This window comes from Peromyscus leucopus, chromosome 22 (assembly GCF_004664715.2).
Source record: "Peromyscus leucopus breed LL Stock chromosome 22, UCI_PerLeu_2.1, whole genome shotgun sequence".
In the NCBI taxonomy this organism is placed as follows: domain Eukaryota; kingdom Metazoa; phylum Chordata; class Mammalia; order Rodentia; family Cricetidae; genus Peromyscus; species Peromyscus leucopus.
The window spans coordinates 5,600,467-5,669,416 of record NC_051081.1 but is presented as its reverse complement, the minus strand read 5'-3'; the positions used below and the strand labels follow the sequence as shown (position 1 = coordinate 5,669,416).

The window sequence follows — 68,950 nt, the reverse complement described above, 5'->3', positions numbered from 1 at the left end:
AGTAAAACATTTTTTCCGTCCAGCTGTGGATTCCATGGATAGTTGTAATACTCAACTTTCTGATGTCTGCTTAAAAACCCCACCTTACCCCCTTCCACACACCATGTTGTCTTGTCTCTAAGGCTGCCTTCCTTCTGCTAGCAATAAGAATAAATTCATTTAGTCTAAATTGGAATAGAGTCTAAGTCTTTGGCCTTTCCCTCAGGATTGGAACACTAAGCCATTCTATGATCAAAACCAAAAGAAATCAGGGTCTCCAAAGTAGAGGTGCCCAGGGTGAGGACCTGGTTTAGGAAGTTAAAGATAGAAGACTGGAACTAGTAGGTCTCGTATAAGCTGTTGGTTTATGCTTGACAGGACACAATGCAGCAACATGGTCATGTGAGAATTTCAGAGCTTGCGAGAACACTCCAAGAAAACCAGACAAAAATATTGTGACCTCAGTTTCTTGGAAACACAGAATTGTTTGTGGAATTTTTTTTTTTGCTTCTCCAAGGTATGGAAAAACATGCTTCTGCTACATATTGCTTGTCCTAGTGATTGTATACTGCTTGAACTCAGGAGAATTTACTCATGTGACTTTTCTTATACCTCAGAGTAAATTGTCTGTTGAGGTGAATAAATTTGGCTATTGCATGTGACTTTAGTCTGCCTCAATTCTGGCTCCATTGTCCCAGGTACCATTTACACTACAGATGTGATATGGATCCACATTGGACCAGGCCTCTAGGCCCTCCCTTGTAGATTCTAGGGAAAGGCTCCCATCTGACAATGACCCCCACCCTCAAAGGGGATTCTAGGCATAGGCTCCACCCCTAACGAATGCCTCCAGCCATTTAGTGGGGTGTCATAGGCAGGGTTTCTACCCCTTAGCCACAATTTCATACCTAGGTTTCTATACATATTGCACTGAACTTGTGTTTATTACTATAACTGTGTTTTGGGTCCAGAAGATCAGACTTTCTTCTGGACCCCACTGTCCTCACCTGACACTGGTTATTTCTCCCTTTTGCAGTAGGCTTATATTCCTAGGTAGACAGTTCTGATGTAGGTGGCATATGAGGAGTCATATCAGATAAGGAATGATGGGAATCTGATGGCCTGAGGAAAGGGAGCTGATAGTGGAGGGTGATGGGGTCAGCTGGGCATCATTGATAAAGCACCAGGCTTGCCTTCTGATGTCTTATGAGTCCCGTTCATCACCCTGTGGCCTAGAGAAGGTTGTCCCTGAGGCTTCAGCTTGCAGAAGTAAAGAATGTACATTGATTACCTGAGCTGTGTCCTCATTAACTGCTGCATCTACAGGATCTGCCTGAGAATGAACTGCATGCCCTCATCCATTTGTCCCTGTAGTGAGATGGTAAGGCAGAAAGGCAGATGTACAGCCTGGTGCACGTGTTGGGTACTCCACTGACCCCTGCATTTCCCCCAACTCAAATCAAAGTTTGTTAATACTCCATGAGCTTGGTCTGTGGACAGGGATGTTCCCTGAAGTCACAAGCCTGTCCTAGAACAGAAGGGGAAACCGAGGCCCAGGGAATGACAGAGGAATGCTGAAGGAGAGTGTGGACTCCTAGATGGAGTCAGGAGTCAGGGAACTCACCCAAATGACATACAGGAGATGACTGCTGCATAAAGCCACCATAGCACTGTGCTCCAGGGCTCCATCTGTAGGGTAAGGGGAGGGGGAGGCAGAGGGATCACAGTTTCAAGGTCATTCCTGGCTACACAGTGAATTTGAGGTCAGTCAGTGTCACATAAGACCCTGTCTCAAAACAAAAGGAAGCAGGGTGGAAGGAAGGAGAGGAGGTGCTGAGGAAGGGGAGTTCCATCCATAGTCAGACACACTCCACATTCCTCTGTACCTGAAGCAAAAACCTCATGTTCAGTGGCCACTGATTACTGACTCAGGAACGTGACCCTAAGGTATATTGCCCAGTCTGGATCCTGCCAGCCATCCCTGTCTTCATCCTGACTGCTCTGCCTGTGGCTTCCATCACCTGATCCCATGATCCATAGAGCCAGTACCTCAGTCACCTGATGCAATGCTGTCACCTGGCCACACAGAGCTTCCTCCTCCTTAAAGCTTTCTTGGAAGGCCTGCTGCAACTTATTGCCCCCCTCAGGATGAAGATACCTTTGGACACTTCTGTGATATCGTGTGGGAAAGGCCCCTGCGTATGGTCACAGTTATCCAGGCAGCAGCCTCTGAACCTCTTCTGTGCAGCTTGGTCATTAATTCGGGCCAGTTCCCAAGCTTACTGGGAACTTTATTGTTATAGCCCAGGGGTTAAAAGCATTCCTGATATGTTTGGGGGGAAAATCCAAGGAAATACCTTTATTTGTAACCCCGAGTTTGATTCCATGGTTGAAAGAGAAAAATCATTCAGGCAAGTTGCACTCCTTCCTCCATATATGCCTGTCCTGTCCCCCACATTATTAAATACATGTAATTTAAAGAACATCAAAAAGGTAGATGGTCATGGGTTCAAATCCTGACAAATGATCGGTTTTGTGACTGTGTGACCTTGTTTGAGTGGCTTCAGCACTCTGTGCCTGTTATTTCAAATAGGGATAGTTAGAGAGAGCAGTAAGGTCTAAACTCTGTTACCATGGTTACAATTACCAGTTGGACCATCCACGTGCAGAATGGCTGTATCCATGGATCACTTTGTTCTCTATGCCCCAGATTACCCTAGTAGAGTTAGTCTGATTTTGTAAGACCTTTCCAGCTTTGAGGATCTGTTCTGTGTAACCTCAGCTTCATGGGCCATGATAGTGAACAAGGAGGGTACTTATATTATTGTCCTTATCTTTGGCCTTTGCAGGAATTCTTGTGCATGGTTTCAGGCTGGGATGCCCTTTTGAACTCTGTAAAAAGCCCACAATGCTGCTCCTGGGCTGTGGCCACCTGGACCTGGGCCACATGCCTATGACTCTTCTTAGGCTCCTGTTAAACAATGCCTCATGCTGCACTGTGGCCCTAGACCATCCATGATTCTCTGAACATCTGAAATAAAAGAGGCTTGGATCCTGGTGCTCTTCCTACCCTTCTATGCAGAGCAGTTGGCTTTCTACTTCAAGGATGGTTCTGGATTCCCACTTGACCCAAGGAATATTCTAGTCCTGCTATGCACCTCTGGCTACTGGCTGTGTATCCTGTGACAGGTAGTTAAGATCCTCTGTGCCCTACCTTCCTCACTTGATGGTGAAGGCTTGTTATCCAGAAACTTAGAAGCTGATGCAGGAGGCTTAGGAGTCCAAGGGCTCCAGTGTGAGTTCAAATGCAACACAGGCAACTGAGAGAGACCTTGTATCAACACAACACACACACACACACACACACACACACAGACACACACACACACACACACACACACGGAGAGAGACAGGCTCAATTGTAGTGAATTTTTTGGTTTGTTTGCATTTTGTTTTGTTTTGTTTTTGAGAGGTTCAATGTGCAGCTATTCATCAGCAAGTCTGCTATATCAATGTTTTCAAGCTCAGATGAATCTCAACGCATAGGAAGATGTCCTAGCATGCACCAGGCCTCTGTGTAAAGAAAGATTGTTCATAGAACTTGTCATCCCAGGAATTTGTAGGTGGAGGCAGGTGGGTGATGAGTTCAAGTTCACCTGTATATGTAAGAGTACATATGTAGAGGCAAGAGCAGAGTGTTCAGGAGTTGATACCCTTTTACAAGCACCCAGAATTCTCCTTACATGACTGCAGTCCTTGTCCATGTTCTACTATTCATCCCCCTTTTAAAATTTTTTTTAAAATGCAGGATTTCCTGAGAGGTTTAGATTTCAGATGTAGATAAAATTTATTGACATTTAATGTATGAGTATATTATAAGCAAGCAAATTAGAAACATTTCCTGCAACCAAAAATAAGAATAAAATTATGAACAGTGTTATTGGTTGCATTATCATGATGGTCACAAAAATCTAGGGAATAGATTGAAAAGAGACCTATATGACAATTAGTTCTGGTATCTCTTGGAACTTATTCTACTTTGACCTTATAATTTGACCTGATAATAGAAATATAAATGTTATGATGTTATGAAATATAAATGCAATGTGAAGTGATTCAAATCCCGGGGATAATTGTTGTTTTAATGTTTTATGTGCACATTCATCTGTGCCCCAGAGGTGAAGACTATATAGAATGCCTATTATATGAATAACAGTCCACTCTTTACAGGGAGGTTAGAGTGTGGACAAGTCAAGTATGAGTAATAAACAAAGGATAGTTGTGGTTTTCTACCAGACATTGTAGTTCCTGTAGTATTGGGAGAATAACAGGATATGAATATAATTAGAGCAGTTTCTATGGCTGAAAAATATTCCTATGGTACGAGCAGAATCTGAAGCAATATTTAAAGGTTGACAAATTAACTGTAATATATGAATCAAAACAGCCAATTTCACCTGTTGAGCCCAGAAAAAAAAAAACAAGTAATAAGAGATGTATGAATATCTGGACCATGAATCCTCCTAATCCATTAGAAGAGCTACCAATAAGATAAGTATCAGTCTGTGGAATAGGAGAAGGTTGCACAATTTTTGTAAATATTAAATTCAGTTTGCATAAGAAACTCCCATAGTTTGCCAGCTGGATAATTATTTCCTATCAATCCATTGTAATTTGTAATTTATTTGAAAGTCCATAGAGTTCTTTAATGTGCTTAAGCACAGTTAGTTAAGGGTAATGTAATACAGCAACAATTGAATCCATGCAATTGCTAATATAGGGTCCTGTCCTGATTTACTAATTAAACAAGAAGAGTAAGGAAAGCAGTTCGTATTTTCTGACCATTATGGTGTAAACAAATCCATCCCAAAGGTTTATCCTCTTGTGCTATAATAAATGTAGGGGACATGTTAGTTAAGGGAAATAAGTAAAGGCAGGATTAACATGCTACAGAAGTGACTCTTTTAGTCTGGATTAAAATAGTTGTGGTTGTTACTTTGTCTCTCCAGGCACCATTGAGGATGATCCAATGTTGACTCTCTACACTTTGAAATAAAATGGTTAGTGTAAAAGTAGGTATTCCTAAAGTATGATGCAGCCAATTAATATGCCCTAAGAATTTCTGAATGTCATTATGTGATTTTAATAGTCTTATTTATTGGACATTTTTCGTTTGTGATTTATCAGTTATCCTAACAACTAACTATCCCAAATATTGTACAGTGTCTAATCTTTGTAACTTTTCAGTGCTATAATTATCCCATTTTATGTAGCATATCCTGAGTCATTTCATACATGGATTGTAGCTCTTTGGAAGTGGCTAACAGGATATCATCTATATAAAAAATAATATAACCCTGAGGGAAGGACTGCCTCACAGGCTCTAAAATCGGTGTGACTGGGCTGGCCTAAATCTAATCTACCTGCCTCGGTCTCCCAAGTGCTGGGATTACAAGCATGCCCCACTACACCCAGCTGAGATGTTTTTAAAATGACCTATCTTTGAATCAGAGATGAAAGGATATTGTAAGATTCATGGCAGAACCATCATTGGTTGGATGAACCGTGATACTTCTTGTATCCTATGGTATATTAATTTCATCTGGTAAAACATGTCCTATGTTCTAAATACTTTGGATAATTTCTGTGGTTTATTAATTTCAACTCTATAAAAAAATTTAACTGTGTGTACACACCTGTAACATGGTGTGCATGTGCCAGTCAAAAAACAACTTACAATTGTCTATTCTCTACTTCCTCCATTTTAGTACCAGAGATCAAACTGAGGCAGACAAGTGCCTTAATCTGGTAAGAGAACTCATTGACAATTATTTCAGTTTCAAAAGTATTCACATATGTGCAGGTGTGTGGGTATACCTATGCATCAGCCTAAGTGTAATAATCAAGAAAAAATTTGTATGATTAGCATGGATTTCATTTCTAGGACATCCAAAGGTACATATGAGATCCTGTCTGATACAAACCAATGAGAAAAGATAGAAAGCACTCTGACTCAATCAAAATTACTCCAAAATGTTAAACTTCCACTCCAGGTTTGTAATAGTCTATCAGAAAACTGTAGTGACCATGTTTAAAGTGTAAAGCAGATATGATATTCCTAAGAAGGAGTGCATTTTTAATAAGTTACAGATTGACAGATCAAACAGTTCTCAAATCTTCAATAAATTAAATGGTGATCCTAAGAAAATGAAACAAAAACAGCAACAACCAAAAAGATAACGTATATAAAGCTGGTGCTACTAGGAAGATCACTTGTCACATCTCTGGAGGACCTGGATCAATAAAAGCCTTTAATCCCAGCACTTGATAGGCTAAGGGAGGTTGATCTCTATAGTTCAACACCAGCCTGGTCCACAGAGCAAGTTCAATGGTCAAGGCTACAGAGAGAGAAGAGAATCTGTTTCTAAAATAAAAACTTTAAATGCATTAATGTTTATTTTTAATTAAAGTTTGATTCAAGTCTCCTCATGTAACTACCTGATATAGATGCACTCTTGTGCAACTTGAGTTCCCTGTAACAGCAATTTGTGTTCCTATCAGCTGAGCCTTATCTCCAGCTAAATATATAAGTATTAAATCTCATCAATTTAATTCTAAATCAAAAGGTTTAATTTTTCAGACATTTAAAAGTTGATTCTTTTATCAACATAAAATAATTAAAATAATTATTAGGATCATTTGCATGAGAAAAATAGCTTCACATGATACACTAGTGATGCTCAGGAATTAAATTCAAGAGAGTAGTCTTCCCAGAACAAAAATTTTCTATTTGGCACCTCTGTTTCTTTCATACTTATTTTTATTTTTTGAAACCAGCTTGCACTGTGTGGTTCTGCCTGGCCTTGAAGTCACAGATCCATCTGCCTCTGCCACACAAAGGTTAGTATTAAGGCACAAGTCATCATACTGGACCACATGTATAATCTTGATGCAAAATATTACAAGCTGAGAGGTAAATAAGGGGAAAATGCCTCTAGATCTCAAGTAAATATACTGTGTACACAGCATAGTTCTTTTTTAACATTGTCTGGACCTTCCCTCATAGGTTTTGTTTCACTTTCTTATTGAGGTTTATTTGTTTACTTTATGTGTGTTTTGTGCATGCCTGAATGTATGTACTTGCATGCCTAGTTCTCTCAGAAGACAGAAGAGTGGTCAGATCTCTTGACATTTTGGTTATAGGCATGTAAGTCAACCAACCTGGTGTTGAGAACAAAGCTCAGGTCCTTGGCACCAGCATCACACAGTGTTGACAGCTGAGCCTTCTCTGCAGGCACCGTGGGTTTCTGAACCTGGTGAGCCTGTATTCTTGGAAGATGGTTTTACTTAACTTTTCTTTTCTAACAATAAAGAGCCAAAGCATACCTACTCAATGCACCCTCAAAAAGATCAAGTGTCAGTGTAAAATTCTTGGTCATGGTCATCATGGCTGTCTTCATGTTCACAAGTAAAATGTTGTAAATAAACATAAGCTTTATGCTTTGAAATTTCCAGATGTTTGGTGTGCTGGAATTTGAAGATATTTGACCTCAGTAGTGTTATCAGCCTCCCATCACCTCTTTGCTAGTCTTTGTAGCAATTGTTTATAAATTGTGACAATAGTACCACATGCACCTCGGGCCTATTCAGAAGCTATCAATGATTGTCCAACTCTTTGGTAATCACCATTAGTATGGGACTCCACCTGCTTGTTTCCAAGTTCAGGTACAAATGAATAGCCCTGGGAAAGTAGATTACCTGAGCCAGACATGATAATAGTATGCCAGACTGAACATTCTAGTCAAGTGTTAGTGTGGCTTTAAAGAATCCTTACCTGAAGGCCTGAAGGCAGGACACAGGATAAAATTCCTCCACAGAGCAGTGGAGCACAGCAGTAAAGCAGCTGGACAGGGATTCTTCAGGCCATTGCCACTGCTGCTGGCTGCTGCTTCAGCACCATCACAAGTTCCAGACAGACAGAGGTGTCAAAAAGTGGACAGTGGAGTTGGGGGCAAAGGCCAGGGTGCCATAGATCCAAGTGTACTCCAGGACAAAGATTACACTAATGGTCCAAAGCTGGAGTGGCAGGGCCTGCACATACTTTGCCATTTGCTCTTTTGAGACATGGTCTCACGTATAACCCAGGACTGCCTAAATTTCCCAGTGATCCTTCTGTCACAGTGTGCTCAGTACAGAGTACAATTGTGTGTCACACCTAGCTTCTGTTTATTTAATGAGTAAATGTGCAGAATTAATACAAGTCAGGCAAGGTGGTGCAGGCCTTTAATCTTAGCACTGACTGTGCAGCAGAGGAAAATTGATCAGGTCTGCATAATGAGTTCTCAACCAGCCAGGGCTACAAAGTGAAAATGAAACAATAGGATCATGATGTAAAAATACTTATTTTTAATGTGGATTACTTAATTTTTACTAATGATGCCAAATTGAGAGAAAAATAAATATGTAGACTCATATATGAAGTGGGCAGTAAAATATGTATATTCATCAGAATATTAAGAGTCTCTATAGTAAATGTGAAGTGATTAAGTGCTCTGATTGGTCAATAAATAAAACACTGATTGGCTAGTGGCTAGGCAGGAAGTATAGGTGGGACTAACAGAGAGGAGAAAAGAAAGAACAGGAAGGTGGAAGGAGACTGCCAGCCGCCACCATGACAAGCAGCATGTGAAGATGCTGGTAAGCCACGAGCCACATGGCAAGGTATAGATTTATGAAAATGGATTAATTTAAGCTATAAGAACAGTTAGCAAGAAGCCTGCCATGGCCATACAGTTTGTAAGCAATATGTCTCTGTGTTTACTTGGTTGGGTCTGAGCGGCTGTGGGACTGGTGGGTGACAAAGATTTGTTCTGACTGTGGGCAAGGCAGAAAAACTCTAGCTACAATTAAGTAAAAATACTTTGACCCGGTAGGGTTTAGTTGAGTAAAATTCTGTATTTACATTGATGGGTTTTTTTCTACATAATTGTTGGAGAGATTGCTGATTTTTGGTGCATATTTTTAATCAGACTTTTTTTCCTTTTTTTTTTTTTTTTTTTTTTTTTTTTTTTTTTTTTTTTTTTTTTACAAAAAACGAGAACATTTTTCATAGCTGGCCAGAGGTATGGCTGTCCATGGTAATGGCTGGTTCTCTTTGTCCTTTCTCAGTTTCATAGCAAACCTGACTAGTGCTCCAGAAACGATTCTTCAACTCCCAGAGTTGAAGTCTGACCCAGTAGCTGGCTGGTCCCCCCAGCAAAGGTCCAAACACTTTTCGTTCTCTCTGGGATGGTGGGAGCCCATCACCTCACTCTGCAGTCAGCCACAGTGCTACAAAGGGCTTAGGGGCAGGTGGCTGGACAGTGGCCAGTCCAGACACTATGGAAGTGTTCTGCAGGACTTCTATTTTGGTCAATGGCTGAAGTACCATGTAGCTAGCTAGCTATTTTTTTTTTTCTGGATTTTTTAGTTTTGGTGCATTCTTGTCTTTTATGCTTTCGGTTTTCTTTTTAAAAAATTCTGAATTTGAGCCAGTTAGACATGTGTGGACACACATGCCACAGCACATGTATGAAGGTCAGAGGACAAGCTGGAGATATGGATTCTCTCCTCAGTTGATCTCAGACTTCAGACTTGGTTGGAAGTGCCTTTCCTCACTGAGCCAACCAGCTGGTTCCTGACAGAGCACTCCCTTCTAACACACCCATTTCAGTGTATTGGTGTAGTTGCTCTGTTGTCATTTTTGGGTAGAGAAGACTGGGTACTCATTTAGAGCTCTCCCATGCTTGGCAAGCATCTATCCATTGAGGTTTAAGCAAAAAGTTATTTTGAGGTAGGGTCTGGTTAAGTTGCCCAAGTTTTTGTCAACTTAGTCTGTAGCCATACCAGGCCTTAAGTTTGTGGTGCTCATGCCTCATCCTTCCATGTGGTGGGATTCCAGGGCACCACCACCACTCTCAGCTCCAAATTCACGAGGGAAACCAGCAATTTGAATCTGTCTTCTTTTAAAAGTGATGTATCTTAAGGTGTATCAATTACGGTTTTAAAATTCTTTTGGTGGTGTTATTAATATTTTCTTATTAGCTATTATGCCCATTTATTCTCTAATCTCTACTAGTCTTTCTTTGTAAGCCCTATCTTTCTATGCATTGATCCCTTTGTTTCCATTTTCATATGTGTTTTTATTTAGGTTGGTGATGGGTCTTTTGGGAGCCAGGCCAGCCCAAGGCTTTCTCAGATGTCCTGATGAATGCTCCAAGGGAACAGTGGTTCTGTGTCTCATGCCCACTGTGAGCTGAGTCTGAGGTATTCTGTGTCTCTTGACAATGTGGCTTAATTAGCTTTCTGCGACTATTCCATTCTGCCCCTACAAATAGTGTATCAGAGCTGTAGTTATTAATAAACTTTCTTAGTATGAGCCATCAGCTTATGCAAGACCTACCGATACCTCCCTGGTCACCTCCCCTTCGGGATCTAAATTTTTGGTGTTTTGTGTCACACAGGTTGAGCTGGTTTCAAGTTTTGATGTCTTGCTTCCACTTCCCCAATGCTGGCGTGAAACACCAGTGCCACCACATAAGGCCGGTAAAGGGTTCAAATTTGGCCAACAGTGTGCCACTGAGAGAAGTGTGAGCAATCCTAGGTGAGCCTTACTGAAATTGTTGATGCCTGCTGAATGTCAATCAGGTTGTTTAAACTTCACCTAGATGGGCTGGGTGAGCCAGGGGAATCACTGCGCTACACATTAAGTAATGATTTGTGTATGCTTAGGATGCTGTGAATGAAAAAAGGAAAAAAAAAAAGAAATAATAATAATAAAAATAAAAAAAAAATAAAAAAAAAAAAAAAAAAAAAAAAAAAAAGGAAAGGAAAGACTGGTTCCGGGTTCAGGCAGCAGAGTGGAAAACAAAATCAAAAACAAAAACAAAAAGCTATAAAAGGAAAGGACATGACTGCTCCTAGGTGTGGTAGAGGAGAAAGTCTGTTATTGATAAGAGGGTCTAAGGAGAGACAGGGACATCTGGGAGAGTCCAGAGTGGACATGAGCCTGAGCCATGTGACAAGAGGAGGTAGGGAGAGACGGGGAGAGGCAAACCAAGAGGTCAGGAAGAAGGTTAGATTGGAAAAAAACAAAAACAACAACAAAAAGAAACCGGGTTATCAGAATGGTTGGATTATATAGGGAAGGGCTGGAGAAGTTCAGGGTAGGGGGCGGTGCATGGCAGCCATATCCTGCCATTGGTAGGGACTGAGGGAGGCAGTGAGAACCTGACAGCTAGTGTCTTTTATAAGTGAAATATGCACCCCAACCTTTAATCCCAGGTTTGAAATCTTACACCCTGTGCCCAGAAGGAGGAAGGTGCAGTGCCCACTTTCCTGTGTAGGGACGACTTTGCAGTTCCGGCTAAAGTTCTGCTGCAATGCCAATCTCTGCAGGTCTTGGACAGTTCTGTGCCAGGAGTGGAAGCCAGAGGAGGGAAACGCTGTACTGTGTTCCTTCACAACATTCTGTCCCAAAGGGAGTTGCTTCTGTCACTCAGGACGCGCTAACCAATTAGGGCTCTCAAACCGACTGTCAGTCAGAATAAGGGAGGGCACTTCCGGTCAGCCAAGCTGCCTACTCCGAGGCTCTAGGCCCAGAAAGACGCTTGGGTTCCGTGTGCTGCGCTGTGACCGGCTGCCGGGAGCTGTGAGGAGAGCGGGGCGAGCTCGGAATCCACCATGGTGAGCGAGGGGCCTCCGTCTCCACGCGGGGAGGAGCCGCGGGAGCCGGTGTAGGGTCCCGGGGCTGTGGGAAACAGCGGATCCTCGCCCCGTGAGGTCCGTGAGATCCATGCTGTCCCTACAACTCCCGGCCTCTGAATAACTTCCATCTGCGTATTGCGGCTACGGTTGCAAAGAACACAGGGATGTGGGTACTTTGTGTGGCTAGTTCCTTATTGTGACCTCACCATGCAGTGTGTGCGCATGCCCCGCTATCATCATCGGCTTGAAAAGCAGATTTGCTAAATGACAGCTCCACTTTCTCTACTGTCTTCTAAAAGTTCTGCACTTGGCACTGAACATTCAGGTGTAGGATCCGCCTGCAGTTAATTCTGTGCAGAGTGTAAATTCTGTGTCATTAACACATTTGCATGTAGATTCAAGGGTGGTTCAGTCATGTGTGTTAGGAAGGCCAGAATTACTGGGTTTCCCGGCCTCCTGTGTTCAAATCAACACTGTTTTAATTGTGATTTTGTTTCTAAGTTTTTGATCTGTTTATTCTTTCCCAGACAGTACAATCTTTATTGCAGTTGTATGGGAAGTTTTAAAGTCACAGGGTATCAGAATGTGTGCTATTTACCTAATCTTGTGTTGATCATTTTTTTTTTTTTCATTCATGATGACCTTTGTCGTCATTTTTCTGTTGTAGGTAGTAAAAGTTGCTAGACTTTTTATTGGACTGTTGCTGAATCTATAGCTCAAAGTCTGTTCTGAAATTATATTTAGGCTTCCTGTGTACAATTATGGAATTTCTCTCCTTTGATCAAGTTTCTTGAATTCTTTAATTACAAAATTATAGTTTTGGCTACAGATATTTGTCACATTTCTGTATATTTCTGGCTTATTTATCTATGATGACCTATATGAGATATGAGGGTATATGTTTTTAATTTTTCTATGTTATTTTATTTCATGTGTAAGAGTGATTTGCTTGCATATGTCTGATCACCACATGTATGTTTTGTGCCCATAGAAGACAAAAGGAGGCATCAGATCTTCTGTAACAGCATCTAGGGATGATTCTGTACCACCATGTTAGTGTTGAGAACCAAACCCAGGACTTCTACAAGACTAAAAAGTGATGGTAAATGCTGAGCCATCTCTCCAGTCCTAAACTCAACAGATTTTCAAAACTGTGTGTGTGTGTGCACACACACGTATATGCTGAAAAGCAAATGTTAAGAGAGTTGAGGTTTGCTTGGAGTTTGAGAGATGACTCAGTAGATAGGCTGGTTAGATTTGGTCAGCTTGACTCAAGCTAGAGTCGCACTGGTCTGTAGGTAAACCTATAAGGGTATTTTCTTGATTAGTGATTGATGTAATAGGGCCCATCCCACTGTAGGTGGAGCTGTCCTGGGCAGGTGGTCCTGGATCCTTTAAGGAATCAAACTGAGCAAGCCATGCTAGCAGGAGGGCAGTAAACAGCATTTATCCAGGTTGACAGCATATGTGGAGTGCATAAGCCTATGGTGTATAGCCAATATATTCTTTGTCCCCTCCTCTGTGTATTTGGTAGAGCTGGAGACTTATAATTACTGAAGAGATTTTTTTTTTCTGAATTAATCTCTAAGTGTGTGACATGATTTCTCATTGTGATGGCACGTTAATTCCAGAACAGTTACACCTTCCAGTTTTCAGAAAAATATTTTGAGACAAGGTTCATTATGTTGACTTTTTTTGCCTTGATCCCAGTGTTTAGGCCCACAGGGCATTAACTCTGCTATCATCCTGACTCAATCTCCTTAATTCTTGTAGAAATTTGAAAGGTTTGTAGGAACACACACTTCTAATACTAACCCATTTGAGTCACAGAGTGGGCTGTGCATTAGTGTGTGGGACATAGCTTCTCCATTGAGACCAGAACAGAAGGAAATTAGATTATTGTGTACACTGCAGGGAAGCAGGCTAGGCAATAGATAGATTAGAAGTTGTTTAAGTCATTGACTTGTAGGTGTCTGTCATATAAAAAAGGACATAATTGGGCAAGTGAGTGCCTTTCTGTGTAATTTCCCATTAATTCATACCATGTGAATGAGGGCAAACCAAATTGGTGGGTGTACAGTTTGGGGAGGTTAGCCTGAGCCACTCAAATTTCCAATTGGGCAACTCTCTCATGGTAGTAACTGCATATCTGTTTGTTTCACTTTAGTCAGGTGAGAGCATTGAGACACTGGGCATTTGGCTGTGGCTTGTGTGTAGCATACAGTACTCAGTAGCTAACATTTCACACAGGGCAGGGTCACACAGCCTCCTATAATGTGGAGTTGAGTTCTGTGCAGGATGATGAGTATAGATCTATTTGCATTTTTCTAAATGCAGACATCAAGTTTTGTCTAGCACCATTTGTTGAAGTTGCTGTCTGTTTTCCAGTGTGTAATTCTGGCATCTCTATCAAAAACCAGATGTCCATAGGAGTGTGGGTTCATGTCTTGGTCTTCAGTTTTATTCCATTGACTGATGTGTCTGTTTTTATGCCAATACTGTGTGGTTTTTATTACTATACTTCTGCAGTACAGCATGCAGTCTGGAATGGTGTGAACCTCAGCAGTTCCCTTATGGGATATTGATGGGGACTGCATTGAATCTGTAGATTGCTTTTGGTAGTATTGCCATTTTTATTATGTTAGTCCTACCAATCCATGAGTGTGGGAGTTCTTTCTATTTTCTCATATCTTCTTCGGTTTCTGTCTTCAAAGACTTGAAGTTTTTATCACATAAGTCTTTTGCCACTAGATTAGAGTTACTGTGAGAAATTTTAAATGTAATTTTGGGCTATTTTGAAAGGTGTTATTTTCCTGCTTTCTTTCTTATTTCTTTCATCATTTGTACATAGGAGAGCTACTGATTTTTTTGAGTTAATTATGTATCCAAACTACTTTGCTCAAAGTGTTTTTCAGCCATAGGAGTTCTATGAAATTTTTAGGGCACTTAGGTACCCTATCACATCATCTGCAAATAAAAATACTTTGATTTCTTCCTTTCCAATTTTGCCCCTTTGATCTCCTTCAGTTGTTTTATTGCTCTAGCTAAGACTTCCAGTTCTATATTGAGTAGACATGGTGAGAGTAGAAAGGCCGTTTTGTTCCTGATTTTAGGTGAATAACTTTGAGTTTCTCTCCATTTAATTTGAACTTGGCTGTAGGCTTATTGAAAATTGCTTTATTCTGATTAGGTATTCCTTGTATCCCTTATCTGAAGAACTTTTATCATGAAGGGATTTTATTTGGGAAGTTGGATTTTTTGTCAAAGGCCTTTTCTCTATCTAATGTGGTGATAATGTAGTTTTTTTTTTCTTTCTGATTGCTTATATGATGGATTACATTTCTTGATTTTTGCATCTTGACCCATCCCTGAATGTCTTGGATGAAGCCTATTTGAGCATGGGTAGATGATTGTTCTGATGTGTTCTTAGATTTGGTTTTTGAATGCTGACAAGTTTTGATTCTGTGTTCGTAAGAGGAAAAGGCCTTTGATTCTCGTTGTTGCATCTTTATGTGGTTTGGTTTCAGGGTAACTGGCATGGAAACCAGGGTGCTGGGGATGTAGGTCAGGGGTAGAGCACTTTTACTATGTATGATGGTGTAAACAAATACAAGTAGACAATGGTCTAATAAGCAGTCAATCCCATACTACCCCTGAAATAGTTACTGATGAACTGTATTTCAGTGGGCTTGAGTTCCTGTTTCAGGAATTGGGTGCTTTGAATGAGACAGATGATCAAAAAAGTGAATTGTATGGTAGGGGTGGAGGAGTGTGGGGCACCCCTTTGATGACAGCATTGGGGAAGGAAACTGAAGCTGGATCTTTGCCAAGTTTGAGGGGATGAATGGCTTTGTTTATGAAAATGTAGATATATTTTAATTTTTAAAATGATAATTATTTACTAGCTTGTATGAGGAGGGACATGCCCATGTCATGGTCCCCATGTGGATCCCTGATAACAACTTGTATGAATTTCTTCTCTCTTTCCACTATATGGGTCCTGGGGATCAAATGAAATTGGAATTCCCAGCCATCAGGAAACTGGGTAGGAAGATCAAGTCTGAGGACACAAAGCCCATCTTCCTTTAACCACGTTTTCAGACATTTTCAGTTTCTGAATTTGCTCAGCCCTCATATCCTTACTATATCTAGTCAGTCACCTCTACAGTTCCAGGCTAAGTTCAGTCCCAGTGGATTCTTTTTCCCATGTCAATTGTATAGTAAGATGTGTCTTAATATTTTACCCAGTGTCTGGATTTCCTTTGACACTCTCCAACTCCCAATTTATTCTATAGCATTATAGTTTTACAAACACAGATTGAATCCTTGAATCTTCCAGATTTTACCCTTGTAATAGCTTCTCATGACACTAAGTTAACAAGACAGTGGGTACCAGTGTCTTGACACCGTCCTCTCGGTTCAGGTTTTACTTGTGGCCACTTTTGGTTAAGGATACCAAAGTGTCAAGTTCATCCTGTAAATTCTTTTCTTTACAGCCCAGTGTTGTTAACATCATCCCTTTAATCCAGTGCTCTGGAGGCAGAGTCACATTCCTCTGAGTTCCAGGCTACCCTGGTCTAATGGTGAGTTTCATGCCAGCAAGAATACACAGTGTGGTACTGTCTCAACCACACAACCAAAGAACAAAGAAAAAAGGTTGCATGTAATTTTATAGGCTGGGCCAAGGAGATGGCTTAGTGAGCAAAGGTGTTTGTGTGCATATGAAGCATATGATTGTCTGAATTCAGTCCCCAAAGCCCATGTAAAAGATGTAACGAGAGACATCACAGAGTTGTCTTTTGAGCCCCATAAGCACCACAGTATACACATACCATACCCCCCCCACACCCGTCACAGAAACACAATAACAAAGTATTTTAAAGTGGCACAGCCTAGCCTAGCATCCTTTCTGTAGCTTAGATAGGCCTTGTGATGAGTTGGGGTGTGTGTCTCTGCATCACATATCCAGAAGATCCTGTGTTTCTGTTCTTAAGATATTAAATTTTATTTATGTTGATGGGTATTATTCCTACATGTATGTGTGTGCACCACATGCATTCAGTGCCCTGAAGAACCTAGAAGATTGTGTCAGTTCCTCTGGGACTGTAGATACAAATGGTTTTGAGCTGGCCTGTGGATGTAATGAATTGAAATTTGATCCTCTTCAAGAGCATCCAGTGGTCTGAAAGCAATGAAGCATCTTTCCAGCCCTTTATTCGGATATGCACTACTGTATTTCTATTTCCAGAAGCAACTTAGGAGAGTCACAGTAGGTTAAAACCTTTGATTGTATACTACTTTGAAAACTTAATTCTGCCTGGGCTAGAGAGATGTCTCCACAGTTAAAAGTACTGATTTGTAGATGTAACCAACCATCTTATTAAATAAGAAAAACAGAACCAATGTAAAAGAGAAAGCTGAGAGGTCAGAGCTGAGAGCTAAAATCTTACCCTTCCTCCTGCGGTGCTCCTAGTTTCCTGAAAGAGAGAGCTACTTCCTGTGTGTATGTCTTTAAATAGTCTTTCTGTTCTGCCTTCTCATTGGTTGTAAACCCAAACACATGACTGCCTTGTCACGGCCTGAAAGTACAGCCCTCCAGGTCTTAAAGGCGTGTGTCTCCAATACTGGCTGTATCCCTGAACACACAGAGATCTATGGGATTAAAGGCGTGTGCCACCACCGCCACACTCTGTCTATGGCTCTAATAGCTCTGACCCCTGGGCAACTTTATTTATTAACATACAATTAAAATCACATTTCAGTACAAATAGAATACCACCATACTGATTGTTCTTCCTGAGGATTTGGGTTCAATTCCCAGCACCCACATGGTGAACAACAGCTGTCTGTAATTCGGGTCCCAGGGGATCCTCCACGTCTCTTCTAATCTCTGAGGACCCTTCACGGATGTACAGGACAGACATATATGTAAGCAAAGCACCCATACATGTATAATAAAATTTAAAACCACAGTTCCTTCTACCACTCACTACCTTTTTTCCCAGATGTCAAAGAAACCATCTAGCAGCACAGCAGGGCTGGGGAAGGGAGCAAAGTATCACTTCCCCTGCCAGGTAAGAGATGTCCCAGAGTGGCTTACCTGCATAGCCCTCAGAAAGGGTGGCCTGTCCTCGGTGTTAACAGTGCAGGATATGGAGGCTGTTAGACAGCACAGCATGATGATGATGCTTGTCAGTGACTCTCAGGACTGCAGAGTGGGGTCTCTCGGATGGATGGGATGCAGGCAACCTCTTGTGCCTGTCCCACATCTGTACAACACTACAGTAGGAGGGTGACCCTGTGTGGTTGTCACCTCTCTGCATCTGTGTGGAAATCCCAGTGCCATCTGTAAGTATCATAGGCTCAGGACAGCAGTGAGGAAGATTCATACATGATCCAGCATCCAGTCTGGATGCTGTGAAATCACTGTCTAAACAGGCCTGATGCAAAGTCTATAGAATAGAGACAGACCTGGGTGCATCCTGCTAAGGGTGTGATTTGCCAGCCCTGCATTCATCATTCTTATTATGAATTTCCTTGCTTTCTGTCTTTCTTTGTTTTTCTTTTCTTTACAAACTTGGAGTAGAGTTAGTTTTTTTTTTTTTTCTTTACAAACTTGGAGTAGAGTTAGTTTTGTTTTGTTTTTTTTTTTTTGTCTTTACAAACTTGGAGTAGAGTTAGTAGAAAAAAAGTAATGCTGTGAAAAACTATTTGTTCCTATTTCACCCTAAGGGAGCTCTGCAGTCATAACTTGATAGGGAGTGAACTGTGAGTGCTTTGCTCCCTATTGCCATCCTGGCCCTATTCTGAAGGAGTTCTGTTTTGGTCAGTGGTTGCGCTACAGACAGCATAACTAGCTATTTTGCTGGATGTTTTAGCTTTGGTGCATTTTTGTTCTTCTTGTTTTCAATTTTCTTTTTAAAATTTCTGAATTCAGGCCATTGAGAAACATATGAACACACATGTGTGAAGGTCGGAGGACAAGTTGGAGATGTGGCTTTTCTCCTGGGCATTGACCTCAGGCCCTCAGACTTGGTTACAGTGTCTTTACTCACCCAGGCAACCAGCTGGTCCCTGCCAGAGCACTCCCTTCTAACCCACCCATTTCACTGTATTGGTGTAGTCGCTCTGTTGTCACTTTTGGGGTAGAGAAGACTGGGTACTCATTCTAGAGCTCTCCCATGCTTGGTCAGCCTCTTTCCACAGAGTTATAAACAAAAAGTTATTTTGAGGCAGGATCTGATAAAGTTGCCCAAGTTTTTTTGTCAACTTAGTCAGCAGCCACAACAGGCCTTAAACTTGTGATGCTCCTGCCTCAACCTTCCATGTGGTGGCATTCCAGGACAGCACCAGCATTCCCAGCTCTAAATTCATGTGGGGAATTCACAATCTGAATCTGTTTCCTGTATGTTTACCTGTGATCTGCTGCTGAGAACTGTAAGGAGAGTGGGGCGAACTTGGAATCTACATCATAGTGAGTTAAGGGCCACAGTCCCTACAAGGGGAGGAGCCATGTAGAATTTGTCCAGGATAGGGGGTCCTGATGGGAACCAGTGGCCAGACCTCATGTCTGGTGCCATACTGTTTGGTTTCCTGAGGTCTTCAGCTCCTAGTAGGAAATTGGGCCTCTGAGTGACTTAGTTTCACTTGTTGCAGTTTGCAGAGCATGGGAAGCAGAAACTCTTTAGTGGAAACATCCTTGTTGCTGACATTAACATGCAATGAGCCTCAGCTGCTTTTACTGTCCCAAGGGAAAGGAGATTTGCTAACTAGCTGAACTCTAGTTTGTCTAGTATCTTCTTGAAGTTCTTCACTTGGCACTGAAGATTCAGGTGTAGGGTCCATCTGCAGTTAATTCTGTGCAGGGCGTCAATATGAACACAAATGCATGTAGAGGCTACAGTGGTTCTATCTTCTGGGTTAGTAAGGTCAGGCTTACTGGGTTTCCTCACCTTATTTGTAAAACTGGACTCTTTTTTTTTTTGTTTCCTCTCATGTTCTGATGATCTCTTTGTTCTTTCCCAGATAATACAGTCTTTATTGCAGTTGTATGCTAAGTTTTAAAGTCAGACGGTGTACTGTGTGTGCTATTTATTCAGTCTTGTGTTCATCATGTTTTTATTCAGGATGACTTTAGTTATCAGTTTTCTGGTTTTGGTAGAATAAATTGTTAGACATTTTATTGGACGGTGCTGAAAGGATAGCTAAATTCTGTATTGGGGTAATATACCATTGACCTAATAGTCAAGATGGCAGCAAACCACAAGGTTGCTTTCTACTCAAGGGTAGCTGAGACGATCCCATCCTCCATCAGTTACAGGTTCAAGTGGGATCCACACTTGTCAAAGGTTAAATGTGAACTGTCACACCATTTTCTTTAAAAAGACACCATTGTGAGGTTAGCATGAATGTAGGAGGGGATGTTACCCACACCCTTGGCAGGTAGACCCCACACAGCTAAGGAACAGAGGGAAGTATCCCATGGCCTCAAGCAGAGACAGTTGGGTCCATCCCTTTGTCTTACCACACAGATTGTACTGTGGAAGCCAAGCATTGTCATCCAGATCTTTCACATTCTTCTTAGTACCCAGACGCAAGATGTTGCTTGGCCCTATTTTATCCCGTTTTGATTTATGGTCTCTGCTGTGACCACACAGATTTTTGAATCTCCATGTTGGCTGGAATTGAAGACTTTCAGATTTCAATTTGTTAAAATAGTAAAATGAAATTTAAATCCACAGTAGCCTTGTGAGACATTTCTACCCAGTTAGAAATGCAGCTTCCAGATGGTATCATCTACAACAGGCACACTTAACCACACCGAGAGACTTCCTCTTTTGTTTCCACCAGACCTGATCTAAAGTTTCCCAGGTTCTATGAAAGAACTGGGTAGGGAGAGAAACAAGGGATAATGCCATGCAATAAGAAAAATGATAGAGATGTAAACTTGAGTTTGGAGGTCTCAAATTGTTCAGTCTCTTTGTAGATGGGGTGCAAAATTTTTCATTAAGGAATCCTGTAACCAGCCAGAGGAGTTGGCTCTCTCCCCATTTGGAAGAACTATTTCTTCCTTCTCTTTCTCTCTCTTTCTATCTCTCTTTCTCCTTCCCTCCCTCTGTCCCTTTCTCTTTTCCTCTCTCTGTCCCCTTCTCTCTTTGTTTCCCTCAATAACTTCCATGCTTTTACTTTAGAGCCCTTTCTTCTTAGGTTGTGTTCCTGATAGGCTTTGTATTTGCTCAACACCCTCAGGCTCCTATCTCAAAATTTTTGGTCCCTACTAAGTGGAACTAATTGTGTAAAATTAGGAGGTGTGCCCTTTTGGAGTAGGTGTGTCTTGTTTGTATGGGTGTGTCAGTGTAGGTGGGCTTTGAGATTTTACAATACCAGTTCAAGGCAAGTGTTTCTTTCATCCTGCCTGCCTGTGTATCAAGATGTAACACTCAGCCCCATGCCTGCCCTCTGAAGCTCCCTTTCAAGGTGATAATGGGCAAACCCTCTGTCACTGTAATCAATCCCAAAATTAAAAGCCTTTCATTATAAGAGTTGCCTTGGTCATAGTGCTTCTTCGCAGCAATGGAACAGTCAGTGAGACACGTTATTTGTGTAATATTTTGGTGTATTATCTCTACATATCCTGTCCACGTCCAGTGAGGTTGAATAAGGCTCAATGGAAGTGTAATGGACTGATTTCCTGACCAAACATTTCATCTGCAGTATGGTAATTTCTAGAAAGTCTTTAATTTCTGAACTTTATTTCTATATTGACCCATTATTCATTCAGTAGAGAGGTGTTGAGATTCCACGAGTTTGTAAGCTTTCTGATGCTTCTGCTGATGTTGATAGCCAGCTTTAATTTGTGGTAGTCTGATAGGATGCAGAAACTTATTTCAATTTTTTTTTTTTTTTGTATCTGTTGAGACTAGTCTTGTATCTGAATTTGTAGCCAATCTTGGAGAAAGTTCCATGAGGTGTTGAGAAGGTGTATTCTTTTGTGTTTGGGTGAAATGTTCTGTAAATATCTGCTAGGTCCGTATAATGTCTTTTAGCTCTGATATTTCTGTTTAGTTTTTGTCTAGAGGACCTGTCTATGAGTGAAAATGGGGTATTTACATCTCCCACTATTACTTTGTGAGGGTCAATATGTAATTTAAGCTGTAGTAGTGTTTCTTTTACAAACGAGGGTGCCCTTTTGTTTGGGGAGTAGATGTTAAGAATTGAAATGTAGTCTTGGTAGATTTTTCCATTGATGAATATGTATTCCCTTCCCCATGTCTTTTAATTAATTTTGGTTTGAAGAGCCACTTCCCATACATTTCATATGCTTATGGCATACTGTATGAGCAATGAGGCCACCTTATTTATTTATTTATTTATTTATTTATTTATTTATTTATTTATTTATTTATTTTTCCAGGACTAGGGATCAAACTCAAGCACCTCACACATGATAAGCAAATAATTTGACACTAGGTCAACTTTTATCCAGGATTTCCTTCATCCAGTCATGGTGACTCACACCTAGAATCCCAACACTTGAAAAGCTGAAGGAGCAGCATCACCACTAGCTTGAGTCCATCTCAGAATGATTAGAGAATAAGACCTTGCTACAAAAACACAAAACTGAGATCTCACCAAGGTATAAGCTGTGTACATTCTACAGTGTGTCATTGCATAAAATGCAAAGGTTTCCTAAGCCTATAGGAGACCAAGTTGTGATGCCTGTTGTGAGGTTAGATTTTCCATTTGTGCGAGTTCAAAGATTTTAAAATTACTGTCATTTTATTTTTTTTTCCCATTCTTCAGGAAGTTGCCATGTATCTCTCTATTGTACTTTGATTTGATCAGTACATTTAATTATTTGAGCATGAGGCCTAACACCTGTCATCCTAATACTTTTGAGGCAAATGCAGAAGTTTAAGACTAACCTGGTCCAAAGTGATTAATATTTTGTCGTATTATCTCTCTGTATCTGTGCATGTCCTGTGAAATTGAGTGAGACTGAATGAAAGAGTAATGGAATGGTTTCTTGACCAAACATTCCGTCTGTGGTGCACACATGCCACTGTGCATAGGGGGCAGTCAAAGGACAACTGGAGAATTGGTTTTCATCATGTGGGAAGCAAATTCAGGTCAGTAGTGTTGGCATCAAGCCGTTTTCTCAGCTGATCCATCTCCCTGACTCTATACATTTTGAGAAATTTATGAGTGTATGTTTGTGGGAGTAGCCTGTGTGTACATTTATATGTGTGAGGCATGCATGATGCCTGTATCAGCCTGACTGCCATCAGAGTGTGTGTGTGTGTGTGTGTGTGTGTGTGTGTGTGTGTGTGTGTGTGTTGTGTGTGTATTTGGAGAAGTCATGGGTGTATGGATTTATAGGAGGCTGGTGTGGCAGGGGGTTGTGGATGTACTATGGTGCCTGTGTGAAGCTCTTGCATGTCTAGGTAGGTCTGGCACTGAAGAAGGCTTCACCCAAAGTATCATGTGTCAAGCCACGCCCAATGGTTTTGGCTCCACCTACCTTGCCCTGGTCCTTCCCATTGCCTTCTCTTGCTCACCTCCTAAGCTGCCCCTCCTATGCTATGTCTCTTTCCACCCTGACCCCCCCCCACTCCTTCCAGCACTGGCTCCATTCACCTTGATAATGGCCCCTCCCCTTTACTGTGCCTGCCCTCCATGGACTTTACTCCCATCTCTCTGCTTCCAAAGCTTCAGCCACACCCAGCCTCTATTCCAGCCTCCAGCCCCTTGCCCCATGCCCCACACCCTACACCCTGCCCACCTCCATGAGGTTATTGCTGTATACTTGGTGGCAGACGGCATTTTAATATTCTTATCATGGCACTTACTAATCTTCCAGTCCTATGACTGATATTAATTAACTCATAGATTTATTAATCAATGTATCAAATATATCATTGTACCTTTTTACCTAAAGCTATTAAATTTCATACAGAATCACATGCTAAATGGAGTGCCTTAAAAAAGAAATTTTCCATTAACTCAAAAAATGGCAAAATTTCACATTGTGAAAATTGTCAAACTTTTCATAGGTCTTGATTGTCTTCTGATAAATACCCCAGATGTAATATATTGAATGAGATATAGCAAATGGTTGTAATGCACATGAAAATATTTTGGTAGCTGTGTGGTGGTGGCCACCACCTTTAGTCCTAGCACTAGGGAGGCAGGGGCAGTAGATTTCTGAGTTCAAGGGCAGCCTGATCTTCAACTGAGTGCCAGTACAGCCAGAGCTACATAGAGAAACCCTGTCTTGAAAAAGGAAGATTTTGATAGGTTGCAATACATACATCATTGTATTGATAGATTTTCTACATTTCATTTGGCCACTGCATTAAATAATAAAAATATTTCATCTGTTATATTACATTTTTAAAAAGCTTTTAATATCATGGGTATTCATCAACAAATTAGATGGAAAATGTTCCAATTTATATGTCACTAAAATTTCAAAAAATTTTTTACAACCTTGAAATATTAAACATATTACTGACATCTCTTATATTCCTTAAGGACAGGCCATCATTGAAAGATCAACAGAACATTAAAGCATGTTAATTAAACTAAAACGGGGGAAGCCCTTAATTCTGCCAACATCCTATTCTATTCATTATTTACTTTAACTTTTTTGAATTGTAATGATAATTATCATCTGCCTGCTAAAATTCATTATTAATGTATTAGTGGGGAAAATATTGAGGGTATTGTACTACAACCTATTTGGTATAAAGAGGAAGAATCTTTACATTGGAAAAAAGAAATGTTATAAATGAGGGGAAAGGGTATCCTTATGCTTCCATAGATACAGGTAATGGTTAGATTTTTAGACTGCCGAAATTGAGAGATGAGTAAGTGGCCACAGCTTTACCTTTACTTGCCTACCGGACAAATGGCTCATATAACTTTGAGTCAAACTCCCAAAACAATTACCAAACTATTCCCTTCCACAGAGAATTGTACCTTTCCTACCTGAGGGCAGATGAAAAAATTAGCCAATGAAGGAGAAGAGATGGTTCTTGTATGGGGTAAAATAAACACTTGAATCCTTGTCCTTGTCCCTGTTAGCAATCACCACTGCTCAAGTAAGTAAAGCAAAGAATTTTTCTTATTGGACTTCTATTCCTAACCCTCCCTTAAACCCAGTAGTGCACTGGTAGGATCCCAGTATTCCAATTTATACTGACTAATTAGATTCCAGGACCCGGTGACAGTAGAGGTCCTTTGTTCCCCAATAAAGAGGGCTTAGATTTGATTTCATCTTATGATATGGGGATGCACTTCCTATCTTTATTGGGTATGAAGTTCATTGTGTGAAAGTCGTATCTAGGGGATAGTTCTAGGGAACAAAAAATGAAGTGAAGAAGACCATGTTCATTTTAGTAGCTAAAGGGTTTAAAGGGAATAATACTACCGATTATTTCATTCCACCTCATTTTCTCCCTTGCAACACTGCTGTTGTCTCAGAGTTAAGTGAATAGATACATTGGGAATAATGCAGAGGACCAGAGGTTCACAGTTTTATTAATACATCCTATGGTAGTGCCATAGATTGGAGCCATGTAGGTTCTGCTCACACCAAATGGGAAAGCAAAGAATTAAGATGGGGTTCAGTAATTAATACCATTACCACTCATAGTAATGGTTCTATGGGGTTAGTATGGCCTGTGGCCAGGAATTCCCCTGTCTCTGCTCATATAGAGGGATGAGCTACTCAAGAACATCTATGGAATCTATTATCAGCTTTGGATATCATTTAGTCTTGGAAGGGGAATATATGGAAAATACTTCTAACAATGAGACTATGTTCCCTTGTACAAAAAGTGGAGCTCATACTATTATGGCATGTGCTCATCTCTCTCATTTGTTTATGATTGGGAAAAGTACTTTGAATCAATCCAAAGGATATATGTCTTGTTCCAATTTTTCTTGGTATACATGTTTAAATGCTAGTACCCCTATTACTTTGAGCTGCCAGAGCATTTATGTCCTTTGAACCCAGATTGGTGTTTGGGTACCTGAACGGACAAATTAAGCCTGGGAAGAATCTTTCTAAATGTCTGTCCTTCATCATATATTGGATCAAATGAAGGAAAGGACTAAAGAATAGTTTGAGTACTTTTTGTCACTGTTCTGGGAATTACTGCTCTTACTGCTATAGTTGCTACTGCTGGCATATTCCTGTATCAAAGCATGCAGGTGTCAGACAGGGAAGCAAACTACATGAAGAAATGAGAATTAAACCCAATGCACATTGATTCTGTCAATCTGGGTCAGACTCTGGTGAGTTTGATCAGGCAGTTTATTGTAGGCATGGGTATACACAATAGAATTTGGAAAAAGGTCACTAGGCAACAATAATTCCCATAATCATTTCAATTCCAGTGAACAATAAAGGTTAAGATATGACTATATAGATAGAAACTCTTACAAAGTACATGTCACTATTATGTTGGGTTTTATTGCAAAAAAGCCTAGAATCTAATGTGGTCTCTCACCATTGTAGCATAGAGGTCAGCAGGCCATGGAGTGCATGTGGTATCTCCTCTCAAATGAATGGGTATAGAGAAGGGGGAGTCTGAAATAACACTCTTGGGAATTAGGGTGATTTGTGTCCCTACAGATAATAAAGCGGTCACTAGGTCATTACAAAAATCCATTCTCAGTTTTCTGAATGGAATGCAGGTATTTGATTTCCTCTCCTCCATTGAGGAGACACCCTATATGATTAACATTCTTGGTTCTTTTAGTGCTTCTTGGTGAGTTCAATGTCCTAGTGAATTCTACCTCTCTCCATTTCTAAGATTTAAAAAAAAAAAAAGGCAATAAAAGAGGCCATACCAGAATGGATTCACTTCATGGTTAGTAAAATTAATATAGGCAAGCATAAGAGAATAAGACTAGCTAACAGAGGACCATTAATAGTGGAAAGTCATCTTAACCAGGAAGGCCACTCAACGTTCACTTGAGAGGTTCTGTCTATTTTTTTGTGTAGGTCATTAATTTGACCTTTAATCGTATTTGGGAATATCTGACTTTCAAGCAATATATGCCAGGTAATTGTTGGCAACCAAGATTATGCTTGAGTAATATAATCTATAGTAGCTCTATTTTATAAAACTGTGGTCCCCAAATCACCCATCTCTAGATTAATTTCTGCTGATATGTTTGCTGTAACATTTATAGGCATACTAATCATATAGGCCATTTTTGAGGCTTTTCTTTATATTCCCAACTAGTCCTGGAATATGCAATAACAGACCCCATGTGACTACAATGGTTATAGGATCCAGTAAATGTCAAGAATCATCATAATTCTCAGGAAGACCTCGAATTCTATTGTTCACTTGCAGAGATTTGCTGAGCAAAATAAGTGTAGTAGAGACTATTCCATTTATAACCCTTTTTAACCCACAGGAAGGGCAGTAGAAATAGCACCCCTCTCAAAACAACATCAACAACAACAAAAAGGTCCATCCCAAAGGCAGTTGTTTGCCAAAGGGAAGGGTGTAAACAGAAGCAGAATTGCAATAAGAAGGGATACAAGAACATTGAAAGCATAAACAATGTGATAGAAAAACACCATTGACAAGGATATCAGGGAAAACCCTATAAATACATATACGGGGAAGATTCTATATTGTCCTGTTATTTATGCATAGTGCTCATGTGTGACTCCTATGCCAAATAAATTTCTTTTTAGGAGCCCAGGAATAGATGGATCTCCTCTGATACTAAAAGATTGCTCTTGTTTACAGCCAAGTGCAAAATGAAGCTAGAAGTTATTTTCTAAATCATTGACAACAGATAGCTCTGTTCTAGGTACTGTAATAACAACTTTAGTAAGCAGTAATCAGATATTCCATTTTTCATCTTCATACAGTTATAGTTTCCACTGTCAGCTTTCTAAAGAGTACTTAATTATGCTGAAGTCTGGACTGATCTCATTGGTTTGTTGCCTATCTTTAGATGTTTCATTTGTCTGGTGGTCCCTGGGATGCTGTCCAAGTTGTATGTATTACAGCAGGAACCGTCTGGTACTTTGTTGTTCATTTTCTGGAAAGAGACATAAGCATCCACCCATGTTTCCACTGATTAGTCTCTACATATTTTCACTTAACATATTCTTTAGGCTTTGTCTCCTTTAGGGCAAAATACTTTGGGCAGCAGAAGCATTATCTTTACAGTAAAAAAAATTGAAGTTAACATAGCTGGATGTAGCAGGGATTTTGGTGGATGTAAATTCCCCCATTTATGTTATATATTTGTTGTTTCAGTAGTTGATGGTATTGTTCCACAATAGTTTATCCTAGAGGATTGTAAGGGATTCCAGTGTATGATTAATATCCCATACACTAAAAATTTCTTTAAAGCATTTGGTGGTATAAAAGGGGTATTATCATTTTTTATTTGTTGTGGTAATCTGTAGATGGATTTGTAAAAGGTCTTATTAAATAAAAAACATGGACCTAAATATAGGGGTGACAGCCTTAGAGAGATCAGGGAAGTAGGGAAAGCCCCTAGCCAACCTTACCTCATCAACTCTGCAGCTTCCAAATGTTAGTTATGATAGAAACAGCTAGCTTCCTGGACAGTCGCCCGAGGTTTCTTTACACATTGGGGCATCATCTTCAACCTACAGGCTTAGCATATCTCACAGACTCATTTGTGAAGTAGGATGTACGCAAGGCCTACAGCTTGACCTCACATTTGGTGCAAGTATTCCATGTACCAGATAACCTTGAATTCTACCAGTGTCCTGTCATGATTCAGGATTTTAAATTCTGGAAATTGCTGGTGTTTTTTTGAATTCATTTTCCCATTCTTCTTTGATTGTGGGTGACTGCATCTCCTTTATTAAATGCCAGTCTGCCATTGAGAAGCCAGACTCAGTCAGCCTAGTGACTCCTCCAAGAATAACTGCTCCAGCTGCTGTTCCACTGCACACCAGGAGCCATCGGTCCACTGCCTGTTCAGCTGCCTTCAAAGAAAGGGGCACTGTACCTTTTCTGGATTGCAAAGCCACTTCAGTGGTGGTATCATATTGTCCTGGCCTCAGAGGACGCCTGTTGCCAAAGCTGCAACCACACTTGTCTTGGCAAGGATCGGTAGTCCTTTATTTTGTGTCCTGCTTGTCCATTTTGGACAGCATACTGTCAGCAGTTGATGCTAGGGCACTTTCTTGCCCAGTGACTAACTTTTGCCACAGTGAAAGTTAACTCCATATGCAGTTTATTCAATGCCCTTATCTTTTCTGAAGTAGATTGGTGCTGCCAGGAGCAGACATGTCTCATAGTCATTAAAAAGAAAAGAATCTATGCTATTAAAATATTTTAAGTGCCATATTCTGTAGATCTCTGAAGGGTTTGAAGATGACCTGTCTATCTAAAATATGTCTCTGCTTGACTTTGAAAACATAACTAATATGACTACAAGTTCAATTGTAATGTCTAACTACTAACTTTCATTTTTTAATATCCTAATAGTTGGTAATAATAACATTCAAGGCAAATTGCATTACATTTTTAAATGAACTATATAGGTACAATATCTGGAACAAGATTAAAAATATATGTACAGTATTTTCTAACAAAATCAATCTCAAATTTGTATCAATATATATAATTTGTATACAATGTACAAAAATTCAATGTAAAGTACTTAAAATGAGTAGTTGTCTTTTAAAAGTAGATCAATAATCTACCTTTTTATCTATATCACATTTATGTCCTCTCTTTTTTCTTTTCCAAGTAGATTCAATAATCAAAAATTCTTTTTTTCAGAGTAGATTCAATAATCTACCTATTATCTTTATCCTCTTTTTTTCAAGCAAGAACCTTAAATCTAACCTCCTTTGTTTAGTCTCTTTCCTGACCATTAACAATAAAAACTTGTAACCAGCCATCCTAAGCAATGACAATTATTCCAAACCCAAAACCATCGAAAGACCAAAAACCACCTGCCCCACCTCTTGGGAATATGGGTGTCATGTTCTTAAAATTGCTTCCTGCTGTTTGTGGGTGAAGGCATCTTTAGTGGATCCTGAAAAGAAAAATTTTGGGTTAATTGTGAAGTCCTGTGAGAGGTAGCTGTATCATTTGTTTTCCAGTCTCTGCATAATGTGAAAGTGCAGGGCTTATATCAAGTCTTTGCTCAAATAGTCTGTGAGCCTGGATCATCTCAGCTGGCCATCTCAAAATTGTCCTGAGCAGTTTGTAGTCCAAAGCTGATCTTTGGGTGATATTTGTCAGCTTAGTGGTATTATTATTGTCTACGTGGAATCATCGCTGTGGGGCCCCATCATTGTTCTCAAGACTTCAAATTTGCTGTTAGGCCTGGTCATGATTCCCTGCAGAAAACTGATAGAGACTCTACCACAAAAACATGTATAGGCAGCTAAATGAAGCCTTTTTTTCTAGAATTAGTTAGTACTTTATATGACCATTGATATCATGACAAAAGTTTAATATATATATATATATATATATATATATATATATATATATATATATTTTCTTCTGTCCCATATCAGATGGCTCTTCTGACACAATACAGAGATTTTGCATTTTCCTTTTAACAAACATGCTTGGGTTTAGAGAAGGAGAGAGCCACTCTCCAATTCCAAAGCCAGCTTTAGTTTTTAATTGAACTGGGATTACAAAAAGACCATTTATGTTAAATGTCTGTAGAGAAGAGCAGAAACAAACATTTAGGAAGACTTATGAAATTTTATATGTGATATACCAATAGGCCAATTTACTGTTTTTCTTGGGACATTTTTTCTTTTCTGTATGATTTGTCCCTTTTCTTCAGATGTCTCATTTGTCCAGTGTTCTTCAGATTTCTTAGCCTCCATTCTTCTGAAAGACAAAAACAAAAACCCTTCCCCAAGCCTAACTTTGGGGAAGTTACCTTTTGGCAAGTTATATCTGATTAAATGAAAAGCATTTGTTAGTTGTATAAATTAATTTAAATTGGATGGTCATGCTGGTTGATGAACTGTCACCTATTCTAATTAAGAGGTCTGTCTTGTTCTAATCGAACCTTTATCAATTTTGATGATATCCATAGCTTTTATTCTCCTGTAGAAAAAGCAAAACCATGTCCCCAACGTAACACATATCCTGGTTTCCATTCTGAGGTCAGCATATCCTTAAAGTATATAGGCTGATTTAATTCTGTAGTTTTTTTCTATTATACAATGTCTCTCCACAGCTGTTGTTCCTTTCTCATTAGCATTGAGAAAATTCAAAGTTAATAGAGCATTATGTAATCTGGGTTTTTTTTTGTTACCCTTTTCTGTTTATTTAGCATATCTTTTAGAGTTTGATTTGATCTTTCTATGACTGCTCAGCCTGTAGGATTATGTGGTATACCTGTAATATGCTTTATATTGTAATAAGCAAAAAATTGTTTCACTTTACCAGAGACATATGCTGGAGCATTGTCAGTTTTAATTTGGGCAGGTATACCCATGATGGCTATAACTTCTAGCAAATGCGTGATTACCAAATCAGCTTTTTCAAAACTCAGAGCAGTTGCCCCTTGAAATTCTAATAAGTATCAATAGTATGGTGTACATATTTCAGTTTTCCAAATTCTGGAAAGTGAATCTGGCAGATTTCATTCTTCTGAGTATCCTTTGGGTTACATCCTGCTGGTAGTGAAGTCTGTTTATAAAAAGAGCAAGTAGGACATTTTCCTATAAGTTCCTTGGCTTGTTGCCAGGTTATGGAAAAATCCTTTTTTAATTTTTAATTTTAATCCTTTTTTTATATGAAATTCTGAGGCGTCCAGCACATTTCCTATCAATAGTTTATCGATCTTGTCATTACCTTGTGCTAGAGGGCCTGGCATGCCCATATGGGATCGGATGTGAGTTATATATAAGGGACGCTTCCTATTCCTGATTATATCTTGTAACTCAATAAATAACAAAATTAATTCTGACTCATCAGGGACAATTTTTGCAGTCTCAATATGTAAGGCCACTTTCACCATACTGAGAGTCAGTAACTATGTTGAGCGGTTCGAAAAATCCATTAATACCAACAGAATAGCATACAGTTCCAATTTTTGAACCGAATTATAAGGATTTTGAACCACTTTACTTAAATTTTCTGACTTGCAACCTGCCTTTCTTTGTTTGTTTGCATCTGCATAAAATGCAAGGGCTCCAGATATGGGTGTATTCCTGAACAATGCCAGGCAGAATCCAATCAGCTCTCTTTATATGTTGAATTCTATCACTTTTGGGATATTTGCTGTTAATTTCTCCCAAAAAATTACTGCAAGCTCTTTGCCAAAGTTCACTTTCTGCCCATAATTTATCAATTTCATCCTTAGTTAAAGGTACTCCAATTTTTGTTGGGTCTATTCCTGCTAATTGACGAAGTCTCAATTTTCCTTTTAGGGTCAAGTTAGAGATCTTTTCCACATAAGTTTTTAATTTTTTACTGTTTATTTGGTAAAAATATCCATTCCAATATAATATCTTCCCTTGGCATTAAAATTCCTGTAGGATAATGCTTACAGAGTAAAATAATCAAAATGCCATCAAGCTTTGGATCCCCACAATCCACATGTCCTTCCTGTACTTTCTTTTCCACCAAGGCCTATTCTCTCTCAGCTTCAGCTGATAATTCTCTTGGACTATTTGGTCCTTGTCACCTTCTAAAGTTTGGAACAAATTACTCCTTTCATCATTTTTTTACCCCAACAACAGTTCATAGATGGGAAATGGTTCCGAATTGCCTTTGAAAGTCATTAAGAGTTTGTGAATTGATCTATCCTAATTTGCACATTTTGGGGTCTAATTTTTTATACCTATTTTATACCCTAAATAATTAATAGAATCTCCTCTTTGTATCTTTTCAGGAGCAATGTATAATCCTCAACAAGGCAAAATTTTCTTTACTTCTTCAAACATTGTTTCTAAATTATCTGTATTTGAATCAGCTAGGAAAATACCGTCCATGTAATGATAAATTATAGATTTAGGAAATTGTTTATGTATTACTTCCAGTAGCTGTTGTATAAAATATTGACACAGGGTTAGGCTATTTAACATTCCCTGTGGGAGAACCCTCCATTGATATCTCTTAACTGGCTGAGAATTATGAAATGTAGGCACCGTGAAGGCAAATCTTTCTGTCTTTTTCTTGTAAGGGTATTGAGAAGAAACAGTCTTTTAAATTGGTAACTATAAGAGGCCACCCTTTTGGTAATAAAGTAGGTAAAGGAATTTCAGATTATAGAGAGCCCATTGGCTGAATTATTTGTTAATTGCTCTTAGGTCTGTTACCATTCTCCATTTACCAGATTTCTTTCTTTTTTTTTTTCTTCGAGACAGGGTTTCTTTATGTAACAGCCTTGGTTGTCCTGGAGCTTGCTTTGTAGACCAAGCTGGCCTTGAACTAACAGAGATACGCCTGCCTCTGCCTCTAAAGTGCTAGGATTAAAGACGTATACCACCACCACCTCGCTACCAGATTTCTTTTTAATAAAAATATAGGAGAATTCTAAGGGCTGGTAGATTCTTCAGTATGCTAAGCATTTAACTGCTCTTGTACCTGCAGTTTCTTCTGTTGCTAAAGTCCATTGCTGAACCCATACAGGCTTATCTGTTAACCATTTTAAAGACAGAGCTGTTGGTGTCTGTGAAAGATCAGTAGTTCTTGTGCCCTGTTCTTGTAGAATCTGGATGTCCAGTGACTGTTCTTTATACTAATAGCTCCTAATATTTCTCTCAGAAACATGTGTTAGTTTATGGTTTGTTTCTGAGGTTGGAGGAATATTAATCTGGGTATTCCATTGTTGTAAAAGATTATGGCCCCATAAATTCATGGCTATATTAGCCACATATGGCTTTAATTTTCCTCTCTGTCCTTCTGGCCCTATACATTTGAGCCACCTTGCGCTCTATTTCACATGAGATAATGTTCCAATCCCTAACAGTTGAGCATTTACCTTTTAAAGACACCAATTTGGATGCCAAAATTCTGGTGCAATTATTGTAATGTCCATACCTGTGTCTACCAAACCTTCTGAGAAAACATCATTTATTCATATTTTTAATTTTGGTCTTTGTTCATTTATAAAAGTTTGCCAAAAAATTCTGTTTATGGTTTCTCGTGAATTTCCTGTTCTCTCTGGTACAGCTGTTCTATCACTCTGAGCAGCCTGTTTGTTCTAATAGGCATTTTGTTATTTAATTGCTCTGAGAAGGGGTTTCTTCTATGATGGCAGGAAAGGTCTGAACGGAATTTGCCGTGGGGGCCTGCTTGAGGCCCCTGAAGGAGTTTCCCGATGGCTGAGGCAAAGGATTACCTTGTCTGTCCCTAGTTGATTTTCATTCATTAGTCCAGTGTTTACCCTTAGCATACTTTCTGCATAATCCAGAAGGGAGGGGCATTCTGTTGCCTTTGTTTCTTAAATAAACATTATTTCTAGAAATGCCCTGTTTACACTCTCTTTTCAAATGAGCTTGTTTACCACAATTAAAACATCTGACATTATTATTTTTCCTCAAAGCTTTTGATATCACTTCTCCTACCCACATATCATCATGGTCATGAGACTCAATATTAATTGTGTCCCTTATCCAATCCTCCAAGGGTACTGATCTGGCCTTTAATGGCCTGATTATTCTTTTGCATGCTGAATTCTTGTTCTCAAAAGCCAAAGATTCAATTAGTACCTGTCTAGCTTCCGAATTTGGTATTATTCTATTTAATGCTGAAGACATCCTTTGTAAGAAATCTGTGAAGGATTCTCTGGGGTATTGTATAACCTTTGTAAATGACTCAACTTTTTTTCCTCCTTCCTCAATTCTGTCCCACACATTCATGGCTGCCATGTGGCATAGAATTAGGGTTTAGTTATCATAAACATTGTCTTTGTATATCAGCATAATCATTCTCTTCAAGAAGCTGATCCTGAGAAATTTCCACACCTCTAGTCCTACATTGTTGATCTATCGTTTTAGCCTCCTCTTTAAACCAGGTTCTCCACTGTAACTATGGACTGGCCTCTAGGACAGCTGTAATTAATTCTTTCCAGTCCTGAGGGATAATTCTATTACAAGTTGACCATGAGTTTAACGTGTGCTTTACAAATGGACAGTGCATGCCATACTATACTGTACTTCTTTAAATACTATATAATGTATATATACATATATATATATATATATGTATATATATATTATAACTTCTTTAAATCTCCTTAAACCTAACATTTCCACTGGAGTCTAGTTAGCTTATACATGAGCATTTGGCAGTTCCTGTAAGGTTACCAGATAGATTAAGTTTGGTTGTTTGAAAACAGGCTGCCTCTCTGTAACTGTATAATTCAATCCTGAGATAATTTCACCTTTATATTATTGTGTCTGGGTCTGAATTTCTCTATGATTCATTTTAACAGGTTTTTCTAAAGCTTTTATCTCGGCACTTAAATTGACCAACCTTGTTAATACTAAATAAAAATGATCAGGCAAATAATATTCATAATTGATGTTATGCACATCCCATCAACATTAATTATATTCTCATTTAATTGTTCCATTTTCAGACTGCCTAATGTGTTATCAAACAGAGACCAAATTCCTTCCATTGTAAAAGTGTTTCCGACTTTTTAATGTGGGAAAAAATTCTCTTTTAATTAATTTCATCCTTTAAGATATCTTACTTGACTTACCAAATCTGTCAGCTGCGAAGAACTGCAGAAGTCCGAGGGAATTTCAAAGCAGCTACTTAGTGTGGTGGCAGTCTGAGATGGGAATCTGAAGGGAGCCCACCACCCACCAGGAAAAAGAAAGCCAAAGACAGTCCAGCCACATGCTCCAGCCTGAGCGTGTAATCGGGCCTGAGCCAGGGGCCCTGTAAGCCTGTAAGCACCTTTTTAATGAATTCTTGCCACATTCATTGGGTGCCAATTATAGATGAATTTGTAAATGGTTTTATTAAATAAAAAACACGGACCCAAATATAGGGTGACAACCTTAGAGAGATCAAGGAAATAGGGAAAGCCACCAGCCAACCTTACCTCATCAACTCTGCAGCATCCAAATATGAGTTACTTCCTGTCTACCCAGGTCTATATGCCTTGCTGTTCTGCCATCTGATTTGTTCTCTCTATTCATCTACATCACTTCCTCTTCCTGCACTTCCTGTCTGTACAGACCTCCAGAGCTTCATAGTTAACTAGTTTTGAAATTTAAGGCATGTGCTACCACACCTGGCTCTGTTTCCAGTGTGGCCTTGAACACACAGAGATCCTGCCTGCCAAGTGATAGGGTTAAAAGCGTGTGCTAACATTGCATGACTTCTGTGTTGTGGACGGCTTTTCCTCTGATCTCCATGCAAGCTTTGTTTATTAAAGCACAAATAAAATATCACCATAGTAATCCTAAAAAGGAAAAGGTGTATAATAAATGACTAATGGTATTTGAGGTCATTTTGCCTCTGTGAGCAGAAGTAATAATCTTATTTGAATAGGTATCTACTGCTAGGTGAACATATTTTAAATGGTCAAATTCTGAGATATGAGTATTATCTGTTCACCAAACCGTGTTGGATCTTAACTTCTGATGATTAATTCTGCCAGCAGATGACAACAGAGTAAAGGAAGAACAAGGACAGGTCCTGATAATTTTCTGAGCTTGCTCACAAGGCAAAGAGAATTGTACTTGTAATGATTTTACATTTTGCTGAAAAAATTTGTGAGATTTTTTTTTGAGTGGCCTGAAAAGAAAGAACTTGGGGCGAGGAAGAGGCCAGTCCCTTGGCTTAGGCATTGGCAGATGTTAATGGACCTTGCAAATAAGAATGAGCAAGAATGAGTTATGAAAAAAATGCTGAATTTGTTTTTGTATAGATGTCTGAAGAGAGACAAATTGTTGTAAAATAACACTAGTATTGTGGTTGGTTTCAAGTCTTGCAGTTTCTAATAGAGGAATTGTTTGAGCACATTATACAGAGTCCATTAAAATATTCAGTGGTTGGGAGATGTCTAATATCAAATCTGTATTAGTCTCAGTTCTTTAGAGTAACAAAACTTACAGAAGGATTATACATACATATATGTATACACACACAGAGAGAAAGGGGATTTATTGGAATGACTTTTAGGCAGCAGTACAATGAATCTAATAATGGCTGGCTGTGATTGGAAATTCTAGGAATGCAGAAGTTGCTCAGTCCATGAGTGTCTATGAATCTGCTGGTCTTCAGTAAACCCTTCAATCTGGAAGAAGTATGCTGCAATGCCAGTGAAGAAACAGACTTAATACAAAGGTGAGGGAAAGAGGGCAAAGAGTGAAAGCTTCTGAAGGTGTGACCCAGAATAATGATGTGTCTTCTGGCTTCAGGATGCAGGTTAAAGGCCTATGTGTTTCAACCTTGCAGATTCATATTATGAGTGTACCTACCTACTTTAAATCAAGAAAAGAAAACCCTCACAGGTGTGCCCTCCATTTTTGTATTTTAGTTCATTCCAAATGTGATCAAGTGGACAACCAAGAATAGCCATCACAGGGAGACAGGACGCAGGGACTGACTGGGCCAGGATCCACTCAGTGGATACAGTGCTGAACTCAGCGTCATGCTTTGCACAGGAAGTGTGCTTTTCCCTGTGAGCCATTCTCCCAGCTCCTTATCTTTTTAGGTTATTTACATAATACCCAGCATTTCCACTCCATCCTAGGCTTTTCTTATGCATATCATTTGTTACATGGAGTGCAGGTAGAAAAAGGTTCCCAGTCTTTCTCTGACAACTGACTTTCCTATCCCTCCTTCCTTCTCCCTCCCTCCCTCCCTTCTCCCTTTCATCCTTCCTTACTTCCTTTTTTTTTTTTTTTTTTTTTTGACAAGGTCTGATGTAACCCAGGGCAAATAGTCTGACTACTAAAATAACTCAGCTGGAGAGAAATGTTCAGCTGTTGTTACCAAGGTTTTCAGAAGAAAAGTGTGACCTAGGTAGGCCCAGCTGGCTAGGCTCTGCTAAGGGTCCACCATATGCAAATGGAAGAGATTAGAAAAGGTAAAGAATAGGGATGGAAATTGAACCCAGGTGTGGTTCTCAGAGCTTAAGTTCCAACCTGTAAATGGAAGAAGCAGCCAGAATTCAAAGTCATCCCTCTGCTACTGTGATGTGAAAATGAAATTCTTCTTTGTAGCTGAGGATAACTCCAAATTGCAATCTCCTGCTGCTGCCTCCTGAGTGCTGGGATGACATTCATGAGTTGTTATGCCTGCTTTGGCCATACTGATGATGGAACCTAGGGCTCTGGGAAGGGAACCATGTAATGCAGGGTGCTCTCCTCTGGACCCTAGACTAGGCACAGACCACACTCAAACACCAATTTCCAAACACAAAACAAATGCAGAGATTCTTTATTAAGGAAGGCAAAGTGACAGGTGGCTGAATCTAAATTGGGCAGAAACAGTGCAGTATCTTTGCAAGTGTTTGTTTTAAGAGAAAAGAGATATGCATTAGAATAAACTAGGATACAGTGGTAAGTTCTATTTGAGTATTTTAATTACGTTAGTCAAAATAATGAATTTTTATCACGGGACATTGATGTTTTAATAGTTGGACTTTGGTGATCAGTCACAGAAAGGAGTCAGTGGCCAAAAAAGGAATAGACTTTGGTGGTTAGTTTTAGGAATATGTGATAATAATTTTGTAGGGTGTAGAAAGGTAAATTCTGTAGGCACCATATTTGCTATACTCTGACCTGTGTTTGGCATAGTCTGGCCTGTTAAAGTCCTTCACTGGGAGCATCCTAGCCAAACAGTCTCAGCCCCATCCCCTGGCTTCTTTCATATGTTAGTCTTAATGCCTTTCTCCGCATATCCCCATATTCTTCACATAATGTTAATGTACCACACTTGGCCATTTGTCATGACAAATTTGTCAATGACATTCTGAGTTCTTTTCAGAAATACATAATTGAAAATATGCTCAAGTAGTCCTACCTCAGCTATTAGTTCATTGTTTTTAAGATGTGGAAACTGGGCATCTTGGCTCATGCTTGTGCTTTTACTTAGAATGCTGAGGCAGATGGTTTCCTGAAGTACAGCCCAGTCAGTAGTACATTGTGCATCCAGGCTGGTTTAGACTGTGGTATAATATCCTGTGCACTAATAACAAATGAACAAATGGAGAAAATGGAAAGAGTCTAGCCTTTCTGAACAGTGAGCTCAGAATTTGTTTTATCTTGGTGACTTGGGGTTGGTGTCAAGACCATTGATACTGCCTGAAGTAAGAAAGAACATTGCCATAGGTGAACACACAGCTAAGAACTTGATATTTTTACATTCATGTATGTATGTATGCATATATGAATTTTTCTTTGTTCTGGGAGGGCACATGTGTGTGCACACATGCAGCAGGTTGGGAAGTGGCTGTATATGCAACAGTTTACATGTAGAGTTCAGATGACAGTGTCCATGAATTGGTACTGTATGGATTCCTAGATATGAACTCAGATCATTAGACTTGGCTGTAAGTACCTTTAAGCAATCTTGCTGGCACAGGAGTGAGGATGCAAATTTCTTCTTTTCTTGGCGTTCATAAGCAATCAGTTTCAATGAAAAAATAATAAAGTCAGAAACTCATAGTGTTTCTACCTTCTTGATACATAATTCACACAAGTGAAATTTGGTGTTTTAATCTGTTTGGTTCAGTATTGCACTACTTTATATAGCCATGACTGCTCTAATTCCAAAAGCACTGGATCATGAGAGACCTTGTCTTTAAAAACAAAAGTTTGGAGGCTGTGTTGGCACACCCTTGTGGCCCCATTAGAGGCAATGAAACCTGGGAGAAAGGAGCAGATGAATGAGGTAGACTAAAATCTCATTCAATAGCCAACTTTATTCATAGCCCCAGACAATTTAAACTGAAGGATGAGTAAATTAAAACCATATACAGTGCCCAGGACAATCCAGACATGGAAAACACGTGTTTCAGTAGAGGCATATATAGTTACTTAAGTAACAGCAGTAAGCAGTAATGAGTAATCTGAAGTAAAAGTACTCCAATCCTTACACAGAAGGCTGGAAAGTTTTTTTGTTTGCTTGTTTGTTCTTTTTTTGGTTTTTCAAGACAGAGTTTCTCCATGTACTTTTGGTACCTGTCCTGGATCTCGCTCTGTAGACCAGGCTGGTCTCAAACTCACATAGATCCACCTGGCTCTGCCTCCTGAGTGCTGGGATTAAAGGCATGTGCCACCGCCGGCCGGCTAGAAGGCTGGAAAGTATTAATGTTTAGGGTACCAATGTGCAACTGAGAGGTGTGAGCAATCTTAGGCATGCCTTACTGAAATTGCTGATGTCTGGTGAATATCCATCATGTGTTTCAAACTTGATCTGAATGGGCTGGGGGCCTCTTCATCTGTGAGGCAGGGGGATTACTCCACTGCACATTGAGTAACGATCGCTGTTTGCAAAACTCCCTGTTTTTTTGTGTCTAGGAGGAAGAATGGGAAGTGCCTATTGAGTGCAGAGATAGTTCAAGGAAGACTTTGCAGTCAGGTTCTGCTGCAATGCTAAGCTCTGCAGGCCTGGGACAGTTCTGTGCCTCGGGTGGGAGCCAGGGCTGGGAACCACTATGCTATGTCCCTTCATGGCACTCGGTCTCTAAGGGAGCTGCTCCTGTCACTCAGTTCTCATTGGCCCATGAGGGCCTCCAGACAGACCACCAGTCAGGATGGGGAGGACACTTCCACTCCACCATGCTTCAGGCCTGGTTCTGGGACTATGAGGCTCTCTTGGTTCTTTGGGTTTTCTTGTGAGGAGAGCAGATCGAGCTCAGAATCCATACCATGGTGTGGGAGGGACTGTTGTCCCCACATGGGGAGGAGCCATGGGAGTCAGTGTGTGACCCTCCCAGGGCTGTGGGAATTGGCAGTGGGATTTCACACCCAATAAAGTCCCTTGAGGTGCCTTTGGTCCTATGAGATCACGACATGTCCTAGTGGTCCCTCTTGGCACTTGAGGCCCCCTTGAGGTCTCTTGACACATGGTGTTGTTCCTGCCACTCCTGTGTTTGTGCTGCAGCCAGCAGTCTTTGCATGATGTCACTCCATGGGCTGCTCCAGGCTAAGAACGTGATATTTTTACATTCATGTATGTATGTATGTATGTATGTATGTATGTATGTATGTATGAATTTATCTTCATTTATTCTGGGTAGGCATATGTGTGTTTAAATTTATTTTCTTAATTAATTAAAAAATAATATTTTTATTCCAATACTACATGACTTTTATATCTATTTTTCTGGAGTACAGCATGGAGTCTGGAATGACGAGACTTTTATTGTTCAGGATTGCATTGCTGTCCTAGATTTTTTGTTTTTACATTTGAAGTTGAGAATTGTCCTTTCAACATCTGTAAAGAACTGTATTCAGACTTTGATGGGGACTTTGCATTGAATATGTAGTTACTTTTAGTAGGATGGTCATTTTTATTATGTTAATCCTACTAATCCATGAGCATGGAGATCTTTTTATCTTCTCTCATCTTCAATTTCTGTCTTCAAAGTCTTGATGTTTTTATCATTCAAGTCTTGCTTCCTTGGTTAGGGTTACCCCAAGATATTTTGTATAATTTGATACTATTTTGAAAGTTGTCATTCCCCTGCTTTCCTTCTCAGTCCTTTAATCATTTGTTCATAGGAGAGCTACTGATTTTTGTTAGTTAATTGTGTATCCAGGCACTTTGTTGAAAGTGATTTTTTTTAGCCATAGGAGCTCCTCTGTGTAATTTGTAGGGTCACTTTCATATAGTATCACATCATCTGCAAATAAAAATACTTTGACTTCTTCCTTTTCCATTTGTATTCCCTTGATCTCTCTTGGTTGTTTTATCCTCCTAGCTGAGACTTTCAGCTCTATATTGAATAGATATGGTGAGAGAATCTTGTGTACACTTCGGGGGCAGATTAGAGGTTGTTTATGTCATTGAGCTGCAGGTGTCTCTGACATAAAGAAGGATCTGATGGGGCAGGGGGATATCTTCCTGTCTACTTTCCCACTATTTGTTATTTAATACAGTATGAATAAAGGAAACCCAAGTTGGTGGCCATATAGCAGCCTGACTTTAGGTGAATAACTCTGAGTTTGTTTCCATTTACCAAGCTACAGGCTTGCTGGAAATTGCCTTTATTTTGATTAGACGTGTTCCTTCTATCCCTTTTCTCTGTAGAACTTTTATCATAAAGAGGTGTTGGATTTTGTCAAAGGCCTTTTCTGCATCCAATGAGCTAAGCATGTATTTTTTTTCCATTTGTTTATATGGTGGATTACATTTCTTGATTTTTGTATATTGACCCATCCCAGCATCTCTTGAAGGAAGCCTACCTGAACATGGTGGATGATATTTTTGATGTGATCTTATATTTAGTTTGGTAGTATTTTATTGACAAGTTTTACATCTTGGTTCATAAGGAGAAAAGATTTGTAATTTTCTTTTTTGCATCTTTATATGGTTTGGGTTTCAGGGTAATTGTGGCCTTATAAAATGAATTAGACAATGTTTCTTCTGTTGCTTTTTGTGGAATAATTTGAGTAGTATTAGCAGTAACTCTTTTATGAAAGTCTGGTAAAATTCTGCCAAAAAAGCATCTTGCCTTAGACTTTTTTAGTTTGCAGACTCTTAATTACTCTTTTCATTTTCTTAGGTGTTATAGGCCTATTGTGTTTTTTTTTTAATATAATCTTCATTTAACTTTAGTAAATGGTACCTATTGAGAAAATGACCCATTTCTTTTAGCTTCCACAATTTGGATGAATATAGTTTTTAAAGCATGATTATCTAGATTTCCTCCATGTCTGTTGTTATATCCTTCAGTGCTGATATTCAAAGTGCATATGATTATGCCTAGCCTCAGTGTTTGCTATTAAAATGTCACTATGTGGCAGATGCAAGGCTAACCTCAGTAATTTGCTAAACTTGAGATCAACCTGAACTACTTGACACCCTGTCACTCCAAAACAAAAACATCTGTGGGTGGTGATGGACAAATGTAATACCAAGACTCAGTGGCAGAATCAGAATGATGGGAGCCGGTTCAACCTAGTGTTCACATAGAGTTCCATGAGGTACTTATTGTAGGTAGTCAACAGAGTAAACTTCTGGAACATGGGTTTAAGCCAATAGAAAGTTTTTATTAGCTGGCCTGCTACTACACTTCGTGTTCTGGATTCCAGTTTATTCCTCGCCTTTTTCAGGATGAGCTTTTAAGCATAAAAATCATGTTCTGGGGTGACATAGCTCAGTTAACAAGAACAGTTAACCAGAAGCAGAACTACAGATGAAAAAGCAAGGTTAGTACATTTAGAGAATTCCCACAAATACAGACTTGGATGGAATAGGCCTTTGTTTATATTTTTGGCAGATGGTGTTTTTTAACTGCTGAGTATTGCAGCCAGAATGCCACCTCCATTATTGAGTCAATTGTTCTAAGATCTTGGGCCTACTGAGTTCTGGAGCCTGTTACATTCACCCCTGGACTAAATGAATAAATCAAATCATGGACTCATCCTGTATTTGTTTAATATGCAGAGCCCCCTGCCATTAATCCAATCAGAATGAGAATTATAGGCCCAGTCAGTACTGATAGCAGAGTAGTTAGCCAGAGGGACCAAGAGAACAGAGACTGGTATCAATTATTTCCTTAAACATGACTTTTTAAAAATTACTCCTGATCAATTATTATTGGAACAGCAGGTTTCTTCCAAAGCTAGACATATTTTCCTTTATCTCATGAGAAGTAAGTCTAAGTCTTTTTGATTTTGTAATGTATTTTTTGTAAGGGAATCTAACTGTTGTTTTAATTCAGAAATGGAAACTTTCAATACCATCTTGTCCTGATCAACCTGTCTACTTGGTTTGGAAGAGGCACATATAGTGAAACCATTGCTACATGCAAACCAAACCATCTCAGGGATTCAGCAATATTGTTATCCTGATGAATTAACTCATAAAGCAGGACATTAATTTTGGACTGCCCCCAGTCACAGTGAGTTTCATCAGTCAATGGACTGATAGTCTGGGTAGTTCCTATTCCTGTGTAGTATGACAGGGGCCAGGTGTTAAGCTTAACCAGCAATTCTGGTCAATTTCTGGTTTGGACTGATTAATTCCATCCCCAGGGCTCCTTCCTGTGGCATAGAGTATGATTCACAAAATCTAGAATCTTTTTTGTGAACTTTTCTGGAGGACTCAGTTTCACAAATCCATTTTTTTTTTTTTTTTTTTTTTTTTTTTTTGTAATGGAAATTCCCTTGTTTCTGGAAATCAGGGCACCCAGCCACAGGGCATTCATAGAATTATAGACTATATATATCTATATCAAAAGATAAACCTCCATACTTTTTCTTTCTCTAAATATAACTAGACATTTAAAATGGGCTTCAGTGAGCAAAGATCAAAATGAATAAGAGTTGCTGGTCTGTAATTAAATTAGATAAAACCTTCCTCTGTCTGTCTTTTTTAGTTCCCAGGTTCAGGCCTAAGAGCTGTGGGAGTTGGAGCATGACCCTGTATTCATGCAAAATATAAGACTCAGGAGGAGTTAGAGGGATATGGAGTGGAAGGGCTTGGGGACCCAATGAAACATTAATTTTAATGAGTCCATTGTGCAGAGACACTCCATTTAGCAGCATCTGTGACCTCTGCATTCTTGACCTGGGTGTGGTGTGTCCGTGATACAATGCCAGCTATCTTCACTGCCTTAGAGTAGAGAGAATCACGTTTTAGGGTTCTTTCCAGGTTAGATCTGGTGTCCTTGCCTACTCTTGACCAGACAGTATCATTGGACTGGAATGAGGGGAAATTGGTGGTAGACTCGGAGGTCAGCTGGGTCTCTTGAGTAGTCCAGTGAATAGCCATTATGGAGAACTAGAGTGCCTCTAGTGCCTTGAGAAAATAAGGATTAGACACTTTTGCCAGTTGTTTGTCTCTGAGCCTCGGAAGCAGTAGGGGAAGTTTCTCAAGAATAATCTCACAGGGGCTAAATCTCTGTAGATGGCCCAGATTATTTCAGTTAATGGAACTGCTGATGCTCCGAGATACCTGGTTTCATTTACATCTCCTGACAGTCATGGATGAGCATCTATGTCATCAAGCATGAGGATGACTGAATTGATGGTGGTGGGTTTCTCAAATTAGACTTGGGTGAGCCAGTAAGTAGGGCCTGGTGCTTGGTCAGACAAGCATTAGATAGTCAATGTTTTGGTGCTCCTCAGAGGAGGGCCTGGACCATGCTGTGGTATACTGTGAGTATATGATCTTGACCTTTATGTCTTTATGTGTCTCCTTAAACTTTGTTTTTTCTCTTCTTCTTCTTCTTCTTCTTCTTCTTCTTCTTCTTCTTCTTCTTCTTCTTCTTCTTCTTCTTCTTCTTCTCCTCCTCCTCCTCCTCCTCCTCCTCCTCCTCCTCCTCCTCCTCCTTGTCCTCCTCTTCTATCTCCTCCTTGTCCTCCTCCTCCTCTACCTTCTCCTCCTCCTCCTTCTTTTTTTTACTTAGGACCTCATGGGATTAAGACTGGCCTTGATGTTCTTGCTTCTACCTCCCAGTTGGTGAGATCAGGGGTGTCAGGCCTTCGTGCCTATCTGAAAAAGACCTTTTACTCCAGACTTAGTTTTATGGAGACCTCTTCTGTAGGCTTCAGTCATTAGCCTAAATTTCAATATTTTATTTTCAGAGCCATACATGATTATATCAGGATGTGATGGTCATTACTTGACAAACAATGACTGTTCATTTCGTCCTATGAGTTCTTGCTTATGAGCAGTAAATTCCTGTTTCCTTTAGATATAGCTATTGATGGGGCAAATAAAAGTCTTCTTCCAAGATAAATATGTCTTCTGCTGGTAATAAAAGTCAGAAACTGAAGCTATATTGTGCATAAACAGTTTCTAGATACTGGAAAGATGGCTCAGTGGAAGTGTGCCTATGAAGTTTGCAGGAGAAAGAGTTCAGTTCCCACACCCAGGTTGCCATTTCTGCCGACTATGAATGAAGTCAATGCCTATTCCAGCTTTGTGGCCTTTCATAACTCTCTAGTAACTTGTGTCCCATATGCTTTTTTTCTTCTTTCTCCTGGGACATTCTTTTGTGATTCTTTTTGTGTTTTTGTTTCTTAAGGCGGGGTGTCATATAGCCCAGGCTGCCTTCAAACTTCCTATGTCCCCAAAGAATGACCTTCAATTTCTGATGCTGCTACCTCCACCTCTCAAGAGCTTTGGTTACAAGCATCCCAGGCTTGTCCCCTTTATGAAACATGAATTGAACTGAGAGATTCATCTATGCTAGGCAAGAATGCTACCAACTGAGTTACATCTTCAGCCCCTTTATTCTTTTTGATTTGTTAGGATATAAACTATAATTTTGCTATGTATGACTGTTTTGCCTACTTATATGCCTGTGTATACTGTGTTTGCCTGGTGCCCATGGAGACCAGAAAGAGCCAGATCCCCCTAGGGCTGTAGTTACAGTTGGTTGTGAGTGACTATCACTTGTCTGCCTGGTATTTACTGGAGTTAGAAGATAGCATTGAATTCTCTTGGACTAATGGTAGTAATAGTTGGCAATCACAAGTGAGTGCTGAGAACTGATCTAGGACCTCTTCAAAAGCAACAGGCAATCTTATCTGTTGACACATCTATCATTTTTTATTACTTTTTTTAAGATCAGCATTTACTTTACTAATGTTTTTGAGACCTCTTTGATCTGCCAGTAACTTACTGAAACTGCATTCCTTCCTAGGAATTGTTAGCCTTGCAGTTTATCAGGGGTTACTCCAGTTTATGTTTGAGAAGTACAGAATTGTAGTGAATGTTTTAACGCTATGGAGGAATTTCAAGTGAGCCTCTGAGTGCATTCTGTTTGTTTGTTTGTTTGTTTGTTTGAGACAGGATCTTACTATGTACCTCTGGCTGTCCTGGAAATCTCTACACAGACCAGCTGGCTTGGAAATCAGAAATATTACCTGCCTTTGCCTCCTGAGTTTTGAGATTAAAGATTGACACCACCACACCCATATTGTCTATTGTTTTTTGAGGTTAATAATTTTGATAATACTTTGTTAATGTATACTACATAGTGTTAATCTGTTTGCATGTCTCTCTGTATATATTACTAAGCATTTCTTATGCAATGCTCTATTCTGTTTTGAGGGCACAAATGGAAGGCATGATTAACCTTTTCTGTTTCCTTTTAAAATGTGATGGTGACTGCATTTGATATTTTATGACCTATGAGATAGAATATAACGAGCAGAATGAATTATGTAAATATATTTTCAATGAAATGTATATTTGCAATGCAGTCAGTCTCATCATTTTTATTATGTGCATATATGGGATCCTTTAGGATGCAGTGACCTATGAGGATGTACATGTGAACTTCACTCATGAAGAGTGGGCTTTGCTGGATCCTTCCCAGAAGAGTCTGTACAAAGATGTGATGTTGGAAACCTACTGGAACCTCACTTCTATAGGTAAGAATGTGAGCATTCTGTCACTTTTTAACTTAAGGACATAAGCATTTCTTGGAGATTGTTGCTCTTCTATCATTTCAAATGTGAAAGAGGAAGGATCTAGTGAATAAATCAGGCATTGTTCAAAGATTCATGAAAGATAGTAATTTCAGTTGTGTCTAATTTCCAGTAATATATCACATACATTTTCTGGTTCTATATTTTAGGTTACAAATGGGAAGACTACAATATTGAAGAATATTATCAAGGTTCTAGAAGACATGGAAGGTAATTTTCATGTGCAATCTGTTACATATGTACCTTGGAAGAAATGTTAATGTACCCTAAACTTTTAAAGAAAAGCAACAGTGTAAATTAGCACAGCTATGTGATGTTTATTAAATTCTCACGACACCATGTACTCCAATGTCAGGTAGCCAATCACTGTGTGGAAAGCATTCCATTAAGGATAAGACAAGGAAACAATGCTATAACAAATGTCACAATTTTAATCATAGCCATATGAGAGGCATGCTGTAGAATTGTCATGCCGTTCAATCATCACATAAGGTATATACATTGATAAGGGGCTTAGTGTATGTCTAAGACATTTTATAAGCAAAGCTTCCATATTAAAGCTAGTGTTCCTCATACATTTGTAGTGAGTGACTTACTGTAGTTTAGTGAGAGGAGAACTTTATGAGAGACAAGGAATTAATTGTGGTGTAGAAACATGAATCCATATACCACATCTCTGAGGCACAAAATGTTAGACTGTATGAATGTAATGTGAAAATCTTTTATTTGTTGTTCTTCCTTTAATAGGTATATCAACTGTCAGTGTTCATACAACTCATGTGAGCATAAGGGATATGGAAAGAAGCAATATACCTCTGTTTCTCCTGGAACAATTAGAAGATATGTAGTAGTCCCCACTGTGAGAAGACATGATGACTGTGATACAAGTTTATACTCTCACATTAGAGAAAACCCTTATGAGTACAAGGAATATGGAAATTCTTCTGTCTGTACTGATTCACTTTGCACATGTAGTGTGCCTCACAGTATAAAAAAATATTATGCATGCAATCAGTGTTGTAAAACTCTGAGTTCTTCCAGTTCTTTTCAAAGATGTGAAAAATCTCATATGGGAAGAGGAAGTGATAAATATGAGCTATGTACTGATGACTTTAGCCATCACAGTTATCTGCAAACACATAAAACAACCAATAATGAAGAGGATCTCTATGAATGTAATCAACATGATAGAACCTTTAGATATGATTCCTCTATAAAAGTACACCAAATTACTCATTTGGAGGAAAAACCCTATGAATATAATCAAAGTGATGAAGTCTCTACATGTCACAGTCTTCATCCAATACATAGAACTCATTCTGGAGTGAAAAACTATGAATATCAGCAATGTGATAAAACTTTTGCAAGTCCCAGTTATCTTCAAATATATAAAAAAATTTATACTGGAGAGAAACCCTATGGATGTACTCAATGTGATAAAGCCTATGCATGTTCTAGTTATCTTCAAATACATAAAAGAATTCATACTGGAGAGAAACCCTATGAATGTAATCAATGTGGTAAAGCCTTTATACAGAAGAGTCATCTTCACAGGCATGAAAGAAGTCATACTGGAGAGAAACCCTATGAATGTACTTACTGTGGTAAAGCCTTTGCACACAAGTATAAGCTTCTCATTCATGAAAGAATTCATACTGGAGAGAAACCCTATGAATGTAATCACTGTGGTAAAGCCTTTGCAGAGAAGTGTAATCTTCTCAGTCATGAAAGAAGTCATACTGGAGAGAAACCCTATGGTTGTAATCAATGTGGAAAAGCCTTTGCACAGAAGAGTGATCTTCGAAGTCATGAAAGAATCCACACTGGAGAGAAACCCTATGAATGTAATCAATGTAGTAAAGCCTTTGCACAGAAGAGTAATCTCCGTAGTCATCAAAGAATTCATACTGGAGAGAAACCGTATCAATGTAAGCAGTGTGGTAAAGCCTTTGCACAGAAGAGTAATCTTTTTAGTCACGAAAGAAAACATATTGGAGAGAAACTCTATCTATGTAATCAAAGCGCTAAAGCCTTTACACTGGAGAATTTTCTCATTCATAAAAGAAGTCATACAGGAGAGAAAGCCTATGAATGTAATCAATGTGATAAAGCCTTTGCAAGGAAGAGTCATCTTCTCAGTCATGAAAGAATTCATACTGGAGAGAAACCCTATGAATGTAATCAATGTGGGAAATCTTTTGCACGTAGCAGTAATCTTCATAGGCATGAAAAATGTCATACTGGAGAGAAACCCTATGAATGTAACCAATGTGATAAAGCATTTGCACGTAAAACCCATCTTCAGAGTCATGAAAGATGTCATAATGGAGAGAAACCCTATGGGTATAATCAATACAGTAGAGATTTTGCATGTAACAGTCCCCTTCAGATAAAGGAAAGAACCTTTATTGGAGACAAACCATATGAAGGTAATCAATGTGGTAAAGACTTTTCACAGAACAATTATCTTCACAATCCTGAAAGAGATTTTTCTCGACAAAACCCCAATGAATGTAGTCAGTGTGGTAAAGTCTTGCCATGTTGCATTGTCCTTCAAAATCATGAAAAATTTCATACTGGTGAAAATCTCCATGAACCTAATGAGTGAGTCAAGCCTTGCAGTCCACATGTTTTTCCCACTGAGCTGTCTCACTGGTGCTTGAGTTAGTAGAGTCTCTCCTTAGTTAAAATATTGTCCCTTTCAAGTTGTTAACATATTGTATTCCAAGAATACAGAAACATGATAATTTCAGTAATAAAATATATTTTCAAATGAAACTAATATTTATATTGTCAATCATTATTTTTAGATCATGTTACTGTATTCTGAGGACTAAATACTTTTTCTTATCATATTCTCAGAAACAAAAATTAATGGCAGAGAATTTTATCACCAAATTTGATTGCTGGTAAGCCTGATTCCCTGATATTGTGTTCCAGGATGGCCTTTTTATAAATAGAGATCTTTTCTCAAAAAATCCAAAACAGGGATTTGGAAATATGGTTGCATTTCCACAGGACTCAGGATCAATTCTCAGCACTTACGTAGAAGCTCACAACTGTCTTAAAGTCCAGTTCTAGGGGATACAACAGGTCATACAGGCATACATTCAGTCAAAACACTTTTTGATATAAAAGAAAAATAAGTAATCATTTTTGAAAGTATTTGTCACATAGTGTAACTTTCTCTAGCATAATGTGGACTCATTTCTACTCAGCTAAGTCATTTGTTGGGGTCATTCACACCAAGAGAATTGTGTTAACAATTTAAATAAGCAATGTGCAGAGTCCATTCACAAAGGGATTGAAATCTTCACTGAAGAAGTAGCAAGGACTTTCATCACCTGCAAATGATGGAAGGCAGAAGGGGTAAAGGGTCAGAAGCATCTTCATTTTTTGTACTATAATGACATCTTTGGGACCTGGAGAGTTGACTCAGTAGTACTGCTGTAGCTGAAAGTTTTCTCCTGTGTCCCACTTGGCCTGCAGTCAGGACAAATCTCTTTCACGAGCTGGTCCCACAGCCACTTGGATCCAAAGAAACACACAAAGACTTATATTATTTATAAACTGTATGGCCATTAGCTCAAGCTTATTACTGACTAGCTCTTACACTTAAATTAACCCATAATTCTTATTTTTATTTAGCCACATGGCTTGGCACCTTTTTTCAGTTCTGCCTTCACATCTTGCTTCCTCTGTGTTTAGCTGGCGACTCCTTACTCAGCCTTCCTCTTCCCAGAATTCTCCTTGTCTGCTTATCCCGCCTATACTTTCTACCTGACTACTGGCCAATCAGCATTTTATTTATCAACCAATCAGAGCAACACATTCACAGCATGCAGAGCAACATCACCCATCACACCGCTGCTGTTGGTTATCCAAGTTTGGTTCCTAGCACCTACATTGGGTGGCTCAGAAGTATCTGTAAATCCTGGTTCAGAGGTCTGACTCACCTTTATGCCTTCCTTGGGCACCAGGTATATTAATGGAATAAAGGCAGATATATGCATATACATACACATATCATTATTTGTGTGTGTGTATGTGTGTGTGATAGGAGAGAGACTCCATATTTAAAAAGATCTATCTTTATATGTTATGTTTCTTTTGTTAAAATTATTTTTGTTCATGTGTTTGTTGGAATATTGACCTGGAATGAAGTCATGTGAGGAGAATTTTGAGTGCTTGTGTGTACACTTCAAGAAAACAGGATAAGGCAATTGTGACTTCACTTTCTTCAAAACTCAGAATTTTTCTTGGAATGTGTTTTCGTGTTCTTCACAATATAACAGGAGTGAGCTTCACAATATAACAGGAGTGAGCTTACTTCACATTACTCATCATTGTTTGTTTTTATTCAGTTGAACTATGCTTTATATACCTTCATGGGAAAACATATTTTTGTACCATGTGGATTGCTTTTGTCATTGTATAGTTTGAACACATAATCAAACTTTACTCTCATAATCTTTCTTAAACTCCAGAGTATAAATTATCTGGGGCTCTTAATAAAGTAGGTTTTTGGATGAGTCTTTAGTATCCCTCATTTATCAGCACAGTTATCCCTGGGCTCTCCATCTCTACAATGGTGACAAGTGTTTCTTGAACAGGGACCAAAAATTGGCTGATGAAATGAAAAAGCAAGCACTGTCAGAGAAGGAGGTGAGTGAGAATAATGGTGCAGAAACCAGAGAAGGCTTTGCCTTATTTTGGACGTGCATCATTTTAAAAATAAGTAGAAGCACAAGTATTAAAAGCATAACTATTATACTGTGTGCAAATTGTTTTTAACTCCTGTTCCAGAAGAAGGCAATTTAGGTGAAGTAGTATGGGACAGAGTTCTGAAGGAAAATGAAAAGACATATAAAGAAGGTGGAAAAGATCCCTTTTGATTTTGGGGTCACTTGGTCCTTAACTTGGACTGTTATCACAATATTAAGGAGGATACTAATCATGAAGAGGTGAAATCAAGTTCTTGGAATGAATATAAACTTCATGACAAAAGTGTAAAATTTGATAAAAGAGGTAAAGATGAATTTTTTTGTTCAGGCAAAATCGAGAGCAAAGCACTACTGACATGGATGCAGGTGCTAGCTCCCTCAGCTCCCTTAATGGAGCCTCCTTTAGAGACATATCTGTGTTCTGGAAAAGACCCTGAATCATGAGCTGAGTAATTTACTAATCAGTCTGCTCTTGAATTCTCTACATTTTGATAAGAACTTAGGAGAGTCTGTTGAAAAGCTAACTTCATTTACCAATTGTCCTTCCGGACTTCATGAACCACAGTTATTCCCAGTGCAATTTCAACAAAATCAAAATGTTTAACCTCTAATTATGCACTAACCAATCTACTTAAAACTATAGAAGAGATAGCACTGGACTGTTTTCCTTCACAGTTTTACATCAATAAATAATTTATTACCTTTCTGTCCCTAAATGTCATAACTTAGAAGGGATCTCAATCACCTGTCTCTTCGACAAAAATATCACATTGATGAATTATTTTGATGGTATTATGTTGATTGGACTATGTGAGCAGCAGGTAGCAACCACTTTGAACTTATTGGTAACACATATGCCCATCAAGAATGGGTCATAAATTCAACCAAAATTCAAAGGTCTAATCTCATTGATATTTTTAGGAGTCCAGTGATGATTGCTTTACAGAGATACTACTTCTAATGTAAAAGGTAAGTCATTGCACCTGCCCCTCACACAACGAAAAAGAAGCACAATACTTAGTGTGCCTGTTTGGATTCTGGAGATAGCACATTGCTGTCTTGGGCGTGTTATTTTGGCTTGTGTGGACCTGGAACAGAAGGCTCTTCAACAGGTGCTGGCGGCTGTGCAGGCTTCTATACTACTTGGACTGGCATACCAATGGTATGTGGAGTGTTAATGTCAGATATGGATGCTCTTAGGGGCCTTTGCGGGTCCTTATAAACAACTATTGGCATAGTATTAGACCTTAGGGGAAACTAAACATTTTGGCGGGTAGGGTCAGAAGACAGTTTGAGCTTCTGGACCTGAAACTCACTTATGGCAGTAAACACGCATGCTGTACAATCTTGAAAGAAACCCGAGATCATTGTTGTGGCTCATGGATAAGTACCCTGTTTAGAAAACTCAATAACAATCTTTTGGTATTTCTTAGTGCTGAAGCCTCTGCCTGAATCCCCAATGAGGTGCTTGGGTATAGCATAGTCCTACAGATATTTGTAACATTTCTATGTAATTTCTGGCTGTTTTGTTCATCATGACAAAAGAAACATGGGAGTGTATTTTAATTTACCATATTTATTTAATTTTACCTCTATGTGTGTTTTGCTTCCTTGTATGTCTGATGCCCATAGAAGAGAGAAGGGGCATCAGATCCCCTACAACAGGATGTAGGCATGATTGTGTACCACAGTGTTAATGTTGGAAATGAAATTCATGTCTTCTATGAGAAGAGTAAGTAGACTTAAATACTGAACCATCTCTACAGTCCCAAATTTGACAGATTATCAAAATTTTGTGTGTGTGCATTCAGATCCACACACTGAAAAGTGAGTGTTAAGAGAGTTGATGTTTGTTTAAAAAAATCTGTGTTTCGAAGTCAAGATGACTCTCTAGGTATGCTTATTGGATTTGGTAGGTTGATAGAAGCTAGAGTTGGAATTATTTTGGGTGTTCTGGGTTGGATGAATTGGTAAAAGAAAGAGGTCACTCTAGGATGAAATTTTTAGGCCTGTGTGGCCAAAGAAATGTCAATCATCTGTGAACTCAACCTGAAACCACCATTGACAGGCATATTTATGGATTCTTACACACGAGTTTCTCATACAAAGGTTCCTAATCTATATTTTCTCTAAAGGAAAGGATCATGCTCCTGCTTCTTTAGTCATTATGTGTACTGGATTTGGTACCCAGTAATCCAAGAGCTTCAGGTATGCCAGAAGTATCTATTGACCAAAATCATTTGCACAGGCTGTAATGACCCCTCAGAAACACAATTCTACAGATCACAGAAAACAATCATTATTTCCACAATGATTTTTTCATGGTCAAAGCACTTCTCAAAAACAACTATTCACTCTGTTTATCCTAGATACAGGGACTCTGCTTAATTCCTACAACAAATTGAAATGTAGGAAAATCTATAGAATATTTTCTTGAGTAATGATTAATGGAATAGGGCCTATCCTACTGGGCAGGTGATCCTGAGTTGTATAAGAAAGCAAACTGAGTAAGCCATGATAGCAGGGCAGAAAGCAGCATTTCTCCTGGGTTATAGCAGATGTGCAGAGCCTAAGCCTATGGTAGATGTGCATTAGCAAATCTGTTCCTGGACAGATCCTCTTGAGCATTATACAGCTCTGGAGAGCTGTTATTGTTAAAGAGTCTATTCTTTATTAAGCTGTTTGTGTTTGGGAAGGCTCATTAAATCTAGAACAGCTTCATATTCAGCCTTTCAGAAAAATACTTGTGAAACAAGGTCTCTTATGATGACTCATGTTGATTCATATTTCCTTATCCCCATGTGTAGTCACACACGGTATTGACCTTGTTGTTCTCCTGACTCAAAACCTCCTAAATTCTTGTATTAAATGTTTGTAACATCAGACAATTTTAATAGAACCCTTTTGAGTCACATAATGGGCTGTTCATTACAGTAGCTCAAAAATGATTTGTGTGCAACGTAAGTTTTCATTTGAGACAGAATAGAAGGAATAGTTTATTGTGTACACTGCAGGAGGAAACAGTCTAGGTAATATCTGGATTAGAAATGGTTTGAGATTAAGTCATTGAGCTCTACTAGTCTCTTATAAAGAATGCTCTGATGGAGCATTGTCAGTTACTTTCTGTGTACTTTCCCAGCATGCATTAATTCATACCATATGAATGAAGGAAAACAAAATTGGTGGGTGTACAGTTTGGAGAGATTACTTGTGCCAGTGAAATTTCCAATTGGGCAACTCTCTCTTATTGGTAAGTTAAAACCTGATTGACTCACTTCAGTCTGGTAAGAGGGCTAAGATACAGGACATTTCGCTGTGGCTTGTGTGTCAGCATATAGCACTCACCAGCTAACAGTTTACACAGGGTGGGGTCATACACTATATTACTAATAGTATTCTTGCTACCAGAAAAGATGCTATACTCTTTTCAAATTCGATATTACTAAGTGTTTTAAGTCTTTCTCGGTCCTGCTAGCCAGTTCCCAAATAATGACACAGATTTCTTTTTAATTATGAATGCTCAGCTTTGTGTTAGGCTTGTCCCTAACTAGCTCTTATAACTTAAATTTTCCCATATCTTTTAATCTATATTCTACCACGTGGCTTTTTACCTTTGCTGCATTCTGCTCCTCTGACTCCCTCTGAGTCTAGCTGGTAACCCCTGGTGACTCCACCTTCTTCCCAGAGTCCTTGCTGTGCCTGGACACCCCACCAATACCTCTTGCTTAGCTATTGGACATTTAGCCCTTTATTAAACCAACCACAGCAATGTATCTTCACACAGAGAACAAATATCCCACAACAGCTAAATATGCATTAGTTATCGTTATCTCCTTTTAAAGCCAGGTGTTGGTGTCTGTCTTAGTCAGTGTTCTATTGCTGTGAAGAGTTACCATGGCCATGGGAACTCTTATAATAGAAAGCATTTTAACAGGGTTTGCTTACAGTTTCAGAAGTTTAGTCCATTTTGGCATCATGGGGGGCATGGCAGCACATAACCAGACATGATATATTAAAGATCGACATCCTATCCACAAGCAGCAAAAAGAGAAAGGTTCTGGACCTAGCTTGGTAACTTGAACCTTAAAGCCGACTTACAGTGACACACTTCCTCCAAAAAGACCACATCCACACCTACAAGACTATGCCATCTAATCCCTCCAAAGCATTCCATGATGACTAAACATGCAAACATATTGTCCTATAGGGGCCACTCTGAAACAGATCACATACTTCCAACATGCAGTTTCCCAGCATAAACATTACCATTACAAAAGGATGGAATGTTCTCATCTCCCATCCCCTACCTGCCATTGCTGCTCTTCATCCCCAATTCACTCATGGAAATCTCATCTATTTTCCCTTCCCAGGGTGGTCCATGTGTCCCTCTTTGGGTCCTACTTGTTAGCTAGCGTCTCTGGAGCTATGGGTTGTATTCTGGTTATCCTTTGCTTTACATCTAGTATCCACATATGAGTGAATACATACCATGTTTGTCCTTCTGAGTCTGGGTTACCTCACTCAGGATGATATTTTCTAGTTCCATTCATTTGCCTGCAAATTTCATGATGTCATTGTTTTTTTTACTGCTGAATAGTGTATATGTACCACATTTTCTTAATCTATTCTTTGGTTGAGGGGCATCTAGGTTGTTTCCAGGTTTTGGCTATTACAAATAATGCTGCTATGAACATAGTTGTGCATGTGTTCTTGTGGCATGATTGAGCATTTCTTGGGTATATGCCCAAGAGTGGCATAGCTGGGTCTTAAGGAAGATTGATTCCCAATTTTCTGAGAAACCGCCATACTGATTTTCAAAGTGGCTGTACAAGTTTGCACTTCCACCAACAGTGGAGGAGTGTTCCCCTTGTTCTACATTCTCTCCAGCATAACCTGTTTTCAGTGTTTTTTATCTTAGTCATCTGACAGGTGTATGATGGTATCTCAGAGTTGTTTTGATTTGCATTTCCCTGATGACTAAGACTTAAGCAATTCCTTAAATGTCTTTTGGCCATTTGAGATTTTTCTGTTGAGAATTTTCTGGTTAGCTCTGTAGTTCATTTTTTTAATTGGATTGTTCGGTATTTTGATGTTTAGTTTCTTGAGTTCTTTATATATTTTGGAGATCTGTCAGATGTGGGGTTGGTGAAGATCTCCCATTCTATAGGCTGTCGTTTTGTCTTATTTCCCATGTCCTTTGCCTTGCAGAAGCTTCTCAGTTTCAGGAGGTACCATTTATTAATTGTTGTTCTCAGTGTCTGTGCTACTAATGTTATATCTAGGAAGTTATACAACTGTCTCACTTATACAGATGGCCTAGCTCAGTCCCATGGAGGCTCCACAGGTATTGGTCTAAATTTCATGAGTTCCCACTAGTTTGGTTTGGTTGTCTCTGTAGGATTCCCCATCATGATCTTGATGCCCCTTGCTCATAGAATCCCTCTTCTCTCTCTTTGACTGGACTCCTGGAGCCCAGCCTGGTGTTTGGCTGTGGATCTCTGCATCTGCTCCCATCAGTTCTGGAGAAAGACTCTATGATGACAGGGTATTCACTGATCTGATCACTGGGGTAAGCCAGTTCAGGCACCCTCTCCACTATTGCTAGCAGTCTAATCTGGGGTCATCCATGTGGATTCCTTGAACTTACCTGGCACCCAGTCTCTCCCCATCCCCATGATGTTTCCTTCCATTATGGCTTGTTTCCTTCATGGCTCTCCCACTCCGTCCCTCACCCAGCTCCACCAGCCCATAGCTTGATCTGCTTAAGGGGCCCCCTGGCAGCAGGATCAGGATCCATCCCTGGTGAATGATCAGGCTTTTTGGAGCCCACTACCTATGGTGGGACGGAGGCAGGGGAAGGGGCTTGGACCTGCCTCTACTGAATGTGCCAAGCTCTGCTGACTTCCCATGGGAGGCCTTGCCTTGTTGTAGGAGAGAATGGGGGATGGGGTGGGGGGGGAGGATGGAGGGGCAGGAAGAGGGAAGAGGGGGTAGAGGGGGATCTGTAATTGGTATGTAAAATGAATAATTCTTAAATTTCTTAAAAACAACAACAACAACAAAAGTGTGGAATGGAAGCACAGTAAGGAAATACTGGAACAAAGTAAGGCAAAAAATCAACTTGGCAGACAACACATTCTGTATCTCCATGTCTGATGTCAAACACTCTTCACCTCTCCAATTCCTTTCAGCTTTGTTGACAGTAACACTCTTCTCTGCCTTGGACTGGTTCCACATCCTGTTAGCAGGTTTCCTTGGCAGGTATCTAATGACTCTGGCTTCTCCAGCTTCTTAGAGTCTCCAACACAATACAAGCTCCACCTTCACAGCTTCAGGGGATGGTTTCTGTGGGCTTTCATGGACAGACACCTCAGACACAGCTGTCAGTTTCAGAGAGAGATTCCACAACACCTTTCCAATATCCTTGACTTTAAAGCCAGAACCAAAGCCAAATCTGCCAAGTTCTGCTGCTTGCTAGGGCTGGACTTGGCCTCTTCCTTCAATTACATTTGCACCAGCTTTTCATTGATGTTTGCCTTCCCTGCTTAAGCTTCTCTTTAATCCCTTTTCACAGTTTGGAAGCCTAGCTAAGTGGGTTCTTGCTGTGAGGTCACCACTCCCTTTGGACCATTTATAATCAGACTTATTTAAAGTTTTTATCTCTTTGTGCATCAGACCTAGCTCTATTATACTTCCTGTCTCTCCTTTGCTGCTCAAAAATGTACAATTTTTTCCCTTGATCAGATTGCTGCCTTTCATTATAAATCTGCACAAGAGGGCCCTCTAAAATCCACAAGACATGTCAATATTAGGCTATCTTGACAATGCAATTAATCTAAACCTCTTAAATTTACCCTCCTTCAGAATCAGGGCAGAAAGCAGCCACATTCTTTGCCAGAGTATCACAGGAAATACTTGGCCAAAGTATCTCTAGGCCACTTACTAATACTCTCCTCTAAAACCTTTGAGCAGGTCTATTATAATCTACATTTCACTCAGTACCACTGACTTCCACATTCCTAATATTCCTAGTATGACCTATTAAGTCCCACATGAAGTGTTCAACTACTTTTCTAATCCAAAGCCTCAAAGATCACATTCCACCAAGTAGCATGGTTGGGGCCGTCCCAGCAGTACCCTGTTCCCTGGCACCACCTTCTTTCTTGTCCAGTGTTCTATAGCTGTAAAGAGACAACATTACTAGAGCAAGTATTTTTTTAAAAAGCATTTATTTATAGTTTCATATATTTATTCTATTATCATCATTGTGAGGAACATGGCAGCACACAGGCAGACATGATGGCTGATAGTTTTACATCCAGATCTGCAGGCAGTAGGAGGAGAGAAAGGCACTGTGCCTGGCTCAGGCCCTTGAAACCTCAAAGCCTATTCCCAGTGCTACACTCGCTCCAGTTAGGCCACACCTTCTTCAACTGTGCCACACCTCCTAACCCCTCCTTACTAGTACCACTCCAGGATGAGTAAGTATTAAAACATGGCCTCTGGGGGCCATTCTCATTCAGATACTATAGTATCACCTTTTTCTGTTGTATTTTTTTACATAGATAACTAATCTATTTACTTCTATTCCCCATTGTCTCCCAATCATTAAGAATTTTGATTTTTTTTATACATGGTTGGTTTTGTATTTCTTTTTAGAGCAAGGTGTCTTAGTTTTGGTTTCTATTGCTGTGATGAAACACAATGACCAAACATGAGTTGGGGAGGAAACAATTTATTTGGATTGCACTTCCTTATTACTTTTCGTCATCAAAGGAAATAAGGACAAGAACTCAAATAGGGTAGGAACCTGCAGGCAGGAGTTGATGCAGAGGCCATGGAAGAGTGCTGCTTACTCTGGTGTTCTCCATGGCTTGCCCAGCCTGTTTTCATGTGGAACCCAGGACCATTGACCCTTGGGTTGGACCCACTTACAATAAGCTGGTCTCTCCCCCATCAGTCACTATTTAATAAATAGCCTTAAACTCCAGCTTACACCTCAATGTTTATAGGCATTTTCTCAATTGAGGTTCCCTCTTCTCAAATGATGTCAGTCTATATCAAGTCGGTAACAATCTAGCACATTATGCCAAGTGTGCCTTGTACTATGACATTAAGAATTGCTTTGAATACCTAAAATTGATTGTGTCATCCAGTGCTGGGAATACAGTTATGCAGGTCAGTGAGAAGGAGCATAAGACAAGGGAATAGGTGTTGTAATAGAGCTCAGTCTTTTGTTGGGGAGCTGCAAATGCATAGGGACCTCTGTAAGAATCAGAATCCATTGTCCACTTGCAAGCTGGTATATTCACAGTAGAGAAAGGGAGGTGGCAGGAAGAAGGTTGATGGGTCTATAAATTTGTCTACATTTGGGATTTTCAGTGATTAGTCAGATAATCAACTTTAAGTGATCAAAAATGTCCTGCGAAATAATTATGGAGTGTCCACAGACCAGAACTCTATAAAGAATTTGGACAAACAAGTAAATTTCCTTCTAGAAACCTGATTACTGTTGTTGCACTACTTCAAACAGAACAAAAGTACTGAACACATTGGTATGATTCTGACTATCTGGCCTGTTACTTTTCTGGCTGAAAATGTACAGCTAGAGAGGAAAGGTGTGATTAATCCTTGGTATGCTCCAAATTTTTAGTCTCTTGAGCACATGGGACCATGAAGCTTGATTTAATGCTTTAAAATAATTTTTGAGATGTTTGTTAGATCTCAAATTTGTGACAAAGTGCTGAGTTTTCTATGAATGTGTTAAAGCAGCTAAATGGCTGCCAGTTTCTCTCTGTGTCAAGAGTACCAGGTATACCCTCCCAATGACTCTGGACTCTTCATCCCAGAGACTGGGCTAGGATTTCCTTCACCCAGTTTCTGATCCCTTTGTACATTACAGTAGTCTTTGTAACCATGGAGAAAATCATATGTGAGAGACAGCAAAATAATGTATTTGATGCAGTAAAGCTTTTGCACATCAGTGAAATCTTGAAACACACAAAGGAAATCCTGTGAATATAGTCAATGTGGTAAAGCTTTTTCAGGTTACTGTCTCTTCAAAGGCAGGAAAATATTCATACTGGAAAGATGATCCATGAATGTAATAAATGCAGTAAAACCTTTCATAACACTCATTTTTTACACTGAGTTGTCTCACTGGTATGATTAGAACCATTTCATCAATAAAATATTGTCTCATTTTGAAATTGTAACCATCCTGTCATGATAGGATAGAAAAACACAGCTCAATTTGAATAATGAAACATTTTAAAATGAAAGTGCTATTTATAATGCCATCCATTTTTTGGTTAAGTTAGTTTATTTTGAGGACTAAACACTTGTTCTTACTACTTTCTCAGGAACGTAAATGAATACCAGGGAATTGTTCCAGTGGGCAAAGGTGGTTGCTGCTAAACCTGTTGACCTGAGTCCATTTTCTGGGAGCCTCACATTACTCATACAAATTTTCCTCAGAATAGTTCACATAGACTGTGGCATATGCACATGCACATACAACCACATACATGAATATTTTTGAAACCAATATAATGGCCAGTGAGGTCATTCACCAGTTTAAGGCACTTGCCAAACTTGACTAATTTCATTTCATCTCTAGTCCTCACATAGAGGAAGTAGATGACAGGCATCTGTAAATTGTCCTCTGATTGGCACATGCAAACCATTGTACAGGTGTATACACATTGTTAAATTTTTGAAAAATATGAAAGTAACAAGCAAAATAACCAAAATATGGAGAACATAGGAAATGATTTACCAGTTGAATTTCATTATAGAATTCCAAGAAGTATCACTGTTCATCAATACAATGGGGGTTCATTCTCTGATTCAAAGATGGGTCATTTGAAAAACATATCTCAGGTGAGTGTAGTGGTGAATGCTTGTAATCTCAGCACTTGGGTAATAGAGACAGGCAGAACTCTGTATGTTTGAGGTCAGCTTGTTCCATATAGTGAGTCCCGGGAACACCATGCTATGTAGAGAGATCCTGCTCATAAATAAATAAATAAATAAATAAATAAATAAATGTCACATTATAAAACTTTTCCTAATATAATTTGTAGTCTCTACTAAACCTTTTGCTGTTTTTATTCACATCAACAGAAGTGTGTTAACAATGACAATTAGAAGCAATGTGCAGAGTCCATTTACAGAGGGATAAAAATCCATTCATTCCTTTGATGACCATGTAGCAGAGACTTTCATCATTTCCCAGTGACTGAAGACAAAAGAAATAATGGGGCATTGTAACTTAATCTTTTGCATTATAATGACACATTCATAGGATGGAGAGTCAACTCATTAGTACTTCTGCTGTTCGAAACCAAAGTTTGGTTACTAGCACGCACATCACACAGCTCAGAAATACTTGTAATTCCTGATTAAGAAGATATGACGCACTTTTCTGGTTTCCTTGTGTACCAGGTATACACATGGTTCAATGGCATGATTGTGTATGTGTGTGTGTGTATGTGTGTGTGTGTGCACGCGCGCATGTGCACGCCTCCATATTGTGAAGAGGGCTTCATATATATATATATATATATATATATATATATATATATATATGTTATTTTTTAAATTAATTAAATTTGGAAAAATGTCAAGGAATGAAGTAATGTGAGGAGAATTCTGAGTGCTTATATTTACACTCCAAGAAAACAGCACAAGTGTCTTGTCATTTTCTTCAAACCACAGGATTGTTTCTGGAATGTACTTTTGTGCTTCTTTCAGGTATAGCAGATAGTAATGCTTTTACCTTAGATTACTCCTTTTTGCTTGGTGGTGTTAGTCATTTAAACATTCAAACTACATTTCATATGCCTCTATGGAAAAACCTGTTTTGCCAGTTTGTCCTTGGGATAGTATACATCCTTAATTCATAAGAACTTTACTTATGACTTTTTTAAACCTTAAGAATAAAAATTGTATAGTACTCTGAATAAAATTAGCTACTTCATGAAACTTTAGTCTGTTTCATTTCGGGGCTCCGTTTTTCCAGGTCTGTGATTCTGGATAGATATTAATATGAAGGCAACAGGAAGTGAACTGTGATACTGGGTGTGACTTGGTCATATTTGAGACCTCAAAGACCTCCACAGAGATACACTTCCACTAATAATGCCATACCTACTCCAACAAAGCCACACCTCCTAATAGCCTCCCCCTATGTGATTGGGGATGGGAACAATTACATTTTAACCACCACATTCTGTAGATGTAACCAACTGTCTTATTAAATAAAAAAACACAGAATCAATGCAAAGAAGAAAGCCAAGAGATCAGAGCTAAGAGCCTTACCCGTCTGCTGCAGCTAGCCTCTTTAGCCAAGAGACCTACTTCCTGTGTTTTTGTCTTTATATAGACTTTCCGTTCTGCCTTCTCATTGGTTGTAAACCCAACCACATGACTGCCATGTCACTGCCTGTCTGTACAGACCTCCAGGTCTTCTATGGTTGGTATTGAGATTAAAGGCATGTGTCTCCAATGCTAGTTGTATCCTTGAACACACAGAGATCTACCTAGCTCTGCCTACCAAGTGCTGGGATTAAAGGCGTGCAGTACCACCATCCAGCTTTTGCTATGGCTCTAATAGCTCTGACCCTCGGGCAACTTTATTTATTAACATACAAATCACATTTTAGTACAAATAAAATATCACTATAACATTCCACTCCCAGGTGCCCATAAGCTTGTAACAATCATACTGTAAAATGTGTTTAGTCAAACTTCAAAAGTCCACAGTTTATCACAGTCTCATCAGTGTTATGAAGTCCAAAGTTTAAAATCTCTTCTGAGATTTGGTAATCTTTTAACTGTAATCCCCTATAAAATGAAAATGAAAAAGCAGATTGCATACTTCCAAGATGTAATAGCACAGGATATACATCACTAGACACCAGCAATTTCAATAAGGAATGTCTAGAATTGCCCACACCTCTATCAGTTGTACCACTTTTGCCAAAACTTCAACACATTTCCAACCGTCTGTGGTGGCACTGGCCTATCATGCCAGGATTTGAATGTGGAAGCAGAACACTAAAATTTAAACCAGTTTAGTCTTGTGAGGCCATGTTAGCCAGCCCTAATATGGTACTGTTTTTGCCTGCCCAGAAATGAACTGACTTAAGCTTACAATTAGAGTACTCAGACCTGACTAATGATTTACACAGGTCCCCTTTGATAGCTAAATAAGCTTAATATGGAACCAGGCATGACTTTTGCTTTGGAATGCAAAAGCCAATGCTCTGGGAGAACCTAGAATGCAGCTGAGACAGTAATAGGATAACGCCTGTGAAGTGTTAATAGCTGCCTTTGCTTATGTAAAACTTACGTATCGCTATTTGAAAGGCTGAATTGGTCTTTTTATTACTATATAGCAGGAAAGGGAGGAACAACTGCAGGAAGTAAAACAATTTTCCTGCCCAGTTGTGGAATCCATGGATAGTTGTAACACTCACCTTTCTGATGTCTGCCTTCAAACCTGACCTTACCTGCCTGCCCCCACTTCCACACAGCATATTGTATTGGCTCTAAGGCTGCCTTCCTTCTGCTAGTAATAAGAACAAATTCATTTAATCTAAATTGTGATAGAATCTAAGTCTTTATTCTTTCCCTGTGGATTAGAACACCAAAACATTCTATGATTTAAAAAAAAAAAAAACCAACAGAAATTAGGATCCCAAAAGTAGAGGTGTCCAGTGTGGGGATCTGGGTTGAGAAGATAAATATAGAAAGATTGGAGTTAGTAGGTCATGTATAAGTTGTTGTTTCATGTTTGACAGAATACAGTCCAGGAACATAGTCATGTGAGAATTCTGAGAGCTTGTGAGAATGTTCCAAGAAAACCAGACAAAAGTCTTGTGACCTCAGTTTCATAGAAACACAGAATTGTTCTTGGAATGTTTTTGTTTATGTTTCTCCAAGGTGTAGTGGATAGTACTGCATTTATTTCTTGTTACTCTTGCTTGATGCAGTTATTCAATTAAATGTTTATGAGTCTATGCCCAAACATGCCTTTGCCACATTTTGCTTGTCCTACTGATTGTATTTACTCATGTGAGCTTTCTTAAACCTCAGAATATATATTCTCTGAGGAGGTGAGTAAAGATAGTTATTGCTTGAAACTTTAGTCTCCCTCAACTATGGATCCATTGTCCCAGGTACCATGAATCTAGGGATGTGATAAGGTTATACAACTGACCATGCCCCAACCCATCAAGGAGGATTCTAAACAAAGATTCCAACCCTAATGCATGCCTCCAGCCACTCAGTGGGGTATCATAGGTAGGGTCTCCACCCCTGAGCTACAACTCCATACCTTGGGTTTTGTACATACTGCACTACAGTCATGTTTATTGCTGTAACTGTGTTTTGGGTCCAGAAGATCAGAATTTCTTTTGAATCCACCTGCCTTATCCCTGCCTTCACCTCATACTGGTTTTTTCTCCCACTTGTAGTGACTGTATACCCCTGAGTGGACAGTTCTAATGTAGGTGGCATATGAGGAGTCGTATCAGATAAAGAATGATGGCAATCAGAGGGTCAAAGGGTAGGGACTCAAGAGTGTAGGGTGGTGAGACCAACTGGGCATCATCAGTGCCAGGCTGCTATTCTAATGCATTATGAGCCCCATTCATCATCCTGAGGCCTGGGGAGGGTTGTCCCTGAGGCTTTGGATTGCAAAGGTGAATGCTGGAGATGTGAGTACCTGAGCCATGTCCTCATTGACCCTAAGCCTTCAATTGCTGCATCTGCAGGACCTGCCTGAGAATGAACTGCATGTCCTCATTCATCTGTCCCTGCAGTGAGATGGTAGGGGACACAGGCAGATGCACAGCCTGGTGCACCTCTTTGGTACTCCACTGATCCCTGCATTTTCCCCACTCAAACCCAAGTTTGTTAATGCCCCGTGAGATAGGTCTGTGGACATGGATGTTCCCAGAAGCCACAAGCCTGTCTCAGAACATAAGAGGAAACTGAGGCCTGGGCAGTGGCAGAGGAATACTGAAGGAGAGTAGGAACTCTGAGATGGAGTCAGGAGTCAGGAGACTCACCTGAATTACATACAGGAGATGCCTGCTGCATAAAACCACTACAGCACCATGCTCCTAGGCCTCCATCTGTAGGGACGAGGGAAAGGGAGGCAGAGGGATTAGAGGTTCAAGGTCATCCTTGGCTACATAGTGAATTTGAGGTCATCCAGGGTCACATAAGACCATGCCTCTACACAGGCTGGGGGTAGGGGTGGGTTTGGGGCAAGAGGAAGCAGGCTGTTTCATAATGACTTCTCCAAGTCTCAAACACTGGTGTTCAAAACTCTGTCCTTAGCATCCCGCGGGACAGGGAAGGAGTAGGTTGGAGCTGTGGCAGACTGAAAGGCAATGTTCATAGGTCGGGGCCTCAGTTTCCCCGCCTGTCACATGACTGAATGGTGAAATGAGCATAAGCCACTTCCCTCTCCCACAGTCTGCGATGGTAGCTGCATGACCCCAGCTGGTAAGGGTCTTTACAGCTGGGAACAGGTCTGGACTACAGTACCTAGGAGGGTGGGGAGAGACCTGCTAATGCAGGGTGGGCGGTCCTTGGTGAGGAGACCCAGTTCCACTCCCGTCCAAACAGAGCGAAAAGAAAAAGAATTACTTGACGCTTGGACACGTTTTCTACCAATAGTTGGTAAATGTGTGAATGAAAGAACCTCTTGCTTTGACAGGGACAAATCAGGCTCTCAGGCAGGAGCCTCGGCCCTTCCAGGAGGGCGCCCCTGGCCCGGCTCGGTGCTAGCGGAGTGCGTGCTGCAGCGGTGCCCAGGTCCCACGCTCCGCAGCCTGGCCATCGCCCACCCTCCGCAGCCTGGCCCGGCAATGCTGGCGTTTCCGCCGGCGTCAGGCATGCGGGTCCTCAGGGTCGCCTGGTTCGGGCTCAGGCTGAGCGCCCCCGCTTTGTTCCGGTCGCCCAAAGGCGAGCCTCCCCGTCCTCCCCGTCCCCTCTCCCCGCCGCGCTCCCGGGCCTCGCTGCAGTGGGGACCGGGCGCTCGCAGCGCCCCTGCTCCCAAGCCTGGTGGTGGGCTGGCCGCGCCGAGCTGCCCCCGCGCCTCCGGCGAGCTCGCGAGTCCGCCCTCCGCGGCCGGCGGCGCAGTACAAGCCTCCTTCCTCCCGGCCCCCGCGCCGCCGCCGCTGCAGGAGATGGGGGACCGGGCGGGCGGGCGCAGCGAGGGCGCGCGGAGAGCCCAGAGCCGGTGCGGGGGGCGGGCGAGCGAGCTCCGGCCGCGGCGGGAGGCGCCACCCCGGGGCTCGGGTAGCGGCGCGCCGGCCTCTCCTCGCCCTCCGCGCCCGGCGCCCATCCTCCGGGCGCCGCAGCCTTGGCCGCCGCGGGTGAGCGGCTCGCACTCTGCACAGCCGAGGGAGCCGGCGGCTCAGCCCGCGAGGGTGTCGCCGCCGGCGGATCGCAGAGTGCGTGGGCCTGGGAGGCGGGGACCGAGCTCGGCGACCCGCCATGGCTCAGGCGGCCAAACAGCTGAAGACAACCAAAGACATCGAGGCGCAGGCCCTCCAGGAGCAGAAGGAGAAGGAGGAATCCAACAAGAAGCGGCGCAACCGCTCCTGTGACCGCAAAAAGGCATTTGACCACAGCAAAGAAATGTTGCTTCACGACCCGAGAGAAGGAATTTGTGAGGTTGAAATAGCAGAATTTTTGAGAAGCAGTGGTTGCGCTGTGTGCCAACTGAGTCAGGGTGGCCTGTCAGTGTTGTGTTGCAGTTCTCTGTTGGCAGCTTTGCCCATAGCTTGGGAAATATGTTTACTGTTCTCCACTGGTATATCAATATCAGGCAAGCTCCTGGAAGGCCTATCCAGTTTCCCATCATTCCCTCAGGCACCCTAAGAGGACTCTATCCTAGGAAATGTCTTGTGACTTCTTCACCGGTTGGCTTCCTCCATATTTGGAGAAGATGCTGACTTTAAGGACATTTCCCATGGGTGCATCTTCATCTCCAGGTATTCTCTGAATAACTCAAGAAGTCCCCTTGAAATTGAAAGTAAAAAAATGTCCTCGTGTACAATTTCCTTGAGACAGAGAAGAGATCCGTGGCTTTTACCCCTTTCTCAAAGCAGTGAAGCAAGAACGGGGATGATCCAGCTGCTTTAGTTCTGGAAAGGAAGAATTTCAGAGAGCACTTTGATGTGTTATTAACAGCCTGTGGAGCCTAGGAAGGCTGTGTGAGGCCACGAGAGGCTGAGCCATGGGAGCATCTGTAATTTGAAGGGTGTTCGGTGCCTAGATGTCGGGGAGCAGTCTGCAGTGGCAGAGGGAAAGCGGGGAGCATGCAGACCGTGTTTCCTAGCACCCTTTGATCCTGGAACTGTGTGCAATCTTTTGTGCTGATTTTACCTCAAGAGACTCCTGGATCTGGATCTGAAGGTTTAGAAGCTGTTGGTTGCAGGATGCGGTGTGGCCAGCACTACCTGCTCTGCAACCCTACTTCTCTTTGCTTTTCTTGGGGGCCTGATGAGAAAGGAAGAGAGGGGAGATAGAAGCAGGAAGCAGCCAAGCTCGTGCTGTTAATAGAGATGAAGAGCTGCCCGTTTCCTTCTGTGAACTTTGGAGCTGTGGCACTGGTCTCTGAGTGCTAATGTAGTAATGGAAGACAGACATATCACTCTCCGAGGTCAGGCACGCAGGGTGTCTCCAATGCCGGCATGAGTTTGAGCGAGAAGACACAGCTAAAACGGCTGTGCAGAGGCCTCTTTCCCACGGATCACCAAAGTCCCAGCCAAGGACTTTCTTCATGGCAGTGAGAAGTGGGAAGGCAGCTGGGTGGAGTATGGGTTTTTTCTTAGGCCTGTACAGACTGACAGGAGATACAATGTGGGTGCTTCCAAACAGGATCCAGAGA

General features: G+C 40.1%; 1 protein-coding gene across 2 annotated transcripts; it reads left to right on the top strand.

The window, feature by feature from the left end:
• Positions 1-11,550: 11,550 nt before the first annotated feature.
• Positions 11,551-50,592, top strand: LOC114684904 (zinc finger protein 431-like). 2 transcript variants are annotated; one of them, XM_028859447.2, is made up of 4 exons: positions 11,551-11,703; positions 47,128-47,254; positions 47,461-47,521; positions 48,059-50,592. In XM_028859447.2, the coding sequence occupies exons 1-4, from the start codon at positions 11,701-11,703 to the stop codon at positions 49,917-49,919; spliced, it is 2,052 nt and encodes a 683-aa protein (XP_028715280.1). In that variant the 5' UTR covers positions 11,551-11,700; the 3' UTR covers positions 49,920-50,592. The 2 variants fall into 2 exon arrangements, with proteins under 2 accessions (XP_028715280.1, XP_037053778.1); XM_037197883.1 differs by lacking the exon at positions 11,551-11,703 and adding an exon at positions 36,092-37,037.
• The last annotated feature ends 18,358 nt before the right edge of the window (positions 50,593-68,950 follow it).

Coding starts and splice junctions, on each gene's coding strand:
- LOC114684904 (XM_028859447.2), top strand. Junction 47,255..47,460: donor CTGGAACCTCACTTCTATAG/GTAAGAATGTGA, acceptor TCTATATTTTAG/GTTACAAATGGGAAGACTAC. Junction 47,522..48,058: donor GGTTCTAGAAGACATGGAAG/GTAATTTTCATG, acceptor TTCCTTTAATAG/GTATATCAACTGTCAGTGTT.